At 40.5% G+C, this 52,727-nt stretch overlaps 2 protein-coding genes and 1 pseudogene across 2 annotated transcripts; all 3 read left to right on the top strand.

Annotated features, from left to right (window-relative positions):
- The first annotated feature begins 335 nt into the window (after nucleotides 1–335).
- On the top strand, nucleotides 336–9,971 carry LOC139469939 (uncharacterized; annotated as a pseudogene).
- Nucleotides 9,972–12,723: 2,752 nt separating this feature from the next.
- On the top strand, nucleotides 12,724–29,965 carry LOC139450300 (arrestin domain-containing protein 3-like). The gene is made up of 7 exons (XM_071232013.1): nucleotides 12,724–12,848; nucleotides 21,310–21,456; nucleotides 24,085–24,311; nucleotides 26,158–26,340; nucleotides 26,579–26,761; nucleotides 27,299–27,593; nucleotides 28,329–29,965. The coding sequence occupies exons 1-7, from the start codon at nucleotides 12,731–12,733 to the stop codon at nucleotides 28,475–28,477; spliced, it is 1,302 nt and encodes a 433-aa protein (XP_071088114.1). The 5' UTR covers nucleotides 12,724–12,730; the 3' UTR covers nucleotides 28,478–29,965.
- A 12,330-nt stretch (nucleotides 29,966–42,295) lies between these two features.
- On the top strand, nucleotides 42,296–52,075 carry LOC139469925 (arrestin domain-containing protein 3-like). The gene is made up of 8 exons (XM_071252284.1): nucleotides 42,296–42,413; nucleotides 43,645–43,791; nucleotides 44,529–44,755; nucleotides 45,758–45,940; nucleotides 46,161–46,343; nucleotides 50,329–50,476; nucleotides 50,531–50,617; nucleotides 51,927–52,075. The coding sequence occupies exons 1-8, from the start codon at nucleotides 42,296–42,298 to the stop codon at nucleotides 52,073–52,075; spliced, it is 1,242 nt and encodes a 413-aa protein (XP_071108385.1).
- The last annotated feature ends 652 nt before the right edge of the window (nucleotides 52,076–52,727 follow it).

The following is a 52,727-nucleotide window of genomic DNA, read 5'->3' as shown; positions in this document are numbered from 1 at the left end:
GACGTCCTAATGAGCGTTTTGTGGAGTATGATCGTTTTGGGGATGTGACCATAATGTTATGGGGTAGATCAGAGGCTGTGTCTTGATGATTCCTACTGTCCTCTACTTTTTGGTCATAGTATTTTTGCTTTATCTATATATGTCAATTCTCAACCCAGTTTAAACGCGGAACGTTAGTGACACTTGCACAAGATAGTGTTGAATCACGTTCAGACTTATCTACCAGACATTTTTCAAAATGTATTACCTTGACCTACGATTTATGGATGTACACGCATGGAGCGAGATAGGTCACATTACATATACTGATAAAGGTACTTCACCTTAAGCTTGAAATGGATTTGGAGATTGACAAAGAATATGCTAAGAGTGAAGAAGAGGGTTGTGAAACAGTGACAAAGGAAGGCGACGTTAACACTGCGGATAACCGCTTAGCAGCATCATGGATCTGCTGAGCACCACCACCCAGCACTTGAATGAAACAAGGTTTGTATTCTTATCGTTCATACCCGTTGCAATACAAGTGAAATCATTTGATCGCCATGTTATACCCACTTTCACTTCACCACCTGATAAGAATCTTTATTAATAATTAATTAAAATCAACGGAAAGCAATGAAGCAATTACATGTGCTTACTCTGATTACAGAAAGTTAATTTCATATCTTGAGACAACCATGTTGGCAGATAAAGGTCAACTTTACTTCTCGAATGCATATGATAAGGTTATTATAATAACCTATTCAGAGTAATTCGCGGTGTATTGTTGCGTCCCTTGGGCACGCCAGAAACAAATGATTGTGGGTTCGAATCCCGCGTTGCCCTGATTATGATTCTAGGTTTGTCGGCACCATTCCGTGCTCCTGTACTTCGCTAAAGTAGTAAACGTCAGACCTGCATCCTTTGTGCTTTCCTCCCACAGCGATAACTGAAATGCTGTTAAAAGCGACGTCAACCCGAACTCACCAACTCAATCCTATACAGAACTCCTCGTTTTCGATACAAAGAAATCAGATACGCTTCTCTGAATGCTTTGCTTGCTCTTTTCGAAAATTATGAAGCCTCAACGCTCATTGGCTAAACTGGGTTATCATATCGTCGTGCAGATATTTATTGAAGTACAATATCTGATTTTAATTAGATCAAACATATTTTGTAAAATTCGGCAATAAGAGATTGAATTATTGGTGCATGTGTCAAATATATGTTCACTGAAAGTATCATTTATCTGTACCACAAACGTATAATCACCGCAATAAAAAAGTATTGCAAATGTCACTTTCAGTGATATTGGTTTCAGAAAGACCCCGCCCTCAGCCATGAAGTATGAAAGCAGCAGCAGCAGCAACAGCAAGAAGCTTGTTGTGTTTATAGGTGCCTCCTACAACACATTTGTGGTACTTGGATTTCCGTTCGCTATTGGCGCCCTCTACACAGAGATACTGGATACATTTAATTCGTCGAGAAGAGAGACATCTCTGGTGCCAGCGTTTTGCGTAGGATGCACGTTTGGCGTTGGTAAATATTTTTGATATAATAGAAGCAGAAACGAATAACATGTATCTAGTCTGGTCACATTCCAAGGTCCTTCTTATTATTCTTTTAGAATGACATTCGAATTTATTTTGGGGAAAAAACAATGAAAACCTTTAACTATACACAAAGAAAATTTTCTATTTCTGAACCATGACAAATGGCAAAAATCATGGCATGAGATGACTGACCACAGGAACTGGGCGATACCAATGTCATCGGATAGCACAAACATTTGACAACAAATAAAGAAGATATTGCTGCGTAGTGGTAGAAATTTACTGACAAAAACATCATGGTAAAACAGGTATTGTTTTTGACCTCAGACAATACCCCAAAAAGTATGGAGCTGCAGGTTTAAGTAAACGAATTACGTTTGATGTTTCATGTGAAAATGTTCTTTAAAGTCTCTACTTGACATGACACGTGAGACATCAAATTTGGGCTCATTGCTGGCCAGGGTAGAGTCGTTATTGCATTGGCCTTCATGTAATCCACGACTCCATGCGAACGATGAGGCCTGGCATTGTCATACATGTGCTGAGGTCGAGTGGCAAGAGGGTGGTTGTCAAAATGAGAAACGACAACTGGCCTCAAAACGTCCCGGATATACTGAATCCCTGTTAAGTTGCCCCTTATGGTGACCAAATCCAACCTGCAATCATGACAGATATACCCCCAAACCATTACCGAGCCCCCGGCGTATGCAACAGTCGGTTTATTGTTCCTAGGGGTGTAGGCCGTGTTCCGGTGCCTCCAAACTCTCGTTCTTCCATCTGTGACGTTGAGCAGGAAGCGAATTTCGTCTGACCAATGGATCCGTCTCCAAGTTCTCTGATTCCAGTTCTGTCGCGCAATACACCATGCTAAACGAGCAGCTTTATGGTGATCTCTCAACAAGGGACGCTTTATGACTCGTCTAGCCCTCAGTCCTGCTGGTTTCAGCCGGTTCCTGACGGTTCTGGTGCTGAAGCGACGATTGGGCAACCACAGCTGTTTCAGACGAGTACTTGTTAAAAAGGGTTCTCTGCGTATAAGACAACTAAGGTCCCGTCTTCGTGATGTGTCGTCACAGGAGGACTTCTGGATCTGGGACGGTCCTGCACTTCACCAGTTTGAGCATGTTTCTCAACTAAACGGCTTACGACAGTGTGATCATACCCCAAATTCCGACCAATATCATAACAAGACATTCCTGCGTTATGCATGCCGATTATTTGCCATCTTGTGACGCCTTCGTGCCATGGCCACACACTGTCATGGTATAAGTGTTTAAAACCGAGCTTAAGAGAGCACTTTTAAGTTTTGGATATACTGCTTTTATAGATACTCGAGGGAAGCATGCTGCACGGGCATACCATGCGTGGCACGTGAGCTTTCGTCACGCATGACTGATTGCATCATCTCGAGAAAACAGTTCTTCCCGTAATTATATCTTTCATGACTGTTACAAATATTGGGACCAAACAATAATGAAATAAATTAGGGTGTGCTTAACTTTTTTCTTTGAGAATATAAGTTTTGTTTAAAACGTTATCACTTTTTGGTCCAGGGTCATGATAATGATAATGCTTATGATAATAATGCATCGAGTTAATGTGTAGGGAAGAGCATCAACCCTGCAGACTCTTTCGTTTGGATGAAGTCGGCTGGCCTGAAAAGTAAAACAGTTGGCTTTCTTTTTGCTGCTCAGGACCAGTCACTTACCACCCGAAACCGTCAATGTGTGATTTTTGAAAGGTGCAATGAATTTAATGAGACTGTCCAACACATTGTCAGTGGATGCCCAGCTTTGGAACAAACACAGTATTTTAAGCCACATGATGGAGTGGCTCGATGATTTTATTACCGTCCGCGCCATTCGCGTGGTTTTGACACAGAGGTCCATCCATGGTACTCCCCGGAATATGTAGAGGGCGTCATGGAAAATTATCAATTCAAAATTGTTTTGAATAGGCTCGTTTACAGCCTCAGGCATATCCAGGTCGACAAACCTGGTCTTGTCCTTTTTGAAAATGCAATGGTATCATTTATATCTTTGAATTTTCTGTCCCATTTGACACTAATGTGATTGACAAGATTCAGGATAAACATGGCAAATATGCGGAAATCGCTTGCGAAATGTCAATGCATCCCAAGTACCAAGTTGTCCGACTCCCCATTGTTCTCGGTGCCTTAGGTTTGGTACCTCCCAATTTGTTGACCGACATTGGGAGAGTACCCGGGTTTGCTACCAGCAATACAGCCCTTCTGACAATATGGATAATGCAGAAGGCTGCAGTGTTAGGGAATCTTCACATTCCCCGAGAGGTTCTGGGTTCGTTTGACGGGCAGCGCTTCCTGAGAGAAGTCCCATTCGCTGTCTGGCCTGAGTGTAGATGGGGAAGGGCCCTGAGCTGATGATGAGCCTAGCCATCCTGACTGTGCCAGGATCACCCAAATCCTCTTTGCTGCCTTTTTTAGTTTTATCTGTAAATAATAACAATAACTTAACTTTATTTCTGCCCTGTGCCCTGTGCCCTGTGCCCTGTGCACAGAATCACATGCCGCCACAGCGCTAAGAGTGAGTGAGTTAAAGCTTTACGTCACATCGGCAATATTTCAGCCATATCGTGACACAGCGCTAAGACGATCCTCAACATAACATCCATAGATAGGCTTTCGATGTTAACAAACAACGGATAAGTCAAGATATACAGGACTTCGAGTTAACGATGCTAACAAAAAAACCCGGATAAGTCAAGATATACAGGACTTCGAGTTAACGATGCTAACAAGAAAACCCGGATAAGTCAAGATGTACAGGATTTCGAGTTAACGATGTTAACAAAAAACGGATACGTCGAGATATACAAAACTTCGAGTAACCAAAGTTAACACACAACGGATAAATAGAGATATACAACACTTCAAGTACACAAAGTTAACATACAACGGATAAATGGATATATCTGTTTTTTGCTAACATCGTTAACTCGACGCCCTGTATATCTCGATTTGTCCGTAACTTTGTTTACTTGAAGTCCTGCATTTCTCGACTTATCCGTTGTGTGTTAACGTCGTTACTTCGGGGTAACGATGTTAACAAACAACGGATAAGTCGAGAAATGCAGGACTTTGAGTTAACAAAGTTAAGAAAGGAGAAGTCGAGATATACAGGACTTCGAGATAACAAAGTTAAGAAAGGAGAAGTCGAGATATACAGGACTTCGAGTTAACGATTTGTTCATTTTCTCAGGTTTGCTGAGTGGGCTGTTCATCAAGAGAAGTGGAATGAAGACAGTGCTGACTGCGGGAGGATTAGTCAGCTCATTAGGGTTATTCACAAGCTGGTTTGCTCAGTCGGTTGTGCATCTGATAGTTACTGTTGGGGTGTTAAATGGTGAGTCACTGTGCTATCCTCGTGACATGTTTATGGTTGATATGTTGTGATATCGTATGGGTACTATGTTTCCAAGAGGTTATTCAGCATTAACTACCTATCTTTCAATGTATTTCCTAACATATTGGACATGAAGGACGCAATATGTATTTTTTTTTGCTTGTTTCTTGTTTGACGCCTCATTTAGCAATAATCCAGCTTATCTGACGAGGGGCGGTAAATAATGGAATAAAGGACCAGACAAAATCCAGTGGTCGATATTGTTAGCAACGAACGTTACCAAACATGTCACGGAGCCTGACCACAAGAGGGGGGAGGGGGGATTCGCTTATCGAACTGTTTGCATGTTCGATCTTGGCATTTGTACTCTACATGTCAATCAGCCCCTTGAAGATGCCGGGTTAAAATAGGTCCCCATCAATCCATGCTTGTCGGAAGTCATCCTATTCCAAATGCATAGTACGATTCTCGTGATGTCATTCACTTGATTGTCTGGTTCAGACCTGGTTATTTTCAGCCCGCCATCATATAACTGGCATATTGCTGAGAGCGACGTTAAACAACAAACTGCATGCGTAAACGAATAAATAGAAAAAGCCATGTCAATCACATTTACGGCTGAATGTGTCGGGATAGTGGAGTAATGTCGCTTTGTATATTACCGAAGCGCTACCAAATTACTCGTCCAGGATGTTGCGGACTTGTTGGGTGGCTCCACTGCAGATAGGATTGATAGAGTATTTTAGGCATTGTAGCTATTGTTGTCATCTTTTCTTGATAAGATCAATAAATTATCCTACGGACAAATAATCAACGTATTGTTGCCTGAAGTACATCTCCTAGTTTACAGCAACCTCATGTGTTTCAGGAATTGGAAACAGCTTCATATTCATGTCCACTACAACACTGGTTGCAGATACATTCAACAGTCGCAGACGTCGAAGTCTTGCACTGGCAGGAATTATGTTTAGTGGTGGAATCGGAACTATTCTATTCTCATACATACTCACTGCACTCAACAGTGTGTGTGGATGGCGAGGAACGCTTCTGTTGATCAGTTGCTTTTATCTTCAAATCATCGTTTCAGCATCAGTCACAACATCCAGTGTTGGGAATCTCCAATTCTTCAGAAGGCAGCAGCCTAACGATGACACTACAGGAAAGGACTCCAAATCCAAGTGGAAGCAACTCTTGAAGCCTGTTTTCATATCCTTCGTTATAACATCCTGTTTATCCTTTGGAACAGTAAACAACATCAGTGGTATTTTAGCAGATTTCGCTAAAAGTAGAGGATTCTCGGAGGAAAGAGGACTTGCACTCATTCTTTACTTCAACTCCGTCAACACAATGTCTCGACTGTTAAGTGGCATTCTGAAGACGATATCTGGACTCCACAGTATCGTCATATTCACAATGGCCGCGGCTCTTCTTGGTAGGTTTCGAAAGGTTTAACTTATCTTGGAACAAGAATTCAATAATATACTGAACAACAAAAGAAACGTCACCCTAAGTAACATTGCATGAAAAGTTGTCATTTAAATACCTGGGTAATTTTGGTCAAAGTTTTTTAGAAAATTAACATAACCTTGTCCGGAAAAATGAAATTTGATGATAAAAAAAAAGCAGATGACAATAAAACCGATCGCCGAAACGCATAACGGCAAAGGCCATGGTTACCTGATGTACTTGAGTTCCGTGCAAATGGAAATGCACATGCGTTCCCCCATTTCTTGCCCTATAAAAATCTACACAGATCGGATAACATTCATTCGTTATTGAATTGCTACCACATGCTAAGATTGACAAGAAATCAGCGACACCAAGCCCTTGGACGATTGCAAGCTGGACAAACCGCCCGGTAAGTAGCCAATGCATTTCAAGTCCACGTAAGGACCATATACAGGTTCCAGCAACGGTACCAGACCACCAACACTATAGATGACCGACCACGTAGTGGAAGACCAAGGGTCACAACCCGACGTCAGGATCGTCAGATTGTGCGACAGCATCTTTAAGATCGCTTTGCTACTCCTGCGGAAACTGCTCGACAGACCATGGGGACACACCAGCGATACCGTGCGTCGACGATTGACGAGCAGACACCTCCACTGTCACAGGCCACACCGAGGACCCATTCTGACACCACGTCATCGCCGGGACCGTCTTCAGTGGGCAACACAACACCAGCATTGCCGCCACCAGCAGTGGAGAAGAGCCCTCTTCTCAGACGAGAGCCGTTACTGTACCTCAACAGTAGATGCAGAGAGAGTGAGTCTGGCGACGCCGTAGGGAACGTTATTCGGATGCTTGTGATGTTGAGAGAGACTCGTGGGTGATCCGAGCATCATGATGTGGGGTGGAATTGGTCTTGCACAGAGGGTCGGCCCTGTGGTCTTCCAGAACATCGGTCCAGGGAGAGGCAATGGTGTCACAGCAGCTCGGTACATTGATCAAGTCTTGAGACCACACACCATAATTCATTTGGCACGTCGCCGCAACCACGAGTTTCAGTATGATAACGCCCGTACCCAAACTGCGAGAGCAACAAAAGACTTCCTATAGCAGAATGGCATCAGAACCATGCAGTGGCCTGCCTGCAGTCCCGATTTAAATCCCATTGAGCACCTGTGGGACGAGATTCAAAAACGGTTGAATGACGTCCGACCAAGGCCGACAACTGCAGCAGAACTGCGTCAGGCGTTCCTCAGAATGTGGGTTCAAGTGCCGATGGCCTTCATCAACCGCCTCATCCCTTCCATGTATCGACGTTGCACGGCAGTCATCAAAGCACATGGCGGACACACGAGATACTGACTTGTGATGCCATTTTCTCAGAGAACATTTGACTCTTTAATTTCAACCTTGATGATCAGTTTTGCCAAGTTTTATCTTTTTAATATGTCTCAAAGTATGTTTACAGTGTTAAGACAAATAAGGTTTCTCATATATCTATCCATGGTGACGTTTCTTTTGCGGTTCAGTATATAGAGATTTAGTTTGACGTAAGACGAAATGCACACGTTTGTTTGTTTGCTTGTTTGTTCGTTTAACGCCGAACTCAGCAATATTCCTGCTATATGACGGCGGTCTGTAAATAATCTAGTCTGGACCACATAATCCAGTGATTCACATCATGAGCATCGATCAACGCATTTGGGATACGATGACCTGCTTCAACCTAGTCAAGGAGCCTGACCACCCGATCCCGTTAGTCGCCTCTTATGACAAGCAAAGTCGCCTATTATGGCAAGCATGGGTTGCTGAAGACCTATTCTACCCCGGATCTTCACGGGTCGTAGATCGTAGACCATTTTGTGCATGGTTATCATGCCTTACCAAAGGTCATAGTCTGTGGTGTTCCCACCAATGACCGGTCGATCCCTATACTGAATTAAGGTTCCTTAGAGCACTAGGCAACCCGTGAACCCAGTAGGTCTAGAATTCCTCATGTATTGTGGAATGTGTCACTTTTGTAAGGTCATTATATATTCAATTGATTACTTATGACACATTCCTGTTTTTCCTCATAACAAATGCTTACTGTTATCAAATGATATTTACAGGAGTTTCATTGATGTTTCTTGGAGCCTCTTCCGACTGGGTGCCGTTAGCAGTGTTGACATCGACAGTTGGTGCTGGTATGGGAGGGATGCAAGCCATGCTTCCTGTCGTGTCAGTGGAGGTTCTTGCGCTGGAGATGCTACCTATCGGTCTCGGCCTCTGTGGGATGATGAATGGTGCTGTCACTCCAATTTTCGGGACAGTTATGGGTAGGTTACTTGCAATATATAATAGCAATATTGGAGTTATTCGTGCATTATAAGGTAGTTGTTTTGATTTTTTGTTTTTCTGGCAGTATTCGTGAAAGATTAATCAAATTGGTACAAATTGACACAAAAGCCCCATTCCAAAATGGGACCTAAGAGCTGCGGCTGTCCTAAGTCAGTGTGATATGGGATCGTTTTTAGGTTCAGATAGATTTGTAGAACCCGTCCCGGGACCTAATTACATCTAGCATTCACAACGCTGGTTCTTATGTGTGTATCAGATGTAGGAACAATACCGTGTACATTCAGGTGAGTAGTTTCAGGGGGAGCAATTTTTCAGTTTCCCGGGATGTACTAAAACGTGGAAAGAAAATCCGGGTGACACAAGTCGAGAACATTCGCCGGCTTTCATGAAACTCGCGATCACGGGTACCGTATGGACAGACCAAGTAACATCATCTGTTGGAATTGACAATCACTGGACCCTGGCATGGATAAGGGGCGCAACTCTGCACATGTCATTGTCTTGCCCTTGACAGCAGGTCCATCTGTGACTCTAGTCTGCCATACAGCCCATGCAAGTCTATAATGTTTGGCAAGTCTAGATTACTGCAGTATCAGGGTCTGTACAAATCTGCTGAATTCACCAGCTAGAACAGAGCATGTAATTATCAGTCTATCTCTTGCTGCCATTAATGTTTAGTATTAGCACATGTTAACAATATGTGTGAAACCAACAAACAAACAACAAGCTGTTTACAATCAACAAATGTATTACAAAATTCAGTAAGTTTACAAGTTACTGCACAGCAATTACAAAGGCAGTACACAATAAATCTCTTGCTGCCATTAATGTTTAGTATTAGCACATGAAAAGTCTGTAATGTTTGGCAAGTCCAGATTACTGCAGTATCTGAAAATGAAGAAAATCCCTAGGCTCCTTCTTATTATATAATTTAACAACTGTTTTTACGGTAAAATATGTTCATTTCAGAGACTACATGTTAGTCTACTGTGACTTCTGTAAGTAGGAATATGCACGTGTGTTTGTGGTGGGTGGAGCAGGATAGTCGCGGACACCATGCTTATGATGAAGGCGGAATCGTGCAAATGAGATTTCTTATGATTACGGAAAGGGTTTTGACTCTTTTATTTCTATTTTTGTGCATAACTGTTTTGCAAGGTCAATATTCTGTTTCAGGTTTGATGTTTGATAACAGCGGATCGTATGAAGTCCCGTTCTATGTCAACGGGAGCATTGCCGTTGGAGCAGCTGCGTTGACGATGATCGTGTTTACAATATTGGAATGTCGGTGTAACAAACAACGTAGTCATTCTGTGATAAGACTGTAGTAGCAGAAAGTGCTTCTCAATTGACAATGAAAGTTTCAAGTACACCTGAACCCCGTTGTCTCGAACTCGGAAGTGTCGAATTCCCGGTTGTGTCGGTCCCGGTTAGGTAAAGTATTAAATGGTCGAGTCGGATGAGTCGAACCCCGGTTAAATAGAACTGGTTCTGGGGCGGTCGGGTAGTCTAGTGGTTAAAGCGTTGGCTCGTCACGCAGAAGACCCGGTTTCGATTCCCGACTGTGGTACAATGTGTGAAGCCCATTTCTGGTGTCCCCCGCCGTGATATTGCTGGCATAATGCTAAAAGCGGCGTAAAACCATACTCACTCACCCACTCGAACCGGTTCTCTAGTCCTCCAGGAGTTTGTGACAACATGATTCGACTGTAATTTATAACTCTTCCTTTAAAACTGACGTTTGTGCCAACAAGTGAGGACCAGATATCGCACTGTGACCTGGCTGATTGTTTCATCGTTGCTCATGCTGGTAACTACTTATGTACACTGATGAACTTTCAAATCCCTGACAAAACCATTTAAAACGTCCTTACTTTCTCTTGATGATGAATTGCTCCAATGCATTGACTTTTGAAAACCTGTAGGCATTGCTAGATCTCCCGCAGCTATGTAAGCTCATACTTTACCTTGGCGCCTAGAAAAGTGCAGCTTTGTTTTCGAAATGTATGGATAAACTAAAAACTAAAAAATTACCACTACTTTACTTGCGCATGTACGAAACATTCCATGCATGTGACTACATGTGGCTTCACAGGTCGCATAAGTATAGATATAATCAAGTAATATCAAGTATTGTCACTCTTCTTGGCTGATGAAGAAAATGAAAGAAAAGGTATTATACTTTGACAAAAAGGAGGTCATTAACACTCAAATGAATAAGGTAGGTCTGTGAGGTGTGTATCCTTCAAAGACCACCACCTGCATCCAGTGAATAAATCACGGTTTGTATTAACGTTTCGTTTGATGTAATGCCAGGAACTGTGGCCTGGAAATATAGAATTCCAGATTCATATATACTTCGTTTTGTTTCAGTTCGTAAATTTTAGGGGCGGTTTGGTAGGCAGGGGATAAACTTTTGGTCCTCCCTCCTCACTCACTCATACAGCGAAGGGTTGAGAGAGGAAGCCGGATCAAATTATTCTGATTCGTATTGTTACGTGTCGATTCCTAAATTGAAACAATATGTTAACAATATGTGTGAAACCAACAAACAACCAACAAGCTGTTTACAGTCAACAAATGTATTACAAAATTCACTAAGTTTACAAGTTACTGCACAGCAATTACAAAGCAGTACACAATAAAGCTGTAGTACAATATTAAATGACAGTATATAATATGCTGGCATCGCTGCCTACAGTGTGGGCGCGGCCATTACAAGTATCTTGAAATTTGCCCTCCAGCCCCAAATGTAGTGACGTTTATATTTTTGTCTATGTCCTTGTGAATGCCATCACAGTTAATTTTGAAAATGATTACGACTGACCATATATCCCAGATGAATTTACTTTTTTGTTTGTATAATCAGACGAACGGAAAATCAACCGACGTCTTCCTTACATTCTTACTATACCAATTACATGATAGTTGTAATGAAACGGAAATTCAAACTGACAAACAAAGAAAAGAATTAGCCAGGGGTAAGAGTATTCGGCGTCATGGTAGTCCTCACTTGTTTGTAAACATAACGGTCAGTCGGTTGCCAGTTTAACTCCAAGCAACCTATCACAGTGGGGAGTTTTGACAGGTGGCAGTGATAGTATAGAGACCTCCACGAACGGGCTATCGCTGTGACTTCCTAACGACTGATCACTGTCCAAATTCAATGCAATGAGCGTCTACCGACTCCCACCAGAAACAATGCAACACAGCTCCAATAACTGTTAAACAATAAAATACACTGCCATAAAACAGACTCTACATATAGATATATAGACTGACTGACAGTCTGTGTCTTGCAAGAATGTTGTATACGCACCTTTATTACTCATGGCGTCGAATAAACGGAAACAAAAGAAAAAAATAAAGTGGGGTTGCTCTTATTACTACGGAAGAGTAGTAGGGACAGGGTAAAATTTAAGTCCTACGTAGGAGATAGTAAGTCCTTCGTTGGAGATAGTAATTCTAGGCCATACTAAGTCCTACGTAGGAGATACTAAGTCCTACGTAGAAGATACTAAGTCCTACGTAGGAGATACTAAGTCCTACGTAGGAGATACTGAGTCCTACGTACGAGATATTAAGTCCTACGTAGGAGATACTGAGTCCTCCGTAGGAGATAGTAAGTCCTACGTAGGAGATACTAAGTCCTACGTACGAGATATTAAGTCATACGTAGGAGATACTTAGACAAAAAAATTCACCGTGGCACCACTACGCTTCCGTATATTACAGATAGTTTTTTTTATACATGCACTAATTTTGGACACTTTAAACCCCGTTTCATCTCACCTGTCCTGTGCTGTGATTATCGTAACTACAACATCTACCACTGATACCTACTGACGTTAGATAACCTTCTACCACTTATTATGATCGAATGCCATTACAAAAAAATTCGATGTGAAATATGCAAAAAAAAGAGAAACTGATCTTTTACCTACAAGTCGCTCTGAGACAGGAAGAGTTGTGTCCCCTATCAAACAAGTTTCAGCTGATCGCATGCAGTCGATCTGTTCAGTCATGGGGAAGCTGAACATCTTTGTGGTGTCCTTTAGCAATTTGCAGGGTGTTTACTACGCAGGCCAGCCCGTGCAGGGCCATGTCACGGTGGAACTCACAGACACAATGAAAATGAGAGGTATTATCTTACGTATTTACATTATGCACGGACCAAAATAGCTGGTGTTTGATGTGCGTTGTTTATGTGGGCCTGACAGGAATTCGACATTCCACACTACAGGGTAATAATATTATCAACTGATGGCTAGACGTTACGGTGGAAGATAGTCTAGAAGATAATCTAGAAAACACGTGTAACTGACCGATCAGTGTCAGCAAGTCTGAAGCCGAAGGCCGAGCGCGCTTTGCGGAATTGTCAGAATTACTTCCGGGTTCAAGCGATAGCTGTGTACAGTTTGTGCTCACTCGCGACATATAGACCTTTATAACCCACGTGGTGGAGATACAGGTGGTAAGATACTAAATCCGTACATCACATTTGTGTCGTACAAGGTTGACCTTGTTTTATTCGTTTTGATTGGATAACTGTGACCTATGTCAATCGATGAATGCTTTGTGCGAAAAACAACAAACCAATCGGAATGCGCGTATGGTTTCAAGTTCTTCGTCAAAGAATCCCTGAGAAATATTTTTTGATTTTACATATGTCTTGCATCTAAAAATATACCCAAGACACAGTTAAATGTGTTCATTCATACTGTATAATTCTGTATGTCCCGATATGCTTTAAATTGCATATGGAATATATATAATATGGGGAAATATATGTTAACCATTACGCAACGAGTTGACAATTCTTTTAGGTGTGCCCGTTTGCGCTCAGACAGAACCCGGTCGCAAAAATGGCCACGAGCCGCTATTCGGCTTGTCCCGGAATAACACGAATTGGTCAAGAATGCCGCAAGAGCGTGACGCACCCGACCACTTCCCAACTTTTGATTGATTTAACGTAAAAGGATAGGCGTGGTGAAATGAAGTCAGTTTAAGCTATCTGGACAGATATCTGGACTTACTTAAGATGGTCCGGTTGTGGCATCAGTGTCCTATTCGAAGCGTTTTTTTGTGGCACAGTTTCGGGAGTTGTTTGTTCACGACTGCACTACCAGACCACTCAAAGTGAACATTTCCGATACAAATCATTCGAAAACTCCGTAGAAGTGTGCCTGATTTCTGATTATATGGCCCAAAATATCCCAAATGTCAACAATAACATTCCCCATCTCCAATCTCATTAAAATCAGATCCTAGTTCTCGCTATCGCTAAACAAAGATCTGAGGACATTCCTTTACGGGTCACGTCAGAACGACCTTTCATCCGACCAATCAAAGCGTCACTTACCAGATCATGAAAGCGACAGTCGGAATGTGTTTTCTAATCATGCAACGTCGAAAACGTCAACTCGGGGTGTTCCGAACGACAGTTACGACCCGTACGACTGATTCCGTCAAAACTATCGTCTATCTCTCGCTTCAGTGGGATAAACATTTGAAAGGAGGAGGTGTTGAACAGTATCTGGGAAGCATTGCTATACAATCTCAGCCATATATTAGACATTCCGGAATGTTCGTTTGTTCAGTTTTCAAAATTTGAATCAAGAACTGTGTCAACATATTTTTCAAGCCTAGTCTGGTTTCAGTTGTATAAACGCAGTTCAAAATAAAGCTTGCCGTTTCTTTCTCGGGGTGGGTAAATATACTGCAAATTTAGCTGTCCGGAGCGAGATGGGTTGGCCTGCTCAGCTCACTAAACAGGAAATAGAAGTTTTCCGATTTTGGAGAAAGATAAACTCCGTTCCGCCATCTAGACTTGTTTCACAGATTCGAAATTGGTCTCTTACCTTCCGCAAATCATGGGATAAGACAGTTAATGCAATGTTTATATCACTACAACTTCCATCTATGGATTTGTTAAATTTCTCTATTAGTGAATTCCATCTAATCACACGCACTTTGAGATGTAATGACGCCGATTGTTGGTCACGTGATTTATGGAATGACACTGGTCATGAACATGGGAATAAGTTGAGCACTTTCAGACTCTTAAAGAATACTCTAAATACGTCGACCTATGTCCGCTCTGTTTTAGACAGACAGCAACGTAGTACCTTGGCAAAACTAGGCTGCAGTTGTCTCCCTTTGGAGGTTGAAGTTGGTCGTTACTCCCGTCCAAAGACACCACTACACCTCCGTTTATGTAGGGTATGTGACCGCCAGTGTGTCGAACACGAAGTACATTTCCTCACAGGATGTTAATACTACTCTGATCTACAATATGCCTATTCTCATTTGTTTTCTCCAATACATACTTGTCTAAGAAGTTTAACCCCAGAAGACCAATTTATATATGCTATGCAGAATGATAGTCTAGCTATTCCCCTAGCCGCAGTTGTTACTGCTATGTATAAAAGAAGAAAATTTGAACTTGCATTGTAAATAGTGCACTTCTGATCCACAAGTAATTGTTATTCTTCCTTATAGGATTTAACCACATGTTTATACAAGTCTAAATATATTTAGTTTGTATGGTATTCTTCCTTAAAGGATTCCTCAACAGTTACAAAGATATTAACAATGGGACATTTTCAAATAAGTACTTATAAAAAAAGTTCTGTTACCACAGGCTCGTATATATTTTGCATTTGTATTTCACTAAACGATACTAGTATAATCTCTTTACATAGAACTGAGTTATTTTTGATCTCTCGTGTCTCATAGGCCAACTGAACGAGTGGTATATTATATATCTTATCTTATCTTATCTTATCTTATCTTATCTTATCTTATCTTATCTTATCTTATCTTATCTTATCTTATCTTATCTTATCTTATCTTATCTTATCTTATCTTATCTTATCTATTACCTTTTATTCAAATCAGGTGTTGGGAGGGAAGTTGTAAACAAGAGTCCACTCCCATAAGACTTCAAACAGAACATTCGTGTCCAACTCGTGTTATTCCGGAACAAGCCGAATAGCGACTTTTGCACCTCTCATGGCCATTTGTGTGACCGGGTTCCGTCTTAGCGCAAACGGGCACACCTAAACAATTGTCAATTGCGTAATGGTTCACATATTATTTCCCCATGTATTTTATATATTTCAGATGCAATTTAAAGCACATTGAGGCGTGCGGAAAGTATGACTGAACACATTTAACTGTGTCTTGGGTATATTTTTAGATGCAAGACATATGTGAAATCAAAAAAATATTTCTGAGGAATTCTTTGACGAAGAACTTGAAATCATACGCGCATTCTGATTGGTTTGTCGTATTTTCGCACATAACTTTCATCGATAGGGAGACGAGTCTTCTTGCAGGTTACGGAAAGGGGCGAGTGGTGACGAATGCAAACAGAATTCACAGTATCTCTCATCAGGAGGAATGATTATTGTCTTTATATAAAACTCATAGTCTAAAATAATTACACATACATGTTAATTGCCACTTACTAACTATATTGAGGTATGTTTGTAAGATATGTTTCAACACTGAGAAGTGATGGATAGTGTTGGTAGTAGTTGCACTTTGATGAACCAAGGATGAATGCCAGCGTTGATAATTGAAATGAATTGTCTGAGAGCCTTTGTTGAAATTCACATTATAAAAAGATCAGCATCTCTCATATTCTGCTGAATCGATATTGTACCAAGTCTTAAGTGAAATATACTTAACTGAAGAAGCCCATGTAGGTGTATGTTCAAGCATCGCCAAGACGTTTGCATGATGTAAGCCTGATATGCTAGCCTGTTACTGTTTAGGTGAATTAATGCTCTTTTATTGATCTTGTCGTGTAGATATACTTTAGAGAGGATCTGCCACTCTCCAAGAACCATGTTATTCGAAGTACTGATAAACATTTGAAAAATAAAGTCTGTATACTTGTATGAAATTCACCAGATTTTAGCACCGTAAAACAATATTGGAATCATTACACAGTCAAATAGTTTAAAGTCATCTTCATTTGATAAATATCCAAATTTCTTTCAACGGTTATTGATGTTGATTAGTGATATGTGGCTTGAGCAGTGAGAAAGCTGAAGGTTTTGCTCCGTGATAATTTAGGAGTGAAAACAATCCTTCAATCAGGGGATAAGCGCTGTCCATGTCAAACCGGATGTTGGTACATGTAGGTAGCAACTACCATTTTCTCGCTGTTCAGTAAAAAATGTGAATTCACCCGACCACATGGAGCATGGTTTAGGTCAGCTTTTGGTCCTTTTACTTAATGTTTTCGACTATATCAAACTTGTACCATGCACCGAAGGGCTTATGACCACAATCGTTATAGTATTTACACGCGACATTCAATAATAAGTTCAATATTTCTCACTTTACTTTTGTTGTCATCTGCCGCGATAGTGACACGTCAAAAACAATGTGCTTTTCAGCGTTAAAATGGTATACTTACTTCATACCAGCGCAATTAGGTGTCAGTTGTTGTTTTATTAGGCTATCTTAGGATTTGTGTCATTGTAGTACCTTCGTGTGATGAATACATTCTGCGATATTGAACAAAACCAAACCTGTACAAGTTGATGGTAGTAGGTTGCGTGAACAAATTTACTGTCAAGGTTGTTGCAATAATCTGGGTAGTTGGTGTAAGAAAGTTACATTGATTTAAACCGATCTGAGCACCATTTAGATGATGAAAACATTTTAGGACGTTTTGTAAGGCCATGTATTCTCTCATAATATTTCAACTGCCTTGTTCTGGTCGCAAAATAGCATTAATCGTCCTCCAGTAGCTTTAAGCAGTAATGCATATTCGGATAAAATACATTTCAGTGATCATAAACCATCTCTCCTAAAAGCAATGTCCATTGTACGACTATAATATATTTGTTTGTTTTGTTGTGTAACTCAGCACCAGCAATATTCTAGCTGAATATTATTCCAGTTTATTCGTATGCAAATACTAAGGTCCAGTTATTCCAATATTCCGGCCAACTATATAGTACGCCTTTGTTTATGAATCATTATCAAATAGTGATGATACCAGATGTTCATGAAAAGGTGAGAGTATCCTGCCCCACCGGGGCCAGTAAGTCAAATCAAGTATAACTAGGGTATTTAAGAAAACGCATTTGATATAAACTAAATATGTTGTTTATGAAATTCTACAAAATTCTAGGTTAAACTGTGAAAAGGAGATAAAAAGGGAGACTGTACTGGGATAATGCGTTGACCTGAGGTCAAAGATGAGACACTGGCCTTGTACGTAGCGTTATTTGATACGTCACTTATACCAAGTTCTTTCACGCGTCTATAGTACCATTTGTAACACAATTCATTTTCTTTCAGAATCAGTGGCATCGAGGCAACGGACTAGCCATGTGTGTCTCTTAACGTTAAGCACCGACGTAAAAAAGAAACATGATGTTATCGGTGAATCATATCTGAAGACAAGTCTAAATATGGCTTCTCACTGCATAAATCACTGTTATCAGTAATAGCCGGGGAAATGGCGTCTATCATTTCTAGAATAAGCATCCTGAACATGTAGCAAATGTATTTGGGATTACTCCTTCTGTGTAAAGTACAAATTCTAGTGCTTTTGGAGGTTGAGCCCCATCCGGGATTCGAACCTACACCCTCAGCGACTAACGGGATCGGGTGGTCAGGCTCGCTGCCTCGGTTGATGCATGTTATCGTATCCCAATTGTGTGGATCGATGCTCATGATATCAGTACACTGAACTGTCTGGTCCAAACTCGAATATTTACAGACCGCCGTCATATAGCTGGAATATCGTTGAATGCGGCGTTAAACAACAAACAAACAACCATGATTAACAAACATGAGATTTGAGTGTGTCACCCTGCCCCATTAGCCTATGTGTAGAGTGGGGACAGCGCACGTCGATCATCCCTAACTTGTCCAGAGTTTTCTCTTCAGAACTCTGTCGTTGTTGACACCAATCGCAATGTTTGTGACATTGCCACCTTACCTTGTAATATTCACTGTCTGCAATTGGCCCTGAATCTTCAATAAAGTTGCCATGAATTCTTTATTCTGGTGGGTGCTACCGGTAGGATAGGACATGCTTACCCTTTTCGTGAACGCCGGATACCATTATTTTTAGTGATCCATTCATATAATGTTCACCTCTGTTGTGCTTTTACGCCCAACTGAATCTGTTTCGGCGGATAATTGTGACTTGTAATATTCTGGTGTTGGCGTTTTATATTTTGATTATTGGAAGGGTTTGGTTGTTTTTTTCTGTTTTAAAAAATGTTTCTTTTATTTATAAAGAGGGACTCATTATGTTCACTGCACTGGCGATATATCCTCTTTTTAAACATAGCGTAGTGGATAGAGTATCTGCACTGATATCGGGAGGTCGTGGCCTCGTCTTACCAGAAGATGATCAAACATGGTACTTGTTGTTACCCTGCCAGGCGCATGGCATCACGGGAATAAAACCTGGCATGTTCGTCTGGGATATTCCAGCAATACCACGACGGCACGATATATCAGTGGGCTAGCACCATAAAACTGGCTCAGGGATCGACCATGTGAAATCATGCTTCAAGTTGTTTAACAAATAAATTCCCTGCCACAAAAATGACATTGTTACAAGGTATATTTCTTGAAAAAAAAATCGAGGTCATGGTTTTAAATCCCTATACAAAATCACACTGCTGATCAAGTATTGAGAGTGAAATGTGTACAATGTTGCCTTCACACAGTAACTGCCACCAGTCATGAAGCACTGTGGTTGGGATATACACGGTGTTGCATTCACACAGTAACTGCCACCAGTCATGAAGTACTGTGGTTGGGATATACACGGTGTTGCATTCACACAGTAGCTGCCACCAGTCATGAAGTACTGTGGTTGGGATATACACGGTGTTGCATTCACACAGTAACTGCCACCAGTCATGAAGTACTGTGGTTGGCATATACACGGTGTTGCATTCACACAGTAACTGCCACCAGTCATGAAGTACTGTGGTTGGGATATACACGGTGTTGCATTCACACAGTAACTGCCACCAGTCATGAAGTACTGTGGTTGGGATATACACGGTGTTGCATTCACACAGTAACTGCCACCAGTCATGAAGTACTTTGGTTGGGATATGCACGGTGTTGCATTCACACAGTAACTGCCAACAGTCATGAAGTACTGTGGTTGGCATATACACGGTGTTGCATTCACACAGTAACTGCCACCAGTCATGAAGTACTGTGGTTGGGATATACACGGTGTTGCATTCACACAGTAACTGCCACCAGTCATGAAGTACTGTGGTTGGGATATACACGGTGTTGCATTCACACAGTAACTGCCACCAGTCATGAAGTACTGTGGTTGGGATATACACGGTGTTGCATTCACACAGTAACTGCCACCAGTCATGAAGTACTGTGGTTGGGATATACACGGTGTTGCATTCACACAGTAGCTGCCACCAGCCATGAAGTACTTTGGTTGGGATATACACGGTGTTGCATTCACACAGTAACTGCCACCAGTCATGAAGTACTGTGGTTGGGATATACACGGTGTTGCATTCACACAGTAACTGCCACCAGTCATGAAGTACTGTGGTTGGGATATACACGGTGTTGCATTCACACAGTAACTGCCACCAGTCATGAAGTACTGTGGTTGGGATATACACGGTGTAGCATTCACACAGTAACTGCCACCAGCCATGAAGTACTGTGGTTGGGATATACACGGTGTTGCATTCACACAGTAACTGCCACCAGTCATGAAGTACTGTGGTTGGGATATACACGGTGTAGCATTCACACAGTAACTGCCACCAGCCATGAAGTACTGTGGTTGGGATATACACGGTGTTGCATTCACACAGTAACTGCCACCAGTCATGAAGTACTGTGGTTGGGATATACACGGTGTTGCATTCACACAGTAACTGCCACCAGTCATGAAGTACTGTGGTTGGGATATACACGGTGTTGCATTCACACAGTAACTGCCACCAGTCATGAAGTACTGTGGTACGGATATACACGGTGTTGCATTTACAATACCTTTACGCCCAATAAATTCTGTTTCAGAGGATAATCGACGCGTTGGTATTTTATATTTATTATTATGGAAATGGATTTTATATCGCTTTTTATTTCATGTGTTCATCAAAGAACTGTGCCAAGACAATATATGATTTTGAAATGATACGTTTGCAGGTGTTGGATAATACGAGGGATTTGACTAAACCTGCCCAGACGCTGATATTCGGCTTCAAATCAGTAGCAAATGTCAGTTGACATTCCCAGATTGAAATTCTCCTGTTCAAGTTATCAAAGTTCTGGCTAGAATTATGGCTGTGCAGTGGTGAATTGTATTTCACTGATAACAGGTCCAGTAAAAACGAAGAGGCTTTGATTTGATTGAGCGAATGTATATTTGTTTAGGTCAACACCTGTTTGTATGGACATTACACAATGATTGACAGAATATGAGATATTGTTTTTGTCAGTTCCAAATTGGTCACATACAGGTCTATGTATGCACACAATTATAAAGAAACTGAGCCCCAAGCCGCAGTTGTAAGTGAAACAGAAAATCATATTCTCATGTCCATAAACATTTGTTTCAGGAATTCGTCTCCGATTTGAAGGCAAGGCCTATGTACATTGGACAGAGAGTGAAACCGTAGGCACTGGAAAAGACCAGCATACAGAGACTCGCGACTACTCCGCCCATGAATACTACTTCAAACAGGACATACTGCTGGCTGGTAGATGTACGTACCAGAGCGTTACCATGTACACACACGCAAGATACTGCATTAAGGCCGTAGTTAACTTTTTTCTTTTTCTTTTTAACTTTTTTATTGTTCCCAGATTGTAGATTAATACAGTATTCCGTCAAAGACATATGTCGGATTGCATAGAATGGCACAATACACTCTTTAGAAAATTAAAGGGTTGGAAACAAACATTGTCCTATTTCAAACCAACACGGTTGCAACACACAGTCAGACTCAAACATATCATGTATCAACAGAGAGCTATGAATCAAATGCAGAGAATAAAGGTAACCATTTTTTATTAAAGTTACTTTTGTCATCCTTTTTTATAGCAATAAATTTCTCGATTGAATATATATTTTTAAACAATTTTAAAAGTATATCTAATTTCGGTTTGGTTCCTTTAATTCCACTTACATGAATATGCCTTTTTCCCAATAAAACTATATGATTGATTAACGTATTAGAGTAGTTAAAACCAAACCAAATAAGATATTTTGTCAATTTAATTTTTTGTGGAAGGTAATTGTTAGGCCAAAGTTCGAGATCATTCCAAAATTGTTTAGTTTCATTACATTCCCAAAAGACATGGCTGGCGTCCTCATTGACAGCTTTACAAAAGCTACAAACACTGTTGTCTACAAGATTCATTGTTAATAGTTCCTTCTTTGTGTAGATAATTCCATGTAGAAATCTGTATTGAAAATCTAAAAGTTTTACATTCTTCAGTTTATATCTATAAACAATAAATATCGTTTTCCAATTAAAATCACAGTGAAAAATTGATTGCCATTTATTACAATTTTTAAGATTATTTTCATTTGATATTAATTTATCATAAAAGATTCTAGCGCCTTTTACAGGCTTCGTCAGATCACTTAAGCAACTGTTTATATACAAATTCTGTAAAATAATTTTTCTAGTTTTCTTGATTGTTATTTTCCATGATTCTGGTATATTGAAGATTACATATCTATAGTCTAATATTGTACCTTTTATCGGATATTTTAGTTTCAGTTCTTCAAATAACATCAGTCCGTTTTCATTGCATATATCTTTAATTGAGTAAATTCCACTATTAGCCCATTGCTTTATGTAGTATGTTGCTTGTTTGAAGTTGTGGTTGAGCCATAATGGTTGGGACAAAATATCTTCTATATTATCAACGTTAATAATATTCTTTTTACAAAAGTTGTTCCAAGCTTTCAATGCATCTTTCCAGTATGGGTTTTTAACAAAAGATTGCTTGTCAACATTAGCAGCCAAAAATAGTATATCTTTAATTGGGATATTACAAGGGTTACTATATGTTGTTTTTTTACAATATAATCTGAGTGAAGAGAGTTTTAGTGCGTCAATAAAGGCTCTAATGTTAATCATGCGTAATCCACCTTCCTCATATTTTCTTGTCAAAGTGCTCCTTTTGATTTTGTATTTTTTATTATTCCAGATAAAATTGTAAAATATTTCGTCAAGTGACAAGACAAAGTCCTCAGGAGGGTTAGGTAGTGTCGAAAATATATGAACTAATTTTGACAATGCTAAAGTTTTTATGACTGTAATTTTTCCTATTATCGTCAGATTTTTTTTTCTCCAATTTGCAAGCAATCTATTTATTTCTTCTAGCTTTCTTTTTGTATTGATTACCCAGAGTTCACTTAAGTTTGGATTAAACGTAATTCCTAATACTTCAAATTCCTTATTGCCGTAGTTAACTTTATCTTATTGGGGGGTGGGGGCAAATATTTGTACAAGTATTGTACAAGTATCCCCAAGTTATCAGTTATCCCCAACTTGTATTTTCATGATTCAAATAAAACTGTTTTCTATACACACACACACACACACACACACACACACACACACACACACACACACACACACACACACACACACACACACACACACACACACACTTACACACCAGTTACTAGTTTTAGATGATTTTCGAGTCAAGTGAAATCTGTAATTTTCTGGGACAGCAGGATTAAACCAGGACTGTATAGAACCTCCTAGAAGGTATTTAGACTTTAAGAGGGCAAAGGCGTGTCTCTTTCGTCTCTCATTACTTCATGACCAGCGGTTGTGTGTAGATCATCTTTTCACCCTGGATATCAAAGCTTGACCACTGTTGCTGCTAAGTGAATATGATTTTATTGCTATAACCACTGCTATTGTATTTTATACTGTCATTGTGTTTGTACAGACATTGCATTGTGTACTGCCACTCTGTTGTGAGATGCCATTGTAATTATTTTCGGTAATTTGTAACATTCACAGAATCATTTGTAAACCGAGTTACTTTTATTATACAATTGTTTTATAATACGATTTCTCTGTTGAGTGCATTTTTCTCACAGAATTCTTTTGCGTATAGACTTCTTATTTCAATTTGGAAGTCGACACGTAACAATAGTCTAATGGTTAAAACATTTGTTCATCGCTCTAAAAGCCAAGATTTGATTCTTTATATGGGTACATTGTGTGAAGCCCTTTTTTGTGTTCTCAGCCGTGATGTTCCTGGAAAACTGCTAAAATCAATGTAAACAAACTCCCTCTGAGAACACTGGGTAGGATAGTGCCTCTTTTCATCTCTGTCCTTTTTATGTCTGTTCATTGTAGGGAAGCAGCAGTCTGGGGAAGACATCCATCTGCCTGCTGGCCGCCACACCTTCCCGTTTGAGTTTCAACTCCCACCTCAACTTCCATCGTCCTTTGAAGGAGAACATGGTCATATTCGATACACGGCTAAAGGAATCATTGATAAACCATGGAAGTTCGACCACGAAACGAAAAGGCCATTTACAGTGATTTGTTTGCTGGACCTTAACAGAGATCCAAATGCCATGGTAAGTAATTTTAATGAGGTCGTTTGGGGTAAAAATGGAAGATGGCTCCATTTTGTTTTGGTGTAGAGGTAAATAACATGCTGATTATGTGGGAAAACCAGTTCCTGGGCATGTTCCACAAAGCGATCTTAGCGCTACAACTATGAAGCGATCGTAGCGCTACAACTGTGAAGCGATCTTAGCGCTACAACTATGAAGCGATCTTAGCGCTACAACTGTGAAGCGATTTTAGCGCTACAACTGTGAAGCGATCTTAGAGCTACGACTGTGAATCGATCTTAGCGCTATGACTGTCGTAACTCACATGCCATGAAGTCCTGTGGTACATCAGGTACATCATTGGCATGTGTTATCCATCACTATCAAATAATGATGAAACAAGGTGTTCACGAAAAGGTGATAGTATTCGGCCCTACCTACCGGTGACACCCATCACAAACACATGCAAAGGCAAGTCAATTGTCCACCAGACAAAAACACAGAAACGTATGGTACAAGTCGAAATAAGGAATTGCATTACGATATCATTTTGTTCACTGATGCCTCAAATCTTGAAATGTCCTCCATATATCTACTATGCAATATTTGAAAGCTTTACTAGGACCTTGAATATTGAAGCCCTGATCAATCAACCTTTGAGCAAGAGTGGAGCCATGCTCTTTGAAATCTTTGTATAAAAGGTAGTTCCTCAATAGTGGTGAAATATGGACACCAAAGGCTGGAGCTGCTGGAATATTGCCCAACATGAAAGGAAAGTTGATTATTGAAGAGTTGAAGTCATCCCTCTTGTCAAACAGTCTGGTGTGTAGCTTTTTGTCACACTGAATCTTTATGCGTAGATCAAATGAAACAGCTCAGGTGGGTAATTCAATAGACTGGAATTGACTATTTGAACATATCAGATCATCAGTATACGTGAAGCTTAAGCTTAATAAACATCTTGGCCAAATGTCCTTGTAGTGACGGTCAATGAAACAGATCAGGAAGACGAGGAGCACACAATTGGTGCTGAGGGAGATAACTACTGCGAATTCTTGCCTAAATGTCTTATCTCACAATTTGACAGAACTATTATCAAAGGAGAAGTCCAGTATTGCATGTATTGTTTACTCAGTAAACTGCAGATCATATTTGCTTTCAAGTTTGACAAATTGTCTTTACCCTCTGACCATGGAGATGAAACACCACATTCAATGACAAATGTTCCATGGATCAAGGAATGAAGTTTTCCCTTGAGTTTGTTGTAAAAAGTTGAAGAATATATTGTTTTACAGAATTAAACTTGATCCTTTTTCTGAAACTGCAAAAATTAAAGCAAATCCGTTTGAGTTTGTGAGAATCTGCACGATGGTAATTCCACCTGTCTCAAATATTTCTGTGAACAGGGCGTTGGGGTAGCCTAGTGGTTAAAGCGTTCGTTCGTCGCACCGAAGACCTGGGTTCGAATCCCCACATGGGTACAATGTGTGAAGCCCACTTCTGGTGTCCCTCTCTGTGATATTGCTGGAATATTGCTGAAAGCGGTGTAAAACCAAACTCACTCACTCACTTCTATGACTATAAAGAAAGTTGGTTGCGTGAAGGATTGTGGTTAATCTTGGAGACAGAGATTATTTAGTACATTTAAAATGTGTCTCTCTCTTTATTTATATGGAGTTTTGTAATCCAGTACAAAGGAGGAACGGACGTCTGAAGGTTGTAGTCATGGTTTTAGTACTGATGCATGGTTTGGGCCGATGTCTTCCTCAGTTATCATACCTATCCCTCAGTGCTCAATGAAACATGTAAGGTCAAGGTAGAGGACATCTTGTTGATTTCAAGATACAGAACTGCTGATTTCTTGTAGATACCTGCTCAAGGTGCCAAGTCCAAGACACTTTGCTGCTGGTGCTGTGCATCAGGACCAATCTCTGCTAACTTCTCCATCGACAGACAGGGATATGTTCCTGGGGAAGCCATCATTCTCAAGGCTGAAATTGACAACCAGTCAAACAGAAGAATAAAGTCATCATCTGTGAAAATGACAATGGTGAGTTTAATAATTCTATAATTCAGTATTGTGTAATTATTATGTGATTTGTTGTGTTCATAATCATTGGATAAGTTTCAATGTTTTGTGTTAATTACAATGAAAAGTTTCAAGTTTGTTGAGCAATCAGTGATAGGCACTTATATTTCTTTTGTAAATTATGCATGTTTTACGTATATATTGCATGTTCTTTACCTTTGGGGCTGTATTTTTATTATCTTTAAATATTTGTTTGCAGGTGACAATATTCCATGCTACCACCAAGTCAAGAACTTCAAGCCGTGTGATTGCCAAGCTGAAGCATGGTCAGGTCGAAGAGGGGGGACACGATTACTGGAATGGTGACCAGCTGGTTATTCCACCGGTGCCACCATCGTTTCTCGCTGGTTGCAACATCATCGACATTAAATACTCTGTACAGGTAGGATACTTGCAAAACTCTTTATCCATGTCTACTAACTGTTGTGTTGTTATATCTATATAGTAAGGTTGTGACGTGAAGCACACTACGATACAGGAAAACTAGAAATTGCCATTTCAGGAGACATATTCCATCATCCAAGAGAATGACAATAAAGAATAAACCCAATCAAAACATTGAGTTGATTCAAGTTACTGGAAGACAGGATTGACTCCTTGTACATACAAGCACAAGTTAATATTTTACGATGAAGGTTTATATTGCAACATATATGTGTATTGTTTTGTATGCATGTCCCACTATCCTCGTATGATGGCACAGAGTGAAACATTAAACATTTGCCATGATTTGCTGGACATTTCAGACTACAATTAAACAACATAAACTCATATGACTTCACTGCCGTCTTACTGTTCAACAAGGGGTCATGCATTTAGTTATGGAGTAATGTTGCTACTTCTTATGCAGACAGAATGAAGTGTTATTGCAGGTTCTCCCATGTCAGACACTGATCTATGATATGTTTGCTATTCACAGCTTGAAGTGACTCCTTCAGGACCTAGCTATGATCTTGACATCCCTCTACAAGTGATAATTGGCACCATCCCTCTACAAAGTGTCCTTGCTCAGCATCCTCCTATGGCCCCTCCAGTAGGGGCCCCCATGATCATGCCAAATCCTGCAGGTGCTGGTGGAGCCTATCCCCCTCCTGCAGGGGCTTACCCCCATCCTGCAGGAGCTTACCCCCATCCTACAGGAGCCTTTCCCCCAGGAGAGTCTCTATCCCCACCAGCCTATCCTCCTGGGATGCCAACGGATTTGCCAAATTTGCGTGAGTAGCATCACTTCAAACATCAATGTGACTAAAAAGAGGAATTAAGGGTGATTGTTGTGCCGGTGTCCCGGTATAAACTCTCCCCCGTACAAATTCTCCACACAGAAATTTTATGCCGGTACAGATTCTCCCCTGAAGAATCTGTTCTGAAATAAAAACTCCCCCGGGCGGATAATTTTCGCGCCCCCCTCAGTATAAAGTCTCCCCCCTGATTATTCGGTTTGTTGCAATGTACTATATTCTTTAAATAGTTATCTTTAATGTAAGGAGGCTTACTTTAAAAAATAGATTATGAAATATGGTCATAATGGATTGATATTTCAGCATATATTATTTGGTAACTGTACCTTTCATCGATTCACTCTGTCTTGATTCATATGTATCTCGATACTAAGGTCTCAATATCTTACTTGACGCGACAACACTGTTGTTTTACACATAAAGATCATCAAAGGAAACGAATATGTTCCCTGAATAAATTCATAGTAATTTCAAGTCAGTTGGATAAACTCTCGGTTAGACATTCTTATGAAAATAACTGATGTCAGGGCCAATTTACATGTCACCTGTATGTGTATACTTGCCTCGTTTTGTATCAGTGTGGTACTCGTGACATGTCACAGCAAGAGTATTCTGGTGAACTGAAACATTCTGTGAATTTATACATGTAGAACGAGTTGCTTCTGTCACTACACATTACTGCAACACAATGATTATCATTAATGGTTTCAGCCCCTCCATCCTACGGAGAGTGTGTGTTCGGCAAGGTCGACATCAAGGAGGAAGGGGAGAATGAGCACCTGCAGGGAGACAACAGATATGCTCCCGTCTACACGTACTACGACTGGGGCCACAAGCCCTCCGCCCCTCCAACAGAGTAGATATCAGGGGAGCCTGAGGTGGATTATAACTCCTACGTGTACATCAGAGGGGCCACAAGACATCTGCTCTTGCTATGGAGTCAATATTGTAGTTATCAGTAGGGGAGGGGTATACTAGATAATAACACCTGCATACATGTACTATGAGAGGGGCCACAAGACAGCTGCTCTTGCTATGGAGTCAATATTGTAGTTATCTGTAGGGGAGGAGTATACTAGATAATAACACCTGCATACATGTACTATGAGAGGGGCCACAAGACAGCTGCTCTTGCTATGAAGTCAATATTGTAGTTATCAGTAGGGGAGGAGTATACTAGATAATAACACCTGCATACATGTACTATGAGAGGGGCCACAAGACATCTGCTCTTGCTATGGAGTCAATATTGTAGTTATCTGTAGGGGAGGAGTATACTAGATAATAACACCTGCATACATGTACTATGAGAGGGGCCACAAGACATCTGCTCTTGCTGTGGAGTCAATATTGTAGTTATCTGTAGGGGAGAAGTATACTAGATAATAACACCTGCATACATGTACTATGAGAAGGGCCACAAGACATCTGCTCTTGCTATGGAGTCAATATTGTAGTTATCTGTAGGGGAGGAGTATACTAGATAATAACACCTGCATACATGTACTATGAGAGGGGCCACAAGACATCTGCTCTTGCTGTGGAGTTATGTCTCCCCCAGAATATTGTTTTTGGCACGGTTCCCGTCGGCGTCGGCGTCGGCGTCGGCGTCGGCGTCGGCGTTCCCACCGTTTCCGGACCATAACTCAGAAACCGTTTAATATTTTTTTGCGAAACTTTGTATACTCATTAACCCAGCACTGAAGTGGTGCCTTTTGCTATTTAGAGATTTTGGACATTTTTATTTTTTCTCGTTTCCATGGAGATAACTTGAACATAGACTCTGAATGGGGGTAAGCTTTGTTTCCGGACCATAACTCGGAAACCGTTGAATATTTTTTCGCGAAACTTTGTATACACATTAACCCAGCACTGAAGTGGTGCCTTTTGCTATTTAGAGATTTTGGACATTTTTATTTTTTCTCGTTTCCATGGAGATAAGTTGAACATAGACTCTGAATGGGGGTAAGCTTTGTTTCCTGACCATAACTCAGAAACCGTTGAATATTTTTTCGCGAAACTTTGTATACACATTAACCCAGCACTGAAGTGGTGCCTTTTGCTATTTAGAGATTTTGGACATTTTTATTTTTTCTCGTTTCCATGGAGATAACTTGAACATAGACTCTGAATGGGGGTAAGCTTTGTTTCCGGACCATAACTCTAAAACTGTTCAATATTATTTCATGAAGTTGTAACATATTAACCAAGTCCTGAAGTGGTGCCCATTAGTTGTTTGAAATTTCTAGGAGTTCTATTTTTGTCTCTGTTATTTAGTAATGGAGGGTGGGAATGAAGAGATGGGGTTTAACGTGAAGTAAACGAATGAATGGGGGTTAGGGGAGTGGGGGGAGACATATGTTTTTACGAGTAAAAAAACTTTCTAGTTAATATTGTAGTTATCACTAGGGGATGGGTATACTAGGTTGTAACACCTGCATACATGTACCATCAGAGGGGCCACACGACATCTGCTCTGTATGACCAAATGTAATTGAAATGGAAAAATAGGTAAAAGAATTAGATAGAATGACAGGCAAAATTAATAAACAGTTCAGAACATATCCAGGTGAGCTACAGTGCCGTGGTACAATTTTAACATTTTGATGTTGAACACTTGTTGAGCTCACGTTTTCAGATTTTAAGGACCTAAGCAAGCCATCTGAACCATATACTTTACATTTTGTGATATTTATTTGTTCATATTTAGATAATATATGTTATAACATAAATATATTTTGATACTACTGTACTATTTTGTATGAACTCAATACTCAAATACCTTTCCCTGTTCAAAGTTGCTTGGATGAGAGAATTTATATTGCATTGCCCTTGACTATTTATTTTGTGTTCATCATGCGTTTCACAAACGTGAAACATATAGAGCTGCTACATATTTCCATAAGATATTACGTTTCATGGTATTCATAATCAACATTACTGGTAATCCATACGATGACATGCATTAACCTGAGACCATATATGGTCTCTGCATTAACCAAGTCAGCTATCCTGACCACCCTATCCCATAAGTCGCCTCTGACGATAAACACAATCGCCTTTTACTGCAAGCAAGGGTTGCTGAAGACCTGTTGTACCCCGGATCTTCACGGGTCTGAGGGGGTTAATATACCATGGATGTCGTCATGAACCGGAGTACAAAGGTTCAGCAGAGATTAAGCTACTAACTGTTCATAAGGATACAGATTTGATCTTTGGCTGACTGCCCAGTGTTGCTAATTTGGACCCCTGAAGATTCCGGGGGAGAATAGGTCTTCAGCAACCCATGCTTGCCGTAAAAGGTGACTATGCTTGTCGTAAAAGGCGACTAACGGGATCGGGTGGTCAGGCTCCCTGACTTGGTTGATACATGTCATCGTATCCCAATTGCGTGGATCGATGCTCATGGTATTAATCACTGGATTGTTTGGTCCAGACTCGATTATTTACAGACCGCCGTCATATAGCTTGAATATTGCTGAGTGCGGCGTTAAACAACAAACCAACCGACCAATGCTAATTGGAATCGACTGTTTTCCTTGAATAAAGGCTTGTTAATGAATTTGAGAGAATCGAGGCTATAGATCGGTGAGGAAGTAAGTGTTACGTCAATGAGGCTATAGATCAGTGAGGAAGTAAGTGTTACGTCAATGAGGCTATAGATCAGTGAGGAAGTAAGTGGTACAGCAATGAGGCTATAGATCAGTGAGGAAGTAAGTGTTACGTCAATGAGGCTATAGATCAGTGAGGAAGTAAGGGGTACAGCAATGAGGCTATAGATCAGTGAGGAAGTAAGTGTTACGTCAATGAGGCTATAGACCAGTGAGGAAGTAAGTGTTACGTCAATGAGGCTATAGATCAGTGAGGAAGTAAGTGTTACGTCAATGAGGCTATAGATCAGTGAGGAAGTAAGTGTTACGTCAATGAGGCTATAGATCAGTGAGGAAGTAAGGGGTACAGCAATGCGGCTATAGACCAGTGAGGAAGTAAGTGTTACGTCAATGAGGCTATAGATCAGTGAGGAAGTAAGTGTTACGTCAATGAGGCTATAGTCCATTGAGGAAGATAGATAGAGATAGATCATCTTTATTTCCTCCAGTTGATGAAGATACATTGATATGAGATATAAATGTATAAATATATAACAGCTGATATATTGTATGTACAGACAGTTTCACATCGTTATCAAATGATGTTTCTTAGTAGGTTTTTCCACATTTTAACAGTTTTACAAACACGAAGCATTATATTTGCCCATAGATTGTATTCAATTGCCATAGTACTTTCTGTTGGCAAACCGCCAAGTAAAAAGGACAGAAAGGTATCGTCATCATCGTTCCAGATACTAGAAAAAGTTGTCACATCTAGTAAATCAATAATAGACTCAACAAGAATATTTCTTTGTTGTTCAGTCTTTTTACAATACATAAACACATGTTTGATAATATCAAAAGCAAATGTGCCGCATAAACATTCATCGGATTGTGTACTGTAGGTGCTAAGGCATAATAAATATGCTAAATCATAGAAGTGTTCCGGTCTTTCAACTGTAAGTAACCAAAGTCTGTGTACCTTAGGTGATCGTATAAGAGAGTATCGTTTTAGGTTTTCTCTTGAATGAATCTCTGCATGAATTATGATATGGTCACATACGCTTATTTGTTCTTTAACTCGACTCGCCCATGCATGTTTGGAGGGGAAATGAGAATAAATGGTATATGTGTTTATGTCATTATTGAGTTCATACTTGTTTACAAGTGAAAGCATGTGGTATACGGGTGACATTTTACATTTATCATCTTTTTCTTTAATTGTATCGAGTTCATACTGAACAAGTCTGTGCTGAAATAGTCTTTTAAAGGCAAAGTTAATGTCACTATTACATAGTCTTCCCAGAAATAGGAGAGCTCGTTGATCAATGTACGCCTGGAGAGAAATTAAACCCAGACAATCTCTGGTGACGACGGAAGGAGTGCGCCTAGACAGTCCTTGAATCTTTTTACAAAAATAACGTTGAATAATTTCAAGCATTTCGTATTCCTTCGGTGACAGTTTACCCCATACACTACAAGCAAATAGTCCACATGGTAAAATTACCCTTTCCCATATACGAACAGCTGGGATAGGATTTAAGCCACCAAAGTATAGTCCATGATTATAATTTATATTGACTAACATTCTGAGTTTTTCACATATTAGATGGGTACGTTCTAAGGTTTTCTTTGATGTACTTAGAAGCAATCCAGCATAAGTTACATTTTCCTTTTTAGGAAGTACTTGTGAACCAATGTAGACACATTGACAGACAGATTTGCGAATATTCCCAAACAGTAGAAATGCACTTTTACTGGCATTATATTTCAAATGCCATCTATTAGCATAGGTGTATATATTATTCAGTAGACATTGCAGTCCGTCAGGGGAGCTGCTCAACAGCGTAGTATCGTCTGCTAATAGGATGCCAGGTGTATTACCCCATGGAAGACACAAGCCACGCCCTAGATCATCAAGTGAATACAACAAGTCGTTAATATATAGAGTAAAAAACCATGCCGATAAAACGCGACCTTGACCAACACCTTGCTTAACATGAAACACATTTGAGGTAAAACCTCCAATGCTTACACATGATTGCATTGAGGTATATATTGTGCGTAAAAGTCGCCATAATTTTCCATTAATACCAAAGTTATACAGTTTGAAGAAAAGACCATTAAGCCAGACTCTGTCAAAAGCTTTTTCGTTGTCGAGAAAAGCGCAGTAAACTGGAGACTGTCTTTCGTTATAATAAGCTATGCTTTCCATTAATGTAAACAGGGCAGTTTCTGCCCCAGCCCCTCTCCTAAATCCAAATTGAAAGGGATGGGGGAAGCCTTTAGATTTGTTTGCCCACTCTTCAATTCTATTCAGCAGAAGTCTTTCGAACAGTTTACTTAATACTGGAGTGAGGGTAATACCTCTGTAGTTAGTGGGGTCGTCTTTACGTTTACCATGGCCTTTATGGATAGGTAAAATCTTTCCAACGTTAAACATTTTAGGTACATATTCATGAGAAACAATTTTATTATAGAATATAACAAGGTGATGGATAATAGATCTACCAGAGTATTTGATATGTTCATTAACTATGCCATCGGGACCAGGCGATTTTCCACTTTTTAGACGTTTTATAGTTGCCAATAACTCATCAGATGTGAAAGGACAAATCAACGTGGAACTAACGTCACTGTTCCCTTGGTCATTATACGAATCATTTTCAATCTGTTCCATGCGAATATTCACATAATCAGTAAAATCTGAGTCAAAATTGATATCATGATTTGGCATTGATAAATCCTTGAAATATTTGGAAAACAGATTACAAATTCCTTCCTGTGTATTACAGGATTCTTCATTATACACAAGCGTCTGGGTTTGTTCCTTCTTTCTTTTATATTTCTTGGTTACTCTAAAGTACTCTGTTACATCGACCTCAGCTGCTTCATATATTTCCTGAAACTTTTCGTCTTTCAGTTTTTGTTTGGAACGGCGATGCTGCTTCCTAAAGATACGTTTTGCTCTTTTATACTCAATATAATTTGCATCCTCTTTATCATGAGATTTACCATTATAGATCCATTCACTACGGCGTTGTCGCATTGTACGATGCAACATATTTAAATTATCCTTTTTCCAGTATGGTTTTAAATGAGATTGGAATTTTGAAGATGGTATACTTAGTTTAGCTGCAGCCTGTAACGCTTGTAGGATATAGTCGTGATAACATTCAATGTATTCATGAGGAGATGCGTACTGAGTTTCGTCAAACTGAGCACATCTAAAATAGTTTTCAGTTTCATATCGGTATAACATAAAGTCTACGTCATTAGCTTTACGCCAGTTAAGATGTTCACCGCCATAGTGGCGTGGCTGGGAATCAGTACTCAGACACAGGAATATCGGACTATGGTCTGATACTGAGTATTGAACACCAGTATCTAGAGTATAACCAACAACGTTACTAACATGTTGGAGATTAATGAACACATAATCTATCATACTTCTTATAGTTTTACATTTACTTGTGAAGGTAAAAAAGGCATTATCGTCAAGGGGTACGACAGAGATTAGATTCCGTTCAGTGAGCACTCTTTGCAGATATTTCGCTCTGCGTTTCAATATAATTCCATGCCGCAGGTCTGCATTAAAATCGCCCAGAAGAATTGTCTCCCCTTGATGAGAACATCTATCATAGATCTCCAGTACATTATTAAGTTCTTCTATGTATACACTATCTAATACGTTAGATGAGGGAAGGCGAGCACCAATTATATACATAGGGCATTTATTAATGAAGAGTTTAGCCCCAATGATATGCTCGCTTGAAGGTATACTAATTGCTGACGACCTCCGACATGTACTCTTACGAATAAATATGGCTATACCCCCTGCGCCTCTTTGAGATAAGTGGTCATGCTGACATTTAACATAGACGTTAAAGTCATCATCCAAGTCATAGAGTAGATATTCACGTGTGTCGTCCAGCCAGTGTTCGGTAATAACCAAAATGTCACAGCTCATTAGTTTTGAGCGAATTTCATCTAAGCAATTCAGTGCCCCACGCACATTCCACGTAATCATGCGAAGGATTGCCATTAGAACAAGTATATATGTCGCAAGTCTAAAATTGTTCATCAACATTATTAATGTTCAGCCTTATCGTCATTGTACCACACATTATTCGGTAGCCACTCACGACAGTTAACGTTTTCGGGCCAGAAGCAGTCATCATCCAAGATGATATCTGCACATTGCTGTGGGACAGTTATTCGAATGGTGAAGGTAGGATTGCGTCGCCCTTCCCAGTGTTTCATGAGTCTCACATTTGTGATAGTTACATCTCGATTCTTAGCATAGTCACATATAGCATCTTTTACAACGTCAAATGGTTCGTCAGCTCTGACATAGCTTAGGACCAGTCTTTTGTTTCTATTTCTATAGACACCGGCAAAAGACTTTTCCCACTGATTGTTGAATGTAACATTTCTTGACTCCTTTACATTGTTTACAGGTTTAGTTTGCTTTTGTCTGACGACGCCATCATGCTTGACAATGAGCGGCTCGGGGGAAGTGTCTTCAGAGCTTGGGTCTTTACTGCCTGCATTGTCATGAGTCTGAGGTCTGAATGGTAGGCTTGGGAATTGACGAGAGTCTATACTCGTGTAATCGGTCCTTTGAATGGGTGGGGAAAGAGGTCTGTTGGAATTTGGGCTTCCCTTCGTAACAGTCTCCGAATATAAAAGTTTGTTTCTCGTGTTCATGCAATCTATTTTTCCATCGACAACGCGCACATTCTTGTCAATAGATATAATTGTTTCTTTAACATTTCCTCTCAGTTCAAGTAACTCAGTCTCTTTCTGTTTGAGTTGATTACGTAATTGAATTAAGTCCGTCTTCATTGACTGTTCATTTGAACGAAGTGTCTGAATCACAATCGTACACCTTTTCACTTCATCGCTCTTTTCATCATATGAATTTGAGAGAATCGAGGCTATAGATCGGTGAGGAAGTAAGTGTTACGTCAATGAGGCTATAGATCAGTGAGGAAGTAAGTGTTACGTCAATGAGGCTATAGATCAGTGAGGAAGTAAGTGGTACAGCAATGAGGCTATAGATCAGTGAGGAAGTAAGTGTTACGTCAATGAGGCTATAGATCAGTGAGGAAGTAAGGGGTACAGCAATGAGGCTATAGATCAGTGAGGAAGTAAGTGTTACGTCAATGAGGCTATAGACCAGTGAGGAAGTAAGTGTTACGTCAATGAGGCTATAGATCAGTGAGGAAGTAAGTGTTACGTCAATGAAGCTATAGATCAGTGAGGAAGTAAGTGTTACGTCAATGAGGCTATAGATCAGTGAGGAAGTAAGTGTTACGTCAATGAGGCTATAGACCAGTGAGGAAGTAAGGGGTACAGCAATGAGGCTATAGATCAGTGAGGAAGTAAGTGTTACGTCAATGAGGCTATAGATCAGTGAGGAAGTAAGTGTTACGTCAATGAGGCTATAGATCAGTGAGGAAGTAAGTGTTACGTCAATGAGGCTATAGACCAGTGAGGAAGTAAGGGGTACAGCAATGAGGCTATAGATCAGTGAGGAAGTAAGTGTTACGTCAATGAGGCTATAGATCAGTGAGGAAGTAAGTGTTACGTCAATGAGGCTATAGACCAGTGAGGAAGTAAGTGTTACGTCAATGAGGCTATATATAACCAGTTGCACAATACCGGGACTAGTTCTGTACTGGTGAAAGAGGAAGGAAAAACAATATTAAAACTCCACTTTAATGATGTTTATACAAAAAAGGCATCCACTGTTTAATATCACACAGGCAAATTTCCACGAGATACCGGTAATCCGGGATAGGTTGAGCCAACTCACAAGACACAGTTGGAGGGAGATAACTTGTCCCATATTTGACATAAATATTATCAATGAGGATGTCCAGTATTTCACATATTGTTTACTCAGTAAACTGCAGATGACATTTGAGTTTTGACAAATTGTCCCTTACCTTTCACCATAGAGATGAAACTCTATCTATGGTCACCATGTTCAGTGACAAATGCTCCATGGATCAAGGAATGAAGTTTTCCCTTGAGTTTGTTCTATGGGTGTCTAAAATAACTGTACTTGATCCTCTTCTGAAATTGCAAAATTAAAATCCCTTTCAGTTTTTGAGTATCTGCATGACATTAATTCCACCTGTCTGAAATACAAATGAATTTTCTAGTTCTTTCATTGCAATATTTACATTGACATGTTTTACATTGTTATCTTCTGTTTGTTTATCTGAAGCAATATGAATTAGTTTTCATTTTACGTTACTGTGGAATCTGTCTCAACCAAACTCTTGACTAATCAGGATATCTGCCAATACGGACCAAATTTACGGATCCAATTTTACTACGTTCATTTATCATCAAGAGAAATCTCTCTAGTCGTTCTTCACTGCATATTCCAAACAGACATTGTGTGACAGTAGGTCAATTCATCATGTAATCTATCCTCTATCACCTGGATATACTGTTTACACGTCTCGTGTGTCAGGTAAGCTGTTCTCATCAATACACAATGTGTTTACAATGTAGATTGATGCCCAGAATGGCCTCTCCAGTAACATACCGTATTTAACCGCATATAGGCCGTAGTTTGATCCGAAATTGTTTGCGAGACTATCAAGCCCCTCAGGTGGTTGGTTACATTTGGCATGATATAGCAAGGGAAGTTACTCTATGCTGGACTTTAATCTTTGTCAAGTTTCGTTCAGGCTGGTTCCATTGTACATACAAGAGAGCAATTCTTCCCTAAACTTGTACTCAAAATTCTGATTCATCATTTGATGGATGAGCCTGTATCGACAAGTGTACATACATCTGTTGGTGACCACTAAGTCAGCATCAGGAGCGGTGCTGGTCTGTTCTACCTCGTTTTGTCCGCATGTCATTATTTAATCATGATGTGTGCAGTTCTCGAGAACCAAAAATATTTTATATAATCCTAACTGATGATTGCTTTGATTGTGTTGTGGTATATGCAAGCGTGCCTTGGCAACATATCTAATGTGTCCACTTGTATTCTGTTACATTGTTGTTGTTTTTCTGATACAGAACTTGTCAATGCCGTGGTATATAGGTTATGAAGTTGTGTCTGACTCAATCTAGTAACCATGGAAGGGCAATAGATTGTTAACCATTGTTGTTTCTTCTCTCAAAGAACGGGACGTTATTTCTCGTAATTTGATTAACAGACATTTAACCACTTTCTCACAACTTCTGTCAGTGGCATTTAGAAGTTGGTGTGATGAAGTAAGACGAGTTCTATGGATGAACAACTTCTTTATTACAATTAGTGCGAACTTTCACATCCTGTGATGGTCTCCAGCACCCTGCAACATCCTGTGATGCCCCCCAGCACCCTGCAACATCCTGTGATGCCCCCCCCCCCCCCCCCCAGCACCCTGTAACATCCTGTGATGCCCCCCAGCACCCTGCAACATCCTGTGATACCCCCCAGCACCCTGTAACATCCTGTGATGCCCCCCAGCACCCTGTAACATCCTGTGATACCCCCCAGCACCCTGTAACATCCTGTGGTGCCCCCCAGCACCCTGCAACATCCTGTGGTGCCCCCCAGCACCCTGTAACATCCTGTGACGCCCCCCAGCACCCTGTAACATCCTGTGATGCCCCCCAGCACCCTGCAACATCCTGTGATGCCCCCCAGCACCCTGCAACATCCTGTGACCCCCCCCCCCCCCAGCACCCTGTAACATCCTGTGATGACCCCCAGCACCCTGCAACATCCTGTGACGCCCCCCAGCACCCTGCAACATCCTGTGACGCCCCCCAGCACCCTGTAACATCCTGTGATGCCCCCCAGCACCCTGCAACATCCTGTGACCCCCCCAGCACCCTGTAACATCCTGTGATGCCCCCCAGCAACCTGCAACATCCTGTGATGCCCCCAGCACCCTGCAACATCCTGTGACGCACCCCAGCACCCTGTAACATCCTGTGATACCCCCAAGCACCCTGCAACATCCTGTGATGCCCCCCAGCACCCTGCAACATCCTGTGACCCCCCCCCCCCCCCCCCCCAGCACCCTGTAACATCCTGTGATGCCCCCCAGCACCCTGTAACATCCTGTGATGGTCCCCAGCACCCTGTAACATCCTGTGATGCCCCCCCCCCCCCCCCCTTGCATGTGTTACCGAGAAATAATTTAATAAATAAACACGTGCACAATAAACTTGTAGAATATACTTTGGTTTGTTTATGTGATGTCTCAATTTTTCATGATATCAACAATAAATAACGATAGCCACAAAACAACTATTCTTATCATCAATGAATACCAATGTCAGGCACATTATTTAATTGTAGAGTAACAATAGCTATATATCTCTCATAAGATACCCATTCCTACATGAGCAGTCATCTGTAGGAATCACTGGCGGATCCAGGTCCCACACATGGTACCTGCGCACTCGGCATGTCATTTCCACTTTTTGTGCGCCCCATGTGCATGCCTGATTCACCATGGGGTGGAGGGGAAATAACTCTTCGTGCCAACCTTGGCGAATAGTAGTGAGTGTGTATGGTTTTACGCCGCTTTTAACAATATTCCAGCCAGATCACGGCGGGGGAGACCAGAAATGGGCTTCACACATTGTACCCATGTCGGGAATCGAACCCGGGTCTTCGGCGTGACGAGCGAACGCTTTAACCACTAGGCTACCCGACCGCCCTTGGGCGAATAGTAGTTGAAATATCACGGCACCGGTAATGATGCATTGGACAATATTTTCCGAGGTTTTGACAAGGTAAGGTATATCTGGTCAAGCAAGCAAGAATACACTGTTTGGGCATTTTTCTTTCCACACAGTTACGAATATGTATGTACTATGCACATGTAGATGGACAGATATGTGTCTGTAGTCAGATGACTGCTGTTCTAAGTATTTGTTTGTTTATTATTGTCATAGAGCGTTTGAGATTTATAAATCCATCGGTGAATACCACATCATCGGTAATACCCGCCTCCGCTCTACTGATTAATGAGTGTGATACCAAAATGTTTTCCAGGCTACATGTAGTTAAATACTTATTTACTCAAAGTCAAACGGAAATGTGACAATACATACATCTTATTGATAAATCGGTACAGAGACCATGACTGTTATGGTCTATGATCGGTACAATGCCAGACGATCCTATCTTTCGATCGGAAACCTTCGGTTTTCGTCGATATAGCACCGGGAAGTCGCGACGGACGAGGCCGAGCACTGCCGGACTTGGGGTCGTCTGCAGCAAAGCTTCCAACAGGTAAGGGAGTGTTCTGAGCGAACCGTATGTTCTCATATATAACTGTATGCGGATTGCTTGGTGTCATCACTTGTTCATCATACGCATCCATTACAGCGGCTAATCATAACATTGTCAGCTGAGGTGATAATACTACAGTGGCTCTACGAACAAAAAATATACTATTTTTGCTTTTGAATTGGCCGCCATTGTGAGTGTTTTGACAGTTCCCAGTGATTTAAAGTTGGGAATTGTGTTATACGATGGGGAGTCATTTACCATACTTTGAAAGACAAATGTTGTATTCATTTGTGTATGTCGGGGAAACCCGGGAGATTGAGAAATGTTGACAGTTACGAGCGTCAACAAAACCTTTGAAACATTTCAAAGGTATGGTTGACGCTCGCATCTATCCGTGTCATTAGACCTAGTATTACGTTTATCGGAAAGAGTTGGTTGGTTTGATGTTTACTCATCAGTATTCCAGCTATATGAAATAATGAAAATAAATAATAAAAATTGTAAACAATTCAAGTCTGGACCAGATATTCAGCGAGCCTGAACACCCGTTCCCGTTTGTCGCCTCATACGACAAGCTTAGTCACCTTTTATGGCAAGCATGGGTTGCTGAAGAGCTATTCTACCATGGATCTTCATGGATGTCATTGGCAAGGGGATCCCAGAGTTAAGGATAGAGTTGGGATAGCGAAGCGATATAGCCACAGTCGATAGCCTGAACCAGTCTAAGCTGCACTCAGTAAACAGTGGTAGAAACGAACATTTTTAGTCCACTAGTCCTTATGATGATAACATATAGCAAAACCCTTAAAAATGGCAAATGTCTACTAGTCCTTATGATACCTTGGCTTAACTACTGGGCAGTTTGGCAAGGACTAAAGGATTAGTGCCAGTTTCTAACGCTGATTAAACTGTATTGTTACCTAGAAACATTGCTCACTTTCACAAAGTAATCTCAGCGCAACGAATGTGCTAAGTTTTAGGCAACGCTTGGGGAGTTAAGATCACGTTAGTGCTAAGATCGCTTTTGTGAAAAAGTCCCTGTCTCACTCTCGACCTCAAGACACCCTGGACATAGTGTGTGCTGGTCCAGGATCATCTGTTGTCTCACTTGCCAAGGAGCACACAGCGCCAAGGTGATTTTGCAGGGTGCTGGGGACCATCAATGGAAAGGCAGTTCATCAGAGTTGGGGTTAATAATTAGGACCTCATTAGCATCGACAGACTTGCATCTCCCTGTAAGCACACCAGTCGCCTTATTTCCTTACTGGATGTACCAACTGAACAAGGCATCTCAGACAATAACGGATTAGCCATTTGCCTCAGTATTTGGATGAGGGGCAGACTGGGGTGAAATGTCTGGTTCACGTCCGGATGGCGCTGATCTGGCTTGCCAAACAGTTGAAACAGATCTTCAGTTGTGGATCTACTCCTGAGGACCTTGTAGGTCATCTCAAGGCTGCATTTACTGGAGGAATACCCTATTTCTTCAAGTTGTTGTATCCAGATGAGATAGTATGAACTGACCATGAAGGTTTCTAATGGAGAGAGTTCCTTCATGGAGAGTTCACCTCCATATTAGATTTAAGTAATAGCAATATATCATGATATGTAGATTCTAGCAAGTGATTTCATTGATTAGCAACCAGGAAATTATTTGTGTCATTATTTTTCCATGATACGTTCATTACAATGCTCACATTGAAATATGCACACACAAAATAATTGATATTTTAGCTACAAGTCACCCTGAGATATGAAGAATTGGATCCCCTATCAAACAAGATCAAGCTGATCACATCGCAGTCGATCTCAGTTCAATCATGGAGAAGCCGAACATTTTCGTGGTGTCCTTTAGCAACTTGCAGGGTGTTTACTACGCAGGCCAGGTCGTGCAGGGCAATGTCACGGTGGAACTCATAGACACTATGAAAATGAGAGGTATTATCTTACGTATTTAAGTTGAGACACAATAGGGTAAAGTTAATCTTATTGACTGATCCAGAGACATTCACCAAATAAACTGACCCGTGAAGATCCAGTCTAGAATAGCTCTTCAGCAACCCATACCGTAAAAGGCGACTATGCTTATCGTAAGAGGCGACTAATGGGATCGCACCCAGCAATATTCCAGCTATATAATGGCAGCTGTAAATAATCAAGTCTGGACCAGGCAATCCAGTGATTGACATCATGAACATCGATCCACGCAATTGGGATATGATGACATGCATCAGCCAAGTCAGCGAGCCAGATCACCCGATCCCGTTAGTCACCTCTTACGACAAGCATAGTCACCTTTTACAGCAAGCGTGGGTTGCTGAAGACCTATTCTACCCCAGATCTTCGCAGGTCACAAAATGTAGTGAGCAAGCTGATTATGCATAATACCCTCCAATCTAACACAATTACAACATTACTCTACAAGAATCTGCTGTGGGCAGCTACATATCTGAAGACCACCAATTACTGAACGGGTAAACACTGTGTCACCTTAGCTCTTCCCAAATTTCCTGCTCGCCCCATGACCAAGTAAAGGCTGAAATTCAAACGCCATGACTGTGGCTTGTGCAGTAGAAAGTTCATTACGTAGATAGTGGCGCTTGATATCCATCAGTCTGTCCATCTGTTGAGACTGAAACTTAAGATCTCTTATTCTCCATATCTACTGAACATATCAATACAGTCGGCAACTTTATCCACTCGTCCCCACTAAACCCCTCTCAACAACAGTCTACCTGAAACAGTTCTCTGGTTTACGCTTCGGAAAAGGAATCAAAAACACATTCTTGTTAAAACTGATGGTTTCCCCCATAAGCACCCCCAAATTATGGACCACACATATTGCAAAGAAGTTTTAGCTGAAAAGGAAAATATCCATTCTCATCCCTGCATATCATAGTGATAATGTTACTTAGGTAAAACAAATTGTGTTTGTGAATTCTGTTGTAAGCAAATGTAGATCTAATGTATGTCAACACCTGTTTTTATGGACCAGAGAAGAGCATTGACCGTATTGACAGAATATGAGATTTTGTTTTTGTCCGGTCCATTAATACAAGTATTGATCAAATACAGGTCTTAGACTCTATATATGCATACAACTATTAAGAGATCAAGCAGGAAGCCGCAGTTGTAAGTGATAATATATGTCCATAAACATATTTTTCAGGGATTCATCTCCAGTTTGAAGGCAGTGCCTATGTACATTGGACTGAGAGACATACAACAGGTTCTGGAGACAACCGGCATACAGTGACCTACCACTACTCTGCTGAGGAACAGTACTTCCACCAGGACATATTGCTGGCTGGTAGATGTAAGTACATGTACCAGGGCTTTACCATGTTTACCCAATACAAAATATTGCGTCCTTTGCACATAATACTATCAAATTGGCTTTAATCATTCAAACAGCCATCTACTTATTTGCATCAACTCACAATGCAAATTAATTGCATAACTTCTTAAATTTTTAGATATTTCAGACCATGTCTGATTTGTTCACTGTTTGTTTCAAACATACATGTGGTTAAGGTAAGGCTTCAGCGATGCTTAATGTTTCATTTGTTGTTGGTACAGTAGTTCCTCAGACAGCTTTATAATAAAATAATGCATCTGATTAGTGTAGGGTAAATTTATTAAGTGGTTATTTGGGTCTACTCATTTATTAGAACTTACATTTGTAATGTGTGGAGCTACATGACTGGAATATTGTGAAAGCAACATTAATTTTTAATTCACTTCTGTGCATAAGTCTTGACTCATATGAATTGGGTACTAAGTCAGATTTATTTACGGGCTGCCTTCATATGACCAATATTACTGAGTGGCATTAGAAAGTCAAACAAACTTACAAACTGAACACAAAGCTTACAATCGTTTTTGTTTTCGTTTGTGTAGGTAAAACTATGTAGAAATTTAAGAAATGAAATGTCCTCAGCCATGATATTACTCAAAAACTACTAAAATCAATGTAAACCAACTCCCTCTGAGAACACTGGGTTGGATAGTGCCTCTTTTCATCTCTGTCCTTTTTATATCTGTTCCTTGTAGGGAAGCAGCAGTCCGGGGAGAACATCCATCTGCCTGCTGGCCGCCACACCTTCCCGTTTGAGTTTCAACTCCCACCTCAACTTCCATCGTCCTTTGAAGGAGAATATGGTTATGTTCGTTACACAGCTAAAGGAATCATTGATAAACCATGGAAATTCAACCACGAAACGAAAAGGATGTTCACAGTGATTTGTATACTAGATCTTAACCAGGATCAAAATGCAAGGGTAAGGCATTTAAGTGAGGTTATGTTGGATAGAAAGAATTGCTTAGTCTTTATTTTAACTGTTATTGTTACATTCTCAAGTCGATCAACTTTCAGAACAATTCCACTACTGTGCATATGCAAAAGATGTACTTTCTTATTAGGCAATACCTCATTGTAAATGTATATTACATGTATGTGCATAACTCTGCTGTAATCTTCATTTCAGTAAAGATATTTCACTAAACTAGATTAGAACTATGAACTATGAACTATGAACAATAAGATATAAATAACATCAATAAATTTTGGACGCATTCATGATTCATAATAAATTTAAAAGAAAGCAGATGTTCAGTTATTTAAAATGTAAACTCTCTGCAATACATTGAGTACAAGATGTACATTTCGCCAAAGACATGGAGCAAACTGTTAGGAAGAGTGGGGCAATAACCAATGCTATTTTACTTCATTCAAGAGCAACTCTAGAGCGGTAGATGTTTATACACAAGGTGGTTTAATTTCAAACTCAAAAATATGAATACGGTGACTAGTCCCATAGTCCTTGCCAAACTGCCCAATAGTATCTTAAGGACTAGTAGAAGTGGGGAGATGCGACTGGTTGCAGCGACAGTATAGAGAGCTCCATGAACAGGCTATCTCTGAGGAGATTCGGTGTGATGATTATGGGCTTAAATCCCACATTTGCCCCAATTATCATCTTTAATTTCTTAAGACCATGCCTGTGCTTGCAGGTTTATAAAAGTGATAAATGTCTGCAACCAGTGACACTTAGGGCATTCCTCCAGATCAAGCAGTGATATATGTGGAATACTGTTCATTACTACAGCATTAAGGTCCCTAATAGCTTGACCTACTTGCAGTTGTGGACAGTCCCACTCAACTAAGAGATGCAACTCACAATTTTTCTTGATCATGAGGATCAAACAATACCAATACCTCAGTGAACAAATAAACAGAGCTTGTTGATTTTTAAAGATACAGAACTGTGGATTTCTTGTAGATACCTGCTCAATGTGCCAAGTCCAAGACACTTTGCTGCTGGTGCTGTGCATCAGGACCAATCTCTGCTAACTTCTCCATCGACAGACAGGGATATGTTCCCGGGGAAGCCATCATTCTCAAGGCTGAAATTGACAACCAGTCAAACAGGAGAATAAAGTCATCATCTGTGAAAATGACAATGGTGAGTTTAATAATTCTATAATTCAGTATTGTGTACATTATGATACGAAAATAATTCCACTAGATAACAAGATATTATTTCAGGTTTACTTTTGGTTTTGTATTGTTTTATAGTCATTGGATATATTTCAGTGTTTTGTGTTATACACAGCATTTCTTTTTCAAGTGGACTACTGGGTCTATATTTTTATTATCCCATCTCTCAAAATATTTGTATGCAGGTGACAATATACCATGCTATCAGGAAATCAAGAACTTCAAGCCGTGTGGTTGCAAGGTTGATGCATGGCAAGATCCAAAAAGGGGGACATGATTACTGGAATGGTGACCAACTGGTTATTCCACCACTGCCGCCATCGTTACTCGTCGGCTGCAACATCATCGACATAGGGTACATTGTACAGGTGGGATACTCGCAAAACTCTGTATCCATATCTACTAACTGTTATTGTTATATCTGTATAGTAAGGTTGTGACATGAAGCACAGTACAATACAGGAAAACTAGACACTGCCATTTCAGGAGACATATTCCATCAGAATGAAAATACAAGGGTTGATTAAGTTCTGAGTCTCACTAACAAGGAATTACATAATGGTGAAATCTTTTGTTGTGGACATTACATGATGTCATAGAGGTATACTGAGTCAATTGAGCAAATTGTCTCAATGTGACGAGTCTGTATGTGTGCAGGTGTCAGTAAAATGGACAATCTTGAGAAAAAGAGCTTAACATCCAAAACCTTCCATGAAGAGTACAACACTAGGGAAGGAGCCCCTTCCTTTGTCGCTGTAAAGAGGTGGGCAACAGAGTTTAAACCTGGCAGGGAGAGCCTTGAAGATCACCCTGTCCTGGAAGCCTTTTCCCATCGGCAGCACCAGAAATAATCCAGAGAATCCACAAGATGGTGATGCCCGACTTGTGAATGACAGAGCCCCATATTGCTAGTTCAGTTGTCATTTTCCAGGAGGGAGTACATTCCATTATCAGCTTATTGTGTTCCAAAGCTATTGATGTCTGATAAAAAAAATGACAATCTAGCTCTGTTTGAAGCTGATGCCAAAAAGTTCTTGCAACAGTGATTTACAATGGATGAAACCTGGGTTCATCACTACCTGCCTTGAGTCAAAGCAACAATCAAAACAATTGAATCATTTGACATCACCACCACAAAAGAAGGCAAGACTGTCCTATCAGCTGGAAAGGTTTTGGCCTTAATGTTCTGGGATGCCAAGGATGTCATCATGTCACAAGAAACAGAGCATATTATGCTGCTCTTTTGAGGCAATTGTGTGATGACATCAAGACTATGAGACGTGGGATGCAGAAAAAAGATTTGTTCTTCCATCAGGACAGTGGATCAATGTGGAAGATGATTATGTTGAAAAATAAATCATTTTAATGTCTTTAAGGCAAGTCTTTCTATGTGAGGCTCATAGGTACATGTACATGGGTACAAATTGTGAAGCCCATTTCTGGTGACCACCGCCGTGATACTGCTGGAATATTGCTAAAAGCGGCATAAAACCATACTCACTCACTCACTTACTCCTATGGTGGCACACAGTGAAAAATTACACATTAGCCATGATTTTGCTGAAATTTTCAGACTGCAATTATACAACATTAACTCATTTCACTTCACTGCCATCTTATTGTTAAACAAGGGATAACACTTTTTCATTATGGATACATTTGAAAAAAAAACGATGAGTGGGAGTTGTTCGTTGAACAATATAACACTGCAGGGAGAATAAAACATTAGGGGCGCAGCCCTGAGTGGTTTATTCTCTGTGCAGTGTTTTATTGTATGTTTTATTGTACGATAAACAAGGACCGTTTATTTCTTATGTGAGATATAGAGAATCTCATCCGAGTGTCTTTTGATATCAAATATACTGAAGCAAATTAAAAACTTCACAATCCTAAAATTTTAACATTTTGACCAGTTATCATTGTGGGCCCTTATTGTGTATTTAAACAGTAATTGCCACGTATTGTCTTCAGATAACACCCGTTTTTCGCAGGTGAATCAATCAAAATCATGTGCACAGCACTAAAGTGTTGTCAGCCATACTTGTTAGCAGTCATAAACAAAAAAAAGAAAAACACAAGAAAACAAAAGTCTTTACGGCTATTTGTCATGCCACGCCTTTCAAATGTGCAACATGAATGTGCCATCGACATGTTGCAGACGGGAACGTCCGTAGCTGAAGTCGCAAGAACGATGGGTTGTAGTCGACGGACTGTTTATGATTTACAGACGCGTCTACAGCAAACGGGTACCACCGCTGATCGCCCTCGGCCAGGTCGACCACGTGTGACGTCACATGCAGAGGAGCGTCAGATTGTTTTACGTCACCTACGCAACCGATTTTTGACAGCTACTTCAACCAGAAATGAACTGTTTAGGGGTAGACTGAGTGTGCAAACTGTTCGAAACCGTCTGGGAACTGCTCACCTTCAAGCACGTAGGCCATACTGCGGGCAGATTCTGACTCAATTACACAGACGTCAACGTCAATTGTGGGCACAGCGACACTTACGATGGACTCAAAGGAATTGGAATCAAGTCGTCTTCAGTGATGAATCCCGATTTAATCTTCGATTTGCTGATGGTAGGGCGAGGGTGTGGAGGCGCCGTCATGAATGTTACGCCCAGTGTTGTGTACAGGAAGTTGACAGATTTCGTGGCGGAAGTGTCATGGTGTGGGGTGCTTTCTGTGGCAATGCACATTCCAGGCTTCTTGTCATCCGTGGCAACCTCAACGCTGCTGCTTACCTCGACCAGGTACTGGCACCAGAACTTCTGCCTTTTATGGCAGCACATGGACCCGGTTTGATCTTCCAACACGACAATGCCAGACCCCACACAGCAATTTTGACAAGGAATTTCCTTCAGAGTGCGGGAGTCAACGTCATGGACTGGCCGTCAAGGTTTCCCAACCTCAATCCCATCGAACACGTCTGGGATGCTTTTGGCAGAAGTCTGCTCACTCTCCAGAACCAACCACAGAATTTGCAAGATCTTGGCACCATTTTGCAGCAACAATGGCGTTGTCTTCCCAGTCATGTGTTCACAAGCATCACAAGGTCCATGCGGAGGCGTTGTGTGGCAGTTGTCAACGCACATGGTGGCCATACACGCTACTGAACTTGTGTGCCATCAGATTCTCGTGCTTTGGGCTTATGATTTAAACTGTTGATGTTATTACCGAATACAGTAGGTGCTTGGAACAAATTATGGTTACCACTGTTAATTAAAATCCTTCTTTGGACATTAATGATTAAAAATTACCTTCTCTGATACATTTGTCCGTTGTATATCATATATGGGATTACTTTTAAAAATGTGAAGTTTTTAATTTGACTCAGTATATATCAACACGAGTTGATAAAAGTGGAAAAATTCTGAGGCTTGCCGAGGATTTTTCTCACTTTTATCAACGAGTGTTGATATATTTGATATCAAAAGACACGAGTGTGAGATTTTATTTATCATTCTTCCAACTTTTTCAATTTATAGACAGTAATCAGCAGTGTCTTCAGTGTAAAAAGTACTGCTAACAGCTTCAGTAGCAGAGCCATTAGTGATGTCATTTGATTGTGACGTCATGGTAACCAGTGACATCACAATGGTCTGCAAAGCATTGTGATGTAATTTCATTGCAGCGATATCTAGAGTGTAGATATCGCTTGATCTAACCCAAGCGATATCTCCTGTGGGAGCCAGGTTTGGATGATAAATCAAAATTGTCTACAGTCTCTATAAGGATGATGATAAAAGGTACAAGCTATAAAAATATTTACCCAAATTTTAATAATGATGACTCCCTGAATAGAATCTGACCTCGGAAAGGTCAGACAAGGTGACCAGGTGGGTTAACTTTGGTATTTCTCGCATATTCTCACAATCCTCATGTCGATCATCTGTACCTTTTCTTGTTACCATATATCAATTGTCATATCTCTCCCACTTATAGGGGTGAAAGGGATTTATTCTTCCTGTCAGAAATGTATTTCCCTCACAGGCATGATACATAGTATATTATGAAGATCCTGTCGGCCAGTCTGATCTCATCATTCTGACATGGAAGTATGATAACAAGTTTTGTTAGACTTTTTTCATTTAAACATTTGCATGACCTATGACTTGAGAACTACTGCATGGATTCTTTTCAAATTTAGGGAACAGTTTCCATATTAATAGAAGTGATGCAGTGGAATGTTTAATTTTGATATGTGGATTTCATGAGAAAATATTGCCTTTTTCATGTTTTGAACTTGTAAATGTTGTTACTTCTCATGCTGACAGAATGAAGATTTTATAGAGCAATTACAGGTTCTCCCATGTCAGACACTTATCTATGACATGTTTGCTATTCACAGCTTGAAGTGACTCCTTCAGGACCTAGCTTTGATCTTGACATCCCTCTACCAGTGATAATTGGCACCATCCCTCTACAAAGTGTCCTTGCTCAGCATCCTCCCACTGCCCCTCCAGTAGGGGCCCCCATGATCATGCCAAATCCTGCAGGTGCTGGTGGAGCCTATCCCCCTCCTGCAGGAGCTTACCCCCCACCTGGTGCAGGAGCCCCCCAACCAGACACAGGAGCCCAACATTCCCCTGCAGGAGCCCCTCTGCCAGGGTCTGAAGCCCCACCAGCTTATCCCCCAGGTATGCTTTCTCAGATGTAATGTTATGAATTTAAGTAACAAAGTATGATTGCATATATTTAGCCTCATGTGCTTGTTTGTGAGCACGTCCTTAGCATGTATCTGCAAGGTATTCATTATAAAATTATGGTTTGGCTCTGTCATTGAATTAGTTTTCTCATGATTATATACAACATGTACAAATTTGATATTTTATTTTTATTTTTCTCGATTTCCATGGAAAGAACTTGTGCATAGTCTCAAAAGGGTGTGGTGGATTTCTTTTCTGGAGCTCAAATTGAAAACAGTGAAAGACTTTTCATCCAAACCTGGTACATGTATTAACCAAGGGCTAAAGTTTGACTTATAGTCTGGAAGTTAATTTAAGGTACCAACGTTTACTACAATATCTGAAAAACTATTGGACCTACTCCAGTCAAAGTTGCTATGAGATTTTTAAACAGTCATATATAGCTGGATATTACATTTAAGGACAATCGGTGCATGAATAAAAAATCTGTAAATTTAGCTATCACTATGTTTCATCAACAACCAAACCTGTTCGTCATGGGTGGAACGAGCATTCACACAAAACCCAGGTTGTCAACTGGTGCCTTTTGCTATTTAGGGATTTTTGTAATTTATGGGTGGGTTTTTTTCCAATTTCCATAGCAACAAGTTTGACATGAAAATACATAGTTCCGAATCCCAATTACATGGGATTGTTTTGAAAGCTCAATAACTACTTTTGTATATGCACAGACAGAATTTCTCTTTCGTATTTTGCAACTTACATCTATGGCATTGTAAATATCCTTTTTATACATACTGATGATTGTAGGTCAGATTGAATATCAAGACAGATATCTGTGTTCATAGTATAAGTTCTATGGCCAGCCAGACCTGTAAAGATCCAAGTTAGAATAGGTTTTTAGCAACCCATGCTTGCCATAAAAGACGACTATGCTTGTTGTAAGAGGCGACTAACGGGATCGGGTGGACAGGCTCGCTGACTTGGTTGATGCATGTCATCGTATCCCAGTTGCGTGGATCGATGCTCATGGCATCACTGGATTGTCTGGTCCAGACTTGATTATTTTACAGACATCTGTCATATAGCTTGAATATTGCTGAGTGTGGCATAAACAGCAAACAAACAAATAAACCTATGGCCAGCCAAGTGTGTTAATATTATGGGTTGAAACACAAATCCAGAGAAACCTGGTATTGTCTGTTCTAGTTATTATGTCATCTACGTTTAAGAAGGAGTTTCTGTCACTACGCATTACTGAAACATGATGATTATCTTTATGAGATACTCTCTGTTTCAGCCCTACCTTCATATGAAGAGTGTGTATTTGGCAAGGACGGCACCAAGGAAGAAGGGGAGAATGAAAAACATCTGCAGGAAGACAATAGCTATGCTCCTGTCTACACATACTATGACTGGGGCAACAAGCCCTCTGCCCCCCCATCATAGGTTTGGTAGCCTAGTGGTTAAAGTGTTCTCTCATCATGCATAAGGCCCAGGTTTGGGTACAATGTGTGAAGCCCATTTCTTGTGTTCCTCTGCAATGATATTGCTGGAGTGTTCCACAAAATGACATTAAACTATACTCCCTCACTCACTCCATGAGAGTAGATATCAGGGGTGATGAGGTAAACTAAAACTCCCTTCTAGTTGTATTAAGACTGGGACCACAAGCCCTCCACCCCTCCATCAGAGTAGATATCAGGGGTGCTGAAGTAGATGATAATGCTTGTCTACTCATTACGACAGGGGCAGAGCCCTCCTCTCTCCATCAGAGTAGATATCAGGGGTACTGAGGTAGATTATAATGCCCTTCTAGTTGTATTATGACGGGCAACAAGCACTCTGCCCTCCACCCTCCATCAGAGTAGATATCAGGGGTGCTGAGGTAGATTATAATGCCCTTCTAGTTGTATTATGACGGGCAACAAGCCCTCTGCCCTCCACCCTCCATCAGAGTAGATATCAGGGGTGCTGAAGTAGATTATAATGCCCTTCTAGTTGTATTATGACGGGCAACAAGCCCTCTGCCCTCCACCCTCCATCATAGTACATATCAGGGGTGCTGAGGTAGATTATAATGCCCTTCTAGTTGTATTAT

The sequence above is a fragment of the Haliotis cracherodii genome, unplaced genomic scaffold (genome assembly GCF_022045235.1).
Source record: "Haliotis cracherodii isolate W230 unplaced genomic scaffold, xgHalCrac1.p SCAF_1, whole genome shotgun sequence".
NCBI lineage: Eukaryota > Metazoa > Mollusca > Gastropoda > Lepetellida > Haliotidae > Haliotis > Haliotis cracherodii.
This window is presented reverse-complemented; position numbering and strand designations above follow the sequence as displayed.

Excerpts from the sequence above, each read along its gene's own strand:
- LOC139450300 (XM_071232013.1), top strand. The coding sequence starts at position 12,731 with ATGGGGAAGCTGAACATCTTTGTGGTGTCCTTTAGCAATTTGCAGGGT. Across the intron at positions 12,849-21,309 it reads AGACACAATGAAAATGAGAG|GAATTCGTCTCCGATTTGAA; the intron begins GTATTATCTTAC and ends CATTTGTTTCAG. Across the intron at positions 21,457-24,084 it reads CATACTGCTGGCTGGTAGAT|GGAAGCAGCAGTCTGGGGAA; the intron begins GTACGTACCAGA and ends TGTTCATTGTAG.
- LOC139469925 (XM_071252284.1), top strand. The coding sequence starts at position 42,296 with ATGGAGAAGCCGAACATTTTCGTGGTGTCCTTTAGCAACTTGCAGGGT. Across the intron at positions 42,414-43,644 it reads AGACACTATGAAAATGAGAG|GGATTCATCTCCAGTTTGAA; the intron begins GTATTATCTTAC and ends CATATTTTTCAG. Across the intron at positions 46,344-50,328 it reads ACATAGGGTACATTGTACAG|CTTGAAGTGACTCCTTCAGG; the intron begins GTGGGATACTCG and ends TGCTATTCACAG.